We start from the raw sequence: 72089 nt of genomic DNA, 5'->3' as shown, positions 1-72089 counted from the left end.
ATTGGGGGATGGGCGAACCACTCATTTATGGTTGTTTTCCCTTTCCACCAAACTCAAATGAGGTACTGTGACTGCACATATGTAGTATACATGTGGGATCTGTACTATGAAAACAAACACACCAATATGCAGTTTGTAGTTAACAGCAAAAATGTACAATAAGAATCTTAATGCAACTCCCTTTCAAAACTCATCGTAGTTCAGAATGTTTGGTAGCATGCAGACAGATTCCTGTGTTGTGCAATGAACTGCAATAGTGCCTCATATGAACAAACATACAGCCACATATATTACCTTACCTTTGGAAATATATCAGCTTTTTAGAAAGAAAGTTCAGAGGAGAGCTGATTGCAATTATACCCTGTTGGATACCTTTCACTCTGTCAGCAGGGTCTGGAACGAGGCATTGGGATGACACACATCACCAAAATAAATTATTACAATACTGTAGTGTTGTTATTTTCAGGTGAGTAGTGAGGTCACAAATATACTATAAAAAGGAAATTATATACACCTTATCATACAGTTATTTTAGTCTAACATGTGTAGTGGTTAATTTTTAAAAGAAAGAGCGCCAGCCCACAGCTGGTGCAAATAAATGTTGAATTGGCGACTCCCAAGGCTCCATAGTCCAAAATCCTCCTCATGCCTCTTTAATCCACTACCAGGCACTCCCTGCCCTTTTATAACACTCTTGTAGGTTCATACTTTCACACTTTGTGGCACATTTACAGTCTTTCTCTTCCTCTGTCTTTCCCCTTTTTGTGATTTTCCTGATCTTGGTAAATTTCTAATGCTGAAAAATAATTGCTGGTGCCCTACAATGAGTGCCAGTGCCCCCCACCAGCAACCACCAGCTCAAATTACGCACTGGCCATGTGTTACTACATGATTGAAAACACACTGTACTTATGCACAATAGTGTATTCAGATTTCAGAATGAATATGTTATCACATCCATACCATGCATGCATAGAACTATACATATTTAAATACTACTTGTACAAGCAGTGCACATAAATATGCCTTGGCTTACATAATAGTAGCAAACATTCTGCACATAATATGTCGTATAAATTGATAGCAAATCCATGGGTATTGCATCAAAATATCAAGTTGGAAATATCATTTTACAAGAATATCATTGCCTTTATAGTGTGACACCCATAATATCGTCATCATGAATATCATGAATAAATTTTAGTTTTGCTTTTAATATCATTAAGAATATCGTTGTATAGAATATAGCTCTACATATTATTGTTATGTATAATATTGCACTGATATAAATGAATAGATTTTTTTTATAAAAGAATTTAAATATTTTAAGGATGAGTTGTTGGGTTTGTAGGGGAATTGGGTGGTTAGTATTTTTTATTTAGTTTGAATAAAAATTATTTGAATTGTATGCGTATCTTTGTTTGAAATAAGTTTTATTGTTTTATTTATATTAGTTTCAATATTTCAAGTACTGATGTACAGTATTGTTGTAATTGTTTTTAAAGTTATGTTTATAGTTGCAGAAAGTAGTGTTTTAGGGGAAAGTGATAGAGAATGTAATTTAGTATTCATCTCATTTTTCAGAAAATAAAAAATGCTCATTAATGTAAAATGTATATTTATGAACATGTTTCATTTAATATCATTGCTTAATAATGTAAATCTGTAATTATATAAAAAACAGCTTTGGTTGTATTTTAAAATCAATAAAAAAATATCAGAATGTTGCTTTTAAAAATGAATATTTGATATGTTCTACTGATTTTCTATATTTTTTTAACTTTTACACAAAAAATACGAATATGTTTAATTAAAAATTAATATCATGTTTATGTTTATTAGGTCTAATGTTGATGTTTTATATACAAATATATTAGATAGTGGTAGTAAATATTGAAACAACATTCTGTATTGTATTTTAAAATGTTACAATATTTTATAATTGGCTATAAAAATGTAAATTGTTCACTTTTATTTTAAAATTAATAATATTTATTAATGTTCTTACACATTTTTAATTCATTTGATTTTTTAATACATGTTTTATATAATTATGAAATAATTCTTAATGTATTCCAAATTACACTTTATTTTCTGCTTTCTTTAAATTAGCTACAGTTATATATCCCATTTAAAGTTGAATGTTTTTTCTAATGTGCCTTAGGTTATGGTAGGATTAGTCAATTAAATCACTTCAGTGCCCAATGATTTCTCCAATGTTCATTAGATTGGAGTTGTAATAGTAAAATTCACTCTTTTATAGTCCAGCGATTTCTCCAGTGTAACAAACTGGAGTGGGAATAGCAAATATAACCCTTTTAAAAGTCCAACTCCTTCCCCCAGTATAGCTTATATTGCAGAGGGAATACTAAATGTAACTCCTTTAATGGCCAGACATTCCCTAAATTGGCTTTCATTGGAGTTGGAATAATAGATTTCAGCTCTTCAGTGATAAACAACTCCCCCATCGTCGCTTACATTATGTTTGGAATAGCACATTTGTCCAGTTCTGCTTGGATTGGAGTTGGAATAGCAAATTTAGCCCCATTCAATCAAATCAAATCAAATTGACTTTATTTGGTTTATGCAAAACCATAAAAGTATACTAAAAGACATATTCTGTCACTAAAAAAGATAAAAACTATGATAAACATATAAGACTATATACAAGGTTTACAAACATATTTTGAATGAATTACAAAAAAAACACAAAATAAGTTTAGTTAATTCAGATTAAAAGTTTTAGACAGATTAGGCTTGACTTGTTTTCCTTATAATTTTTACTGCTGCAGAAAGGAAACTAGCAACATTAAAGACTTCCCACACATTTGACAATAACTGCAGGTAAAGGAGAGCTGACTTAACTTGCACGAAGCCCTTATTAACTAAAATTGGGAAAATGAAGCGCTTCCTGATACCAGTAAGATGTTCGCAGAAAAAAATAAAATGCATGGTATCCTGAACAGAGAAATCATCGCATGAACAGACCCCAAGATCTTCCACCCTCTTCCAGCCTGGCGATTCACCTAAAAGAAAATGAAATTGATCTAATCTGAATCTAACCAGTAGAAATTGGTGACTGGGGTTTGTAACCATGTCTAGATATGGTTCCATGGGCAGGGTAGTCTTCCGCAATTGATGAGCCCTTACTGTCGGTTTTACCAGCTCCCTTTCTTCTCTAGCCATTGTAGCTATTCACAAATATGAATGTTTAACCCACTTTATATCTCCCCTTAGCAGTTTTTCAGGAAAATTATATATTTCAGGTCTGCCAAGTTTTACTGACAAGTTATAGACGTATTTAAGCCAGGGAATGCGACACCCATGATCAAGGGCCAAACAATCTTTCAAGATTTCACGATTTACCCCTAATTCAGGGTTTAACCAGGTAACAATCCATTTTAACAGCGGTGCCATGGCAATTAAATCTTCAACAAAACCCACTCCACATTCCTGATGAACAATGTAGCTAGCTGTTGATGTGGGACAGATAAAATATTCATAAAGAACTTATCTTCGATCACCAGGATGGCCTTTACATTAGCCCCATTCATGTCTAATGTTTCCCCAATGTAGCTTAAATTGGAGTTGGGAAAGTAAATCTACCGCCTTTAAAGACTAATCCCTTCCTCAATGTATTTTAGATTGGGGCAAGACACACAAGTAGACAGCAAATACACCTGCACATTTTACATCCAATTAACATTTTATTTTTGTTTATTTTTACACACTTTTTAACATATATTGCAATACACAAACAATATTGCATTAATTTTCATAGTTTTGTAACATTTTGATATTTTTATCTCTTTAGCAAAGTCTTTCACATGTAGATTTGATTATAAGATCATGTTTCTTGCTTATTCTTAAACATTGCTTTTAACAAACTCATTTTATTTTTACATAAGCATTTTTGCATTTTTTGGAAGACATAGGCAAACTCATTAATGCAAATGTTCAAATTTTTTGCAATTTGTAAACATAAAATAATTATTGTTATAGTATGGTGCCAATTCCGATTCCGGCCGCAAAACTTACCGACCGACACGGACCCGGAACGAATTTCTGACCGATATGGCCCAGCGCCGGACGACCCGTGAAGTACGATGCTACGCGAGTGAATTACAACCGACATGTACGGAATACAAGCCGTACGACCGAGCCAGATGGAAAATAGTGATCCGGCCGGAAAACCGATGCGATTTTCACCGACCGACATGTACGATTAGCGCAGTACGATGCAATGCGTGTAAAACCAGACCGACTCGCACGGAGACCAAGCCGCACGACCGACACGCACAGACAACCCGGAACACAAGCACAAGGAACGACGCGTACCAAACACAGAAGACAGGTAGCGTGAACGAGACGGAGAAGCCTGCACGAGACAACAGCAGTGTCCGTTTCCGTCACATGAACGTCTCCTTCATGCCTACAAAACACAAAGGAAAAAACACAAAAAAAGGACCAAACAAGCAATAACTAAGCCAATACATACCCCCAAAAAACCATGGGACAAAGACACACCCACAACTCCAACTATATAAAGGACTACAATCACCACCATCATACCTTGCAAACAGGAGACACAGCCAGCAGCAAACACTAGTACACAGCAACCACAGACACACTCACAACTCACCCATCACACAACTTACACACCATCAGCACCTCATACAAAAGCACACACACATACACACAGCAAAACCAACACCAAACCAACATCACTTGCACCATCACTATGCCTACAAAGAAGAATCCAAAGTTCACAGATAGTGAGTTAGAAGTGCTGGTAGACGAGATCATCAGAGTAGAGCCACATTTGTTTGGTACATTGGTTCAAAGAACCCCCATCTCACAGAAAACCAAGATGTGGGTGAGGATTGTGGACAAGGTGAACGCACAAGCACCAACGTTGCGCACAAAGGACGATATCCAGAACCGGTGGTATGACGTGCGCAGGAGGGTCAAGAAACTCATTGAGAAAGATCATACCCTGAGTCAGCGCACCGGCGGTGGCCCTCCTGCCAAACCAGTCTACCTCAGGACCTGGGAGGAGAAGGTGTGGGACATCCTACCACCAGAGAGTGTCCATGGCCTAACAGACACCCCAGAGCCTGGTGAGTACACAAACAACATAAACAAGATTGTGTGGCAAGGGGACAGTGAAACCATGCACCGCAAGCAAAGCTACACTAACCAAAAGATAATCAACCCAAGATGTGTATGCCAGTCACACAAACACAATACCTGCCATCTCATAGTGACTGGGGACTGTGTCATGACATGCACCAACCTACAAACAAATAGAGCAAGCCAGTGGCACTAAGCCAAATACACCCAGCCAGACAGTTTGCCACCACAAACACACCACCTCATAGTGCAGCTGACTGTCAGGAAGGAATAGTGGGGATGCAGGTGAAGTGAGTGTAGACAAAAGCATGGTGGGGCCTGTAGTCACAGATAATGCCCCCCCCCCTCCTGATTGGCCCATCAAAACCCCTCTGAAACATGCCCACATCACAGGGAGTGGAAAATGACTGACAAGATGGCTGACACTGGGTCCTGCTGTGGGGAGCACAAGGCCCTGCTAGGGCTTGTGTGCAAATCAGAAACAGGACACCACTGACTGACATCCTGAAAGACAACTTGCACGCCCTACAATGGAAGCACGTTTCATGATGGAAAGGAGGACTGACAGCCCTGACCATACTACTCAGCATGGGGAGACACCCCCCAGCACAAACTCCACACAACTCACTGGGTACAATGCATTGACACACACCTCATTGAAATATCAGCAAAAGATACCCCGTACTGGGTGATGCTGTGTGAAGCACAGGGGCTCAGTTGGGATTTGTAGCCAAACAAACACCAGGATTTCACAGTCAGCCATCAGGTGTCTTATAACAGCGCAGCTGCCGTAACCAGGGGGCCGCTGGGGCTTTCATCCATCTCACCATTGCCTCTGGTGCACTAGTGAATAGTGATTGCCTCTCACAGTTCGGCAATCGGGGCCCCCCCGAAGAGCGTGCGCTCACGGAAAACCTGAAGCTCGTGGCCGTGAACGGGGCCTGCACCCAGTGTTCAACATACAAAAGGACTGTCTGCGTGCTGCCAGATTGTCAGAAAACTTTACAAACTCCTACAAAACTTTGCAAAATACTCTATTTTGGACAATATATATAAAATGTAAATTGTCTAGTACGGACACCCCTCCTTGCTGTTCCCTCCTCATTGTGCCTCCCCTCCTACTCGTATTGTTTATAGTTCTTCACATATTGAATCAAACACTTCACAAACTCCTTTGGATCTGAAATTGACACATGCAATGGCCGTGACAACAGCCAGAATTGAAGATTAAAAATATCTTCTGTCCATACATTTTCTTACGAAGGCATCCTACAAAACAACTTGATTTGGAGACAAAACACACAGGCCTGTTCATACCTATACTTCGTGGCAAACTAACAGTCTGTATGATTAATTCAACAAGAGATCCATCTCACTCTGAAAGAAGAGTTGCTGAGAATTATAACAGAATTATAAAAGCTTGAAAATACGACTTACCCCTAGAAGAGATCTGTCCCCTCGCTTGTGCACAGAAAAGTTTTCTCTCTTTATTGGTCCTGATGAAGGTGAATTTAAATTATCTCTCACCGAAACGTGCGTAGACCAGCTTCGCTACAACTGGACAAGAAAGCTTATCTGGACATACTCAGACTTAAGAACTAGAGTATATCAAGTCTGTTCTTGTAAACTTTACAGTTAAATATGAAAATTTTCTGATTGTTTTTAGACAAATTGATTTTCCCAGTTGTACATTTTCTCATTAGTTTCTCTACTATTTTGCAGTGATTTGTTTGTGGTATGAGTGTTTGTATGCAAGATTAGTGTGCAAGATATGAATGTAGGGATATAATTGGCCTATCGAGGGGCTAAATATTTTGTGTTCATGTCATTTTAAATATGTCCAATTGTACTTATTTGTTTTTCAGTATATTTGGGAACCATTAGAAATTATAACACTGAAATGAAATGTTTATAATCACTTTTTGATATAAAAAAATGCTCTTACTTATCAAACAAAAATAAACAAAGATAAAAAGTAAATAATTGTGTGTGTATACATTGTATTTAGGGGTCATCACTGTAGGTGCGCATGTTTATTAAGATTTAACTAGAGTATTTGCCAGGAAAAGAAAGAAATATAGGCCGTCAAAGAGGTCACTTCTCTTTAAAAAAAAATTTTCCCCCCCTCTTGAGCCTAAAAGTCATTTTGGGGAAAGCCTTTTCTTACATACAGCCATCTTGCCATTGATGTCACACCCCCACATAGGGAAGCAGAGTCAAGAGGGAGGAAGCATGGGCATGCTGGGAAGGGGGGCATAGTCAAGAGTATAATGGGACTCGCAGTCACAGACAACCTACACCCACCCACATGGCCCTGCAAGATCAACCTGAACCATACTCGCCCCACAGGAAGTGGGAAGGGACTGACAAGATGTCTGACACTGGGCTCTGATGTGGGGAGCACAAGGCCATGCTGGGACTCGTAGCCAAACAAACACCAGGATTTCACAGTCGCCCATCTTGCCATTGATGTCATACCACCTCACAGGGAAGCAGAGTCAAGAGGGAGGAAGCATGGGCATGCTGGGAAGGGGGGTGTTGCTAAGAGTATGATAAGACTCGCACCACCCACATGGCCCTGCAAGATCAACCTGAACCATACTCACCCCACAGGGAGCGGGAATGGACTGACAAGATGTCGGACACTGGGCTCTGTTGTGGGGAGCACAAGGCCATGCTGGCAAATGGCCAACAACAAGATCAAACTCTGTCTGTGACAAGCTGGGAAAAAGCAGTGTTCAGGCAGGCATCTGTTTGAAAAGTAGAAAATGTCATGTTTGTGAACCAACAATGCATGTAGAAACATAAATCACATTGTGTGTCTCTTCCAAACACAGGTCGTGCTGGGCACCCAGCGCCAAATGACGAGGATACCCAGTCCCAGACTCTGGTGGACACTGATCTCTCTGGTCTGACTCTCTCACTGTCCTCTTCGGATGACGACGACCAACCTGGCCCCTCCGGTGCGAGCCATCATGCAGCACCAGCAGCAGCAACATCTGCCCCCCCTGTACCCACGCCTCCAGCATCTGGACACCGACAGGGCACCCCCGCCAACACGGACAGACCAAGGACAATCAACACCCACAGCACAGGGACACATGAACCCCCGGAAGCTACAGCCAACACCACCAGCAACACCACCCAAGGGGTCCTAGTGTCGCCTGTGCATACCGCCGCTAGTCCTCCCCATGTGGAGAGGGGTGCTGGGTGGGGTGGGAGGCACAGGGTCTGGACTGCATGATGACCCCCAACTGGCACACATCTTAGATGCGTACCAGGATAGCACCGGAGGATTTGGCCAGGTAGTGGGGATCCTCAAGGACTGCAACAGGAGCAGATCGCCCACCATGCCCGCATGGAGGCAAAGTGAGATGCTCCTACTGTGGTGCATCGGGACAGTCTACAATGCCTCCGCCAGATCAACACCAACCTGTCCACACCCCCCTGTGTGCCCACAACATCTGTCACAACACCATCTGCCAGCGACACAGGGAGGGAGGAGGACTCTGGCGGAGGGTCCCCTGCACCGCAGAGGCCTGCACATGAGGATCCACCCCCCGGAAGAAGAGGGTCATCTGAAGAAGGACATGTGAGAGGCAGATGTCCCAGCACATCCCCAGGGGCCTCCAAACCTGTTGTGGACAATGTTCTTTGTGCGCAACCCGTTCACCTTGTCCAATCGCACACAACTCACCCACATTACATGGAGGGTTCATGTTGGGCCAATGTAGCAGATGACTGTGGACTTTACTCTGGACATTTCATCTACCAGCACTTCCAACTCCAATGTGAACTTTGGATTCCCAAACCACTGTAGAGCACCCACCATCCTGTGCACTTCCCTCACACATGTTTGTAAATAAACTCACCAATACACCATACTTGCCTCTGTTGTGATTCCAACTTATGTTCAGGGCGAAGTCGATCTGCTACACAACACAGTGCATGCCAAATACTGTAACAATGTGACCAACGTAAGGTGAGTCATGGGGATGTGACACATGTGAGGGAGACACACCACTATGGCAACACAAAACATACTCACCATGGCAATTTTACTCATCCCACACAATGATGTTGACCTGAAACAAATTGGCATGCACAGACACAACACTGACCCCAGTCAGTGGTAACAAGTCCACAGGTGAGGTAAGCAGATGTCACTCAGATGTGGGAAGACAGACAACGCACATAACAAAGCATAGCACAGGTTCATTACACATCAGCAACATGTTTATTCCAAACTAGTTGCACGGTAATTCTCTGTAACAGTGGACACACGCTCACAATGTGTTGGAGAATGGAAGTCCAGGGATGTGTGGTACATCAGTTGAAGGGAATTGTCAACTTCCACACTGGTGTTGGCTTCTGGGTGTTGGGAGTCAGTGTTGACCACATAACAGGCAAAGGACCCTGGGAAGGACAGACAAGATACAGTCAAAAGCACAGACGAACAGGAGAGAAATGCAATACACATGCACAAAACATGTTGCAAAACACCTACACAAACACTAGTTAGCAGTACTACCCTATTGTGGAGTACACACCACCTGAATGGACACATCACAGCATGCATCCAGTCAAGTGGCACACATACACACTCAGACAGCAACAGAGCTGGCTCAACACATTCCAGGCTACCTCCATACATTGACATAACAACCCTGGAAACTCACATTCAGGTGAAGAAGTTGTTGATGAGCTGGGTGCGGACGTCACCATCGTCTTCATCATCACTGGCATCTTGGCCCAGGCCGGGATCCTCCATAGGTGCCGGACGTTGGTCGTCATCATCGTCATCCTGGATGAGAGCCACCTCTTTCCGCACCACCATGTTGTGTAGCATGCAGCAGACCAGTATTATTTTACACACCTTTGCAGGCTCATATGGGAGGGCCCCTCCGGTCTTGTCCATGCAGCGAAAGCGGCTTTTCAGGAGGCCGAATGTCCGCTCAATCATCCTCCTGCTCCGACAATGTTCCTCATTGTAGCACAGCTCGTCTGGTGTCACAGGGTTCCTGAGGGGTGTCAGCAACCACGGCATGTTGGGGTATCCAGAGTCACCTACAAACACAAAAATGAGCTAGTAGCTGAGTTTTGTAGGAGTGCGGAATACAACACTGACAAACATACACAATGAGAAACAGTCAGTGCACACGACAAGCCAGGCACGCTGAGCTGGCATCTGTGACATCAGTGTTGCAATGTGACTTCTCCTCATAATGTAGGCATTGTGCGCCGAACCAGGGAACCATGCACACACATGTGTGATCAACATATCAGCAAAACAGACCACCAGAGCATTGATCGAATGGTAGTGCTTCCTGTTCCGGTATGCCTGCTCATGTGCCTGTGGTGGTATCAGGGCAACATGTGTCCCGTCAATGGATCCAATGACGTTTGGCATCCTCCCCAGTGTATAAAAGGCATCCTTCATTTCAGGGAGTTCATCTTGGCTCAGGAACTTGATATACAGGTCGAGGAATTGCAACATCCCCTCCAAGACGTCACGTAGCACCCGACTAAACATCGTTTGCCACCAGCAGTAGCCACAGTGTACTGGAAGGTACTAGTAGCAAAGAAGTGCAGGGCTGCCATCACCTTCACCTCTGGGGGTCAGTGCTGTAGGGCATGTCCGGCCAGGTAGCAGATGTGGCGTGAACTGCTCCGCCAACTCCTCAACCAGTGGCCTGGTGAAGCAGTACCACCTGATGCAGTCGCGTTCCTGCATGGTTGCAAGGTCTGGGGACAGTCGATTGACAGCTGGTGCCCTGCAGTACAGAGATGCACAAAGGAAGATTGTCAGAACATCCACCCATGTGGCCATGACCATGATCACTATCACATGCTAGTTCATGACATTACACAATGTACTGAGGTGTGTGCTGTTGGTCATGGACACATATGTCACCTACAAGACCACCACCTCACATCTCATTTCCACATGTCCACATGAGTGCCATGTAGTGCAATGGGCTAATCATCTGGCTGTGTCGCCCAACCTATGTGCTGCTGCAACGTTCAAAATACCCACACCAGTGACAAATGAGGACTCATGTCTCTCAGGCATCACAGATCTTTGCCATGCAGAAACCCAGGCTTCCTGTATTGCCACATCAACACAGCAATGGACATGGCGTAGCACGTACACACCACAAGGCAAGCGTAAGTCCCACAGGTAGTGGCCACTGTTGTTCCTGCCGGCCATACATGTACGTCTCTTAGACACACACCCCATCAAGGTTGATGCATATACCACATGGATGTGGAGACTGTCACACATTGGTAACATGTGATCAGACACATCTGAGACACAACATGCACACAGACTGTGGGTGCACATCAGTATTGGGGCTACGGGTCTCACTGTGACGTACTTGCCATCACCCCCAGGACTCAGGGTGTATGTGACATGTCTTAAACATATCCAACCTGACACTGTGGCCTTCACTCATGCCCATTACTGTCCAATTGCACATCACAGTGCTAATGTGCACAACACACAAAGGACTCTGCCCCCATGTACACGTGCACAGCCTGGGAGTGGCTGCACAAAGTGCCAAACAAAAAAACAGCTGTGGCCCCCTCAAACACCCAGGGAATGCAGCCTCACATGCAATGGGACACTGTGTGGCCAATGCTATAGTGTGGCAGGTGTGTGCAGGTGTCAATGGCCTGTATATGTGTGTTGCATCCGTCTAATAGTCACACTAATGAGGTCCGACGCGGGTGACAATGTGTATGCATTGCACGGGTCATGACCGAGCCGTGCGTACGCCTTGTCATTAGATACAATGATGTCCGACATGGGTGACAATGCGTACACATTGCACGGGTCATGACCGAGCCATGTGTACGCCTTGTCATTGAATTCAATGAGGTCCGACGCGGGTGACAATGCGCACGCATTGCACGGGTCATGACCGAGCCGTGCGTACGCCTTGTCATTGAATCCAATGAGGTCGACGTGGGTGACAATGCGTACGCATTCCATGGGTCATGACCCAGCCGTGCGTACGCCTTGTCATTGCATACAATGAGGTCCGACGCGGGTGACAACGCGTACGCATTGCACAGGTCATGACCGAGCCGTGCGTACGCCTTGTCATTGCATATAATGAGGTCCGACGCGGGTGACAATGCGTACGCATTGCACGGGTCATGACTGAGCCGTGCGTACGCATTGTCATTGCATACAATGAGGTCCGACGCGGGTGATTATCATGCATACGTGTCGGACAGGCATGGTCCGAGACAGGCGTACGCCTTGGCCATTGAATCGTATGGAGACGGGTGCATGTGTATATTCAAAATACGCGTTGTACAGTCAGTTGAACGAGCCGGGCGCACCCATTGGCTCAGGACTGTCATGGAGACGGATGCAGATTCAAAACTTGTACGAGTTGTGCACTGGAAATTCAGTTGGATGCCTACAACAATGTTGCAATTTCAAGTGTTCCATGAAGGTGAAGATTTGAACAATGCGGAAGGCGTGTACTTTTGAATGGATTGGCCAGATTCATAGGATGCAACCGTGTTGGACCTATCACTTTGGACACATGGCACAGAGTCTGCCTCTGCAGCACAGATATAAGGCTGGCTGGCCACCAGGGAGCTCACTTGCCTGCACTACATGCTACTGGACCACGTCCCTGCTACCACTGCTGCTGTCTATGTATCCTCTGGCTCCTGCTATGGCACGTACACTGGAGAGGACCCCAGCCTTCACTGAGGAGGAGAACCAGGCCCTGCTGGACGGGCTCCTTCCAGAGTACAGAAAGCTCTATGGGACACCAGGGGAGCAGGTGAGTGTGCTGTCCACTGCCTTCCTAATTATGCATGTTGTCTGACTAGCAGTACTAGCAGTGTGTACACAGTGGCAAGCATTCTCACTGACTACTTTCATCCACCAAAGTGTGTAGGTACATGTAATGAATAGTTTTCATGCTGCTAAAGTGCATTATTGCAAGATTAAACTACCCAGGCATTGTTAACATGTCAGACATGAATGTGAGTTTTCATTCCCCATGGTTGCACTACCTGTGTAATTTATTTCCCTTTGTGATGATGACATGTATATCCAATAGTGTGCTGCACAAATCTGGGGCATGTGTGTTAATGTACTTTTCACTTTGTCATCCTCACAGGTTGATGCCCACCAGAAGCAGGAGATCGGGCTGACCATCGCCTGGGCTGTTCGTTCTGTGGGGGTGTACAAGCGCCGGATCCGCAACTGCCAGAAGAGGTGGCAGGACCTTCGTGGCTGGACCCGGAGGATAGCTAGAGTCCAGCTGAAGCTTTCACCTCCACGCAGGAGGGGCAGACACCGGACCCTGACTCCTCACATGCTCTGGATACTGGTGGTGGTCTTCCCGGACCTGGATAGGCAGCTGAAGGCCAGACAGCAGCAGGAAGGGGGTAAGTCCATGCCTGATCTGTGTACGATGTCTGACATGCAAATAGCAGTCTTTTGTCCTGGTCACACTTCCACATTACGTAGGTCTTGTAGTCCCAAAATCAGGTCCCTCATTTGTGTGATGCACCCTCCTCATCTGTTCCACAGGTGTGGCCCATACAGTCTGTTGCTTGTGTCACTAGGGCACGGTGTCCCTGCAGTCAGCTATGTTTCAGGTACCAGTCAGCATCAGTTCCCGTGACTCTGTTGTGTGTTTCATGGGTGGGTCAATTGTTTACACAATGCCTGAGATCTGACATGTGAACTGTGTGTGCCCTTGAGATGTGTACCAATTGCTGGTCTGACTCACAACATGTTTCTGGGGTATTCAAAACAAAACCATGCAGAAGGGGACTCCAATTTTTGGACATCAGGAGTATGTATATCAAGTATGTCACAATTGCTTAGCCACCTGACTACTGTCCGGGGCAATACACTGTTTCACTTAGTCCTGCCCAGTCATGCCCCCTCAAGGGCATTCAGAAACACTCTGTAATCCCACTCCTGTGTATGAAATTGCAGGTTGTGCTTAGTGACATGTGCCCTCAGGTGTGTGCCTCTGTGTCATTAGGGTGTGGCTTGTTGCTACGTACAACTGGGGTGTCCATGATTCAGAAGGTCAGCATGACATCTGCAATGTGACTGTGGGAGACAAGACCTGTGTGACATATAGGTGTGTGATCATCTGACAGCGCACAATGGTGTAATCAACTGTGTCCCTCATGCAGCTGGGTTATATGCATGGCAGACTGTGATGTGTTAATGTACATGGATTTGTGTTTGCTGAGACTCATATGAATGATTTGCATGATGTGGGGTCTTCTGGGTCCTGGATATGTTGTTTGCATGGGCTGGGCAAGTGCGCCAGTCATCTGCAGAGTCAGATGTACCCCTGAGCTAGGATTGTGAGTCAGTGCATATTGTTGTTGTCTGGATGCCCTGCCCCTGTGACAGGAGACATTGTTGACTGACTTTCAGGGCATCCCACTGCCATGGCATTGAACTTGCTATGAGTGAGCCTGCGTTGTGTTCAAGTGTGCACCATGCACCCCATTGTGGCCTTGCCCATCAGGACAGGAGTACATCATAGTGTGTGTTGCTGGCATGCATCCCAAGCATGTGAAATGAGTCTCTGCCCATCCCTTCATCCGGACACCTGTACTGAGTCAGTCACAAGAGATGTGCTGTGTGTCTAGTGACATACTCCTACATGTTCACTTGCATGTACAACTAATGTGTGGATGGTGCATGTTGGCACATTAGTGTGTTAGCATCCAACGTGCAACGGAGATATGTGTGAGAGTCAAGTAGGGATATGTGTGCCATGTTTGATGTTGAGAATGACATTTGTCTCATCCTAAACAGTGTTGCCACCTTGCGCTGTGTTCAGCTGATGATTCCAGGGCTTGCCCTGTGATGTGATGTACTCACTGTGGTGTGTGCAGTTGGTGCAGGTGACTGATGTTGTTCTCTTACTTCCTATTCCTATCCAGATACATCCACGGCCACAGGAGGGGACAGCTCCATGGACCAGGAGGTGCCACAGAGCCTTACAGGGACAGAAGGAGAGGAGTCAGGTGGACCCAGTGGCACGGAGGGCGAGTTGAGCCACGCAGAGGAGTCATCAGCACCATCCCCCCCAGCTGAAGGCCACAGAAGCTCTGAGGATGACTCCCCTGTGGAAGCGGGTGTCAGCAGCCACCAAACACCAGCTAGTGAGGCTCTCTCCGCCACCGCCACCACCACCACCACCACCCTCCCATCGGCTCCCATCCCAGAGGTCCCTGTTGGCTCCCGTGTTCGTGAGCATGTCTCCTTTGTGCCAGGCACCGCACCCCCTGCCCCTGTGTCCCCTGCTGCCCTGAGTGAGGAATCTGTGGGCTTACTTCGACAGATCCATGTAGGGCAGACGCCGATGCTGAAGGTCCTCCATGCACACACAGGTCTGTTGACACAACTGGTGTCATTCATGGAGGGCATTTCCTCAGGCATGTCTGCCCTACAGAGGACCAACCAGTCTGTGGCCTCCTCCCTGATGGCAGCAGTGTGCCTCCTCCAACAGTCCCACACCCCTCCTACCCCTGCACCACCCACGATTCCTAGCAGCCTACCTGTCCCAAGCACAGAAACCCCCAAACCAAGGGCTAGACGTGCACACAAGCAAGCGCAGGGGACGGATTCCACACTCACAGGGGCTGGTTTGCTGACACACACACAGTCATCCACAACCACTCCACAGTCATCCGAGACCTCTCCCTCCCAGCCCCCTTCCCTTGTCTCACCTGCAACCCCATCCCCCCAGAAGCTCTTTCTCTGTGACCTTGGCCTCTTCCCCACCAACCCAGCCGAAGAGCAAGACCCCCGCCACCACGCAGCTCCAAGGCAAAGTCTCTGTCCTCCATCCCCCAGGCCACCACTCCAGAGGTTCCCCTGCCACTCCCTGCCCCGGGTTCCCCCACACACAGATACACCATCCCCAAAATGCTAAGGCCATCCCCCTTAGCACTTGCTCCTCCACACCTGGTCAGGCAGTTGGTGCCACTGATGTGGGGACCATGTCCCCCTGCCCTGCCGACCTCACCTGTCCCCCATTCCGCTCCCATGGATGTAGGCACAACATCAAGTTGCCAATCGCGAGCATGGAAAATAAACATCCCGGCGAGATTCTCAACGCGGGGAGGTCAGGTTTCTCATTGCGAGTGGTCGCGTATGCTCGCGACCGCTCGCGATGAGAAACTACCAGTACACGTTGAGAAAGCTACAGCTCGCACTGTGCAAGATGCCGTTTTCAATGATTGCACAGTGCCGGATGCTTGTCCGCACTGTACAATCATTGAAAACGGCATCTTTCACAGTGCGAACAGGGTACTACGCAGTTCGCCAAGTGCTTCGCGTAGCTCGCTTAGTGCGAAGTGCACTTTGCGTAGCTTCGCGTAGTGCTACTTCGCTAACTACGCCCAGGGTTTGTTTTTGGCAGTTATGCGCATCGTACTTACTCTACATGACGGACCGGCTCCGGTTACATGTCGGTCGCAGGGTAAGGCTATGGACAGCTGTCCGACCGGCCATCGGAATCGGCCCCTATATGTTATTTCTATTGGTTTTCACAGATAAGTTGTAGTTTTAATTTTTATTTAGTTCCTCTTTAGCATTTCCTTGCTTTTTCAGTCTATTCACCTTATATTCGGGTTTCTGTCAGGCACCATTCCCTGTTGCTGCTATACATATCAGGTAAGAGTTCTTGTAATTTGATTGTTGGGTATTTTGGGTTTGGGAGATGTTTTAGGTCAGTAGCATCTTACATGTTTATTGTTTAAGTATTAAGTTATAGCTTAAGCTTTTGTGGTGTTATGTAGTAGGCCTTAGTGTGTTATGTATGGATTAGTGTAATGTTTTTCTTTTTTTATGATATTTGTATTTATTTATAGTTAATGGGGATGTCTTTGGTAATGTTTATGAGTTATTTGTTTTGTTTGGTTAGGCATTCATGCTTTTTTTTGTTTTTCTTAGACTGGACAACTTTCTCTTTTTTTGGATGTGTTATTTTATTTTTCAAGGAAATAAGATTCTTTACATTTTTCCCAACATTATATTGAATTTATTTTTCAGTTTTGATGGACCGTTTTTTCGAAGGATTTTGGGGATTGGGATTTTTCTTCTACTTTGTGTATTTATTCTTAGTGGATTAATTCCAGAGCTTAGTTATGAGCAACAAAACCTTACGTTATACTTCATAAAATTATTAATGGAGGGGAACTGTTTATTTGCTTTATAGTTCTGCCTGTTTTTCAATGCTTTAGTAAGTATTATGTGTTGTATTTATTCATTGTTAGTTGGTTGTAGGTGTTATGGTTTTAAAAGGTCTTATGGTTTTGTTTTGCTGCAAGTTAATTTATTTATTAATATTTATTTTACTTATCAGTCTGACTTTATTCTCTGTTATTAATGTATAAATATATATATATATTTTTACTCATTAGCAAAAATATTTCAAATAATATTTATAAATAATTTATTATGCATAATTTAGTTAGTTATAAATTTATTTTAGGCTGAGTCAGAATATTGGGATTTTTTTAGAGTAGCCTTCTTGCTACGGATTCTAGGGATGAGAAGCCTTGATTGTTTACAAAAGTTCGTACTTTGCACTGTAATATTTGATAAATTTCTTTGGTTTATTTGAATACTTTTGGTTTTATTTGGAGAACAGACTGTTCTATTCCACATTGTTGGTAGTGTTAAAGTTTTTATACATTTGCAATTTTGGGTGACAAATTATTTTGAGTACTGATAATTTTATGATGAATTCTAGTTGTAACTGACGAAATGATAACAATGCACTTGAACCGAGTTTGCTGAAACACTTAGGGGACGATTTCATCGATCTGGAACTGGGACCAATCGACCGCTTGTGGGCGGCCCCAAACCAGCAATTAGGATGTGACCGAACACTGTTCGGACGCAATCCTATTCTTTACAATGGGAGCATGCACTCCAACCAAAGGCATGCTCTCATTGTAAAGATCTGAGTTGCAGATCATCCCTGCGCCCCGCACCTCAAGGTGCCTGCCACCGGTTACAGGGATCAACAGCGGGGCACCATAGGTGCCCCCTCAGCCACCATCCAGAGGCCCCTGCACCCATAAGGGCCCTGCTGGGTGCCCCCAAATTCGACTTTCCACAGCCTTTCTGTGCTGGCACAGAAAGGCTGCGGGAATCCACCATCGTTATCCCCCGGGTGGTAATAGCCACCCTTGGGACTACTGGGCCTTTTCTGAATGGTAGACGGGTTCTCTGAGCCCGTCGTAAGCCTGTATTTATTAACCCCTTCGATGCGCATGACGGAGCGGTTCCGTCATGTGGATCGGTTGCGCTGTGCGGATGACGGAACCGCTCTCTCATGGCCCTGCCCGCGCACGAACCCTTCAGCACAGGTCGGTAATCCGCGCCGCGCTGAAGGGGTTAATTTCCGACCGATTCCATCAAAATGGGTCTGTCAGAAATTAATCCAAACAGGAGATTATGATGCCGTTGGATTGACTCCGACCAAGGGTTGGAGCCATTTACTACAGCATCGTAATTGACCCCTAAGAAGTGTGTTTATGAATTGAATTTAGCCGTGTCACATTTGTATTGAGATGCCATTATATTAAGATGGATGTTGTTCTGATGTTCTCTACCAACTACTCCTGCTCATTCTCCCTCACAATCAATGTGTCCCTGCATGTCTTCTCTGCCCACAATCTTTGCAGTCGTTTGCAGAGCACAGGACACTGTGATATAACTAGTTATTTTCTTTGCAGTGCATACACTGTGAATTAAACTTTCTTCATGCTTGGAAAGTAACAATCCCATGGTTCTTCCTCTATAGCTTCATAATGGGGCCCTTATAGAAAACACTACTGTATGGATCATTGTTTAATAAATTGTTTCATATTGTGTCGCGCATCTCCCGACAGCAACAGCGTAGACTCTGCTGGAGACTGCAAAAATTAGTTAATTCTATGTGCATTATAATTATGTGTTATTCTCTGATTTGCCTACAACGTGTTATCACTAATCTTACCACTGTGAGTTTGCAGTTTTTGCTCATTAATAATGCTAAAAATTTGTATGAAAAACCCTGGTTTTGAGGTTGAGCCATGAGCCTTTCCTTTTGCCTTCAGAGATGCTGTTGATTCCCATTGTAATACTGACTATTATAACTTAAATACTTTTTCTTTCCCCCAGGGACCCTGTTTATTCTCTAATGATTATGTACTCTGATTTATGTCATCATGGCATTTAGCAATTATTTTGTACCATTTGATTTTTGAGATTTTGAAACTCTAACGTTTCCTCTGATTTAGTAGTCAGTTATTGAGTGGTTCCGGTTACTTATTACTTCACTTATTTTGTTGGACTTGATGTGGAGGAGGGTGGTGACTCTTTTTACAAGATGAAGGATAATGAAGATGAACCACTGAAAGTATATTTTGGGGTGATCTAAATTACTGGTTTCATTGTAATATTGGGATTCCACTCCCACAGTAGCTTTGTTTTTTTTTATTTCTAGGAATTGATAGAGGGTAGGGTAGCTTCAGCCTAGTGTGCTTTGAAAGGTGTTGTGCCACCTTTTCACAGTGGTATTGTTTTGACTTCTTGAGCCACGGTGCTGGATATACGTCCACGATGGTATATATTACTTGGGTTGGGGTCTGTGACCAGAACAGTGCAACCTGCCAATTCAAGTATCTTCAAAATGGTCCATTAAGGAACATAGGGCCTGATTAAGAGTTTGGGAGCCTTACCACCATTCCACCGCCGCGGCTGTCCCAAGTACTCCGCTGAGTCAGCAGTCTTCTGTCCACTCTATTTAGATGCCTGCAGCCTGAACCCCATCAATGGAGTGTGTCCTGCCTGGGCGCGGTGGACTGCAATGCTGGTGTTCCATACTCATTCCCCATCAGGGACACATATTCCTGCTAGGCAGATTAAAAAGACACAGTTGCACTGGTTGTCCCCTTGTGGTGGTTCCCTGACAGCAGTAGTCTATCAAGGTACCCTCTCAGCAAAGCACCATTTTAGTGGCCATTGGATGTATACTAATACAACACACCTGATGTCCATCGGCCAAGTGGATACACCTGCAAATCACACTATAAAACACACTTTATTTCAGACCAAAATCCTTTGCCACTACAAAGCAGCACAACAATTCAAAGGCAACATTTTGGGGAGAGAAAGAAAGCCTTTTTCCCCCAACACTTTTCTAACAAATTCTTTGGTGTATTTTTGGTTATATTGCCACTGACTTTAATTTGGTGATATGGCAAGGCAAAAAACCCCACATTTTTCAGAGGCATAGTTGTCAGTCATGGTGGATGAAATCATAAGAATAGGGCCACAATTGTTTGGAGCCCAAGTCCAAAGTACTACTATCAGTCGGAAAAGGGACATGTGGACCAGAATAGTACAGAATAGTACTCAGAGTGAATGCAGTATGTACCACTCTGCTGACACAGGAGGAAATTAGGAAGAGGAGGAACAACTTGAAGGTGAATGTGCATTATCTGGCCTCCAAGCAACACATGGAGGCCCAGAGGACTGGTGGTGGTCCTCCCAGCACCCCAATAAAAATGCTTCCCTGGGAGGAGAAGTCTTGTAGATCGTACATCCTGAAGGCTTGACAGGAATACCTGAGGTAGTGGAGTCTGGTAAGTTACACCTCATTTAGGGCCTGATTAAGATGCCGGGCAGGCCGCCCATCCGACTGCCGTGGCCCAATTTTGGTGGTAATGCTCCGCCTGCCATATTACGATGCAACTGCTGCTACCGCTGAGGTCTCATCGTCGGCAGACATGTCACTGCTAGTGGGTACAAATGCACAGAAACCATGTGCAGTTGTAAACACACGCTTGACACATGTGGGATATTCCTTGTGCACCATCTACCCCATTGCTGGAGTGCGGTGATATGAGCACAGTCCAGTCAATCTGGATACATGCCACGTGAGGATTTACTTGGATTCCTCCTCCCACAGGACCATCCACTTAGCTGTGCAGCAGCTGAGGTGTAGTGGGTCCTGGAAGAATGGATCCAAGCCAGAGTCGGCCAGGGAGAACGGGAACTAGCTGAGTAGTCATCCCTTTTCCTTCATTTCTGATGACGGAGGGAGGCTGTCGGACCACCATACTCGGGTCATTGAAAACCCACATTGTAATCCGGACTATGGTTGGAGATCCCTGTACAACTCTATGGATGCAGAAAAGCGGTCAGATTCGACGATCTTTCAGCTGTCAGTTGGCGTACATGATGCATGCATCGAAATCTGGCAGTCGGACTGACGTCTTCGGAAGAGACCTTCGATGGTCTGACCACCTCCGGCTAGACCGCAGAATACAGTGTGACTGGCATCCTAATCAGGCCCTAACTGTCACAATACCTCAATGTCCTGTTTGCTCTAAACTCATCTTTTGCCATTGTGTTGTGTACCTAGCTTCCTAACATTCAATCCTCAAAGTATTAGAGATGTTGGATTGTCTGTGTTTATTGTTGCATATAAGATCACATGTATCAATCTTCATTACATGCTATATGTTGAATGGTGTCTGTAAGTGTATTTCTATGAAAATATTATTCCAGGACACATATGTGTTAATATGTAAATGTATGCTCCATCTCAACTGCATTTTGTCAACAAGTATATTACACTAACCTGTTGCCAAGTTGATATTATAATGACTAAAATTACCATGAGGCCTTGTTTATGTAACTCAAAACAAGATGAAAATTTGATTTTGCCCCTTCTCACTTGTATGACATATTGCAACTCATGTAGTGAGCAATCTACATACAATGCTATACTCATAGTCATTTCTGCCGACTTTGTTTTATGTGTTCCTGGTCTCCTCAAATTAAACAATTGTTGGCATGACTAACACCATACCAAATGTGTAGCTCAAATATTTGTAAGGCATGAAGTTAACTCAGTTGATTAGAAGTGACAGGTGATTCACTGACTCTGCACTGCTCACATGATTACTAATGCTAAATATAAAACCTGGTGCTCTGGATGAGGATAACTATGCTGGTTCATCTGGTCAGCCTGGGCAGATGGCAACAATGAGTCACACCGGGCCTACAACAAAACATCACACCCCAGCTGCAATACCTCAGCCAACCTTAGTCCCTACAACCTGTGCACCTAGCAGTAACACCCATTGTGTGTTCACCAGTTCTGGATCCTGATGTGACAATCACCACACCAGCTAGGGAGGAGCCAGGACCCAGTGGGAGAGGGCACCCTGGGCCAAGGGCACAGGCTCGTGGGGGCCGGGGTTGTGGGAGGAATACTGTGGGCCAAAAGAGTAAGGCCACTGGGCCACTTACACCCAGCGCCACCATCGACCAAGTGTTGGGAGTATATCATGAGCCCCAGGGTACTCACTTAAATCTGACAGATGAATCAGTTGCAGAGGGAAGAACACCATGAGATGGAGGTCCAACTCTCAAACATGAGCTCCCTTATTTTGGGGCTGCAGGATATTCACACATACCTGTGCATGGCTTTTCAAGCACCATCTACCGCTTCCTATGGTCCACCAACATCAGGCCCATCAACATCTGCTGCAGCCACAGGAAGAGAGGCCCTGTCAGAGAAAGATACACCTGCAGACACCCCTGCCCCTGCAGCTGTGGATCCCCCACACTGGAAGGCAGGGACGTCCATGCAAATTACCAGGGGTTGCAGACAGCAGGACCCCTACCACCACCAGCAAGAACCATCAAAACTAATTTCCTCCACTGTGTGTAACACATCCACTCTGTGGACTATTTCTGGACACATTTACCTTTCTATGGCAGTAGGATTTCGGACATTGGACTTCAAACTATTTGGCATCTACAACTATGGTTTCATTCACCATGACTGACTTCTGCACTTTTCTATATGTCTGTATGGCTTTCACAATGTTTCTATACTCCTTGTTCACTTAAATAAACCCACTAGTCTGAAATGCACTGCCTGCTGTAGTATATCTCACATCTAGCAATGTTTATGGGTACTTCCATTCAAACTTTACAATACCAAAAATATCAACTTGTTTAAGCATTGATATGTTGCATGTACATAACGTTTAGCTCAGGATCACAACCAAGTCTCACAAAAGCATACAAACAAGTGTGTTCTCTTATGCCATTTTTATTCCACTCTACCATCAATACATCAATAGGCTGGCGTTATGTCAGAAACATAGCAAATCATATGACACCAATATTATGTGCCAGTGATCACATTTTCAGTTGCAGACCTTAACAACTTGGAAGAAGGAGATACATCAGGCAATTTCCTATTGAATAGGCAAAATACAATTGGCCAGTTTTATCAGCAGGAGCTACATAGCCTAGCTCACAAAAGGAATCCCATATCAATAACACCAATAGACACATGGCAGCACTACATTTTCTGATCACAGGATCATTCTAATGCACTGTTCGAGTATTTGGTCGGACGTCACAACCACATTTCAGTGGTGTGTCAAAAGCACTTTGCCATGCAATAAGGAGACACATTCACAGCTGCATACACTTTACACACAATGAGGATTTAGCCAATGTGAAGGGAGAATAGTATGATTTGGCTCGACAACAACATTTTGTTGGAGGGCATGATGGCAGAAATATTGCATTAGGACCACCACACAGCAAGGAACAACTCTAAGGGATTCCTCATAACTTCCATCCTCTCACCGTGCAAGCTGTTGTCTTGGTACAGGATTTGTACGACCAAAGTCTATGTCGGTCATTCCAAGGAACAACCTATGTACCCTATGTACTTCCAAACAGCTTCATATATTCACAAATGTCACAACTCTGAAATGTTCAAATATAGATGCCATGGTGAAGGTATCTAAAACAGACCAAAACAAAGAAATTAGCTATCAAACCATCCATCTATGATAATTCACATAGCCAATTTCTGGAGAACACAGCCCATGACAAGAATCTGAGAAAAACTGAACAACACAAACAAAATGACCATTTGTCAAAAACTTGTTCAACAAACATATTTCACCTGGATATCCCAGAGCTTGCCCTTCCTAATATTTTACCTTCACACACTCATCATCACAACAAGAGTTGCTGTAACAGTCAAAGTTCTGACATTTGACAAAATATTTAAACTCATGCCAAGAGGTTGTTGATGAGATCTTGACGCAAGTCAGCTCCTACCTCTTCACCGCTATCATCATCATTTGGCATTTCAGGATCCTTCCTCAGTGGATCTTCATGGTCTCCATCCTCTGTGATATCAGGGATATCAGGGATGTTCCGTCACAGGGCGTTGTTGTGGAGCATGCAGCAGGCCACAGTGATTTGACACACCTTTCCTGGTGAGTAGAGGAGTGCTCCCCCAGTTTTGTCCAGTTATCTAAATATGGCATTTGGGTGCCCAAAAGCTCTTCCAAGTGCCTCATTGAAATGGACCATCCCTGACATTGTTGGATTCATCAGCGGTGCCAACAACCATGGCCGGCTGGGATAGGCGGAGTCTCCTAGGTAGAAGACAGAAATAAGTGTAACAATCAGTTACACACTTTCTAATTATACTACCTGACATTACCTATACAAGGTTAGGACAGATCATACTTACCAACAAGCTAGGACCTCTCCGGCAGTAGTTGTGACATCAGCTGAGGTATGGTGCTGTTTCGCAGTAAAAAGGAATCATGGGCTGAACCTGGGAACCGGACACAGACGTTTGAGATATACAAATCCGGTAAGCAGACAACTTGCACATTGATTGAATGAAAGGGCTTCCTTTTACGGTAAACGTGTTCCCTGGCTTGCGGTGGTACTAAGGCAATGTGGGTGCCATCAATGGCTTCAACCACATGGGGGAGGTAAGCAAATCCACAGAAGTCAACCTTCAGATTGGCTAAATCCTTACATCTGGGGAGCTGGATGTAGCTGTCAATGTGTCTCATCATTGTCGAAAGAACAGTCTGAAACTTGGTTGTGACATACCACCAGATAGTGCCAAAATGTAATGAAAGGAACCTGTGTCCAGAAAATGCAATACTGCCATAAGTTTCACAATTGTTGTGATACATGTGGGACTAGTGTTGTGAGGCATGAGATCAGGCTCCAGCTAATGACATAAATCAGTATGGTTTGCCTGTCCAAACAAAACTTCTTAATGATATCCCTTTTTTCCCTGGACTGAAGGTCAGAAAATGAATGGTGCACTTGAGGCTGTTGTCTTCTCTCACCTCCAGTGTACCTATGTGTGAACTGAAAACAATTTTTGAATGTTGGTCACAAAGTCCACAGTAACATATGTGGAGAGTAAGCCAAAACTCTTGTGACAGTACATCAATAGTTAAGATTGCAATATATACATACATATACATATTACTTTTAAATAGTATATTGTGCAACGTCCATCACAGATCCCCAAAGTCACCTTGATATGTGTCTTCACCATTAATGTGTAAATAATGCATCTCAGATGTATTATTAGCACCTTTATTTTATTTTTTAAGTTTGGACAAAATACCGTCAACAGTGGTGTACACTGCACCACTGAAATTTAGCCTTTATGCACAGTAATGCACTACACAAATGAAAAGTCTAGTAAGATTTTAAAGTGGTGGCAGCCTGACCTCACATATTGAACATTGTGATTCTGACGCCAGCGGAAGTCGACCGCGCAGTGAGAGGCTGACTCCTCGACAGACACAGCCATAGGCTAACATTGGTGATTGGTGATTGGGAAGGTAAAGGGCCAATGGCTATGTCCATATATGCTAATGACTGTGTACATATACATGTATGCCAAGATTTAAACTCACTTGCCTCCTGACACTGCTGCTATCAATACCTCCTCCCTTTTAGCTGCTGTTTGCCACCTCTGGGAGCAATCATGCCAGGCCAAACAGGTAAGAGGGCCTGTGCCTTCTCTGCCGAGGAGCTGGGGCTGCTGGCTGATGAGGTCCTTTCCCTGTATGGCCAGCTCTAAGGCTTACCAGAGGAACAGGCAACTATCTTATATACATATTTTACTCTACTTAACTCCATCATTTCCATTCCGACAAGCTACAATGTGCCTGAGTTCTAGAGTTAAGTCTGATTACTGTTGTAACATCTTGTGGTCCCTACATGGGACAATTGTGTCAAGGATTACGGAGCACTATACATTGTGTACTTAACATCACCATTGGGATGTGTGAAATGTGGAAATCCCTAGATTCTACTTGTGGTGCATGCACACATCTATGCATGTTATCATTCCAATGATACATTTACTAATCAGATTATGTAAAATGTGCAAACAAATTTGTAGCGAGTACAGCATGGGCTGTGTATGTATTCTGTAAAAAGCAGTTGAGGATGATGTTAGGTACATGTACAGTCCCACATATAACTCAGCCTAGACTAGGGCTCGCCAAACTGTTGTATGGGAGCTACTAATAGCTCACAGGGCACTTCAGAGTGCCACACAGCCTTGAGGTAATGAACTGGATGGCAACAAGCTAAACTTTTATATATTGAACTGGGGGAAATGTGATATTCATGTGGGATCAGTATGCTCAGCCTGCAGATGGCGAGGCCTGGCAAAGAGTTGTGCACAGTCTGAACCATGGGCCTTGGTGGGGCTGAGTTTCTGTGTTAATACAATTGATGCAAAATCCCTGTATAGCATGGGTACTCACAAACTTTCTGTCGGGGGGGCAAAATTACAGTGTGGTTTGTGGCCGAGGGCCTCACCCGTAGGGCTGGGGTCAGTGGGGCGGGCGGAGCTACAGTAAAAAAACCAAACCTGTTTCAATACATTAGACAATGCGACAATGCTGTATTTCAAAAGCCTGTAACTACAAAGAGCACATTTTGATAATACATGTTTATTAGCAGACAATAGCAATCTTAAGAGACATTGCATAGCATCATACACACTTTGAACCAATTCCATCACAGGGTTACTTTTGGCCCACCCTTAACCCCGCAATAGCCTGCATGTCTTGCTAATGGATTGGCGGAAAGGCAAGGGCTAAAAATTGAAGAAAGTCAAGAGGACTCCAAGAGTCTACTTTTTATTCCTGGAGCAAACTCCATGAACACTGAGGCCAGTTTGAGAGAGCTTTATGTTTTAAGTAATTAGCATAATGACAGGTGACTTTTTTTGTGGCTGCAGTTCCGGTGCCATAGCATTCTACAAGGCGGACGCCTTCATATCCACACTACCACACTGCCATCACACACTCTGGATCTACTCCCCATAGGCACTATCAGTGTAGCTGACTGTTCTGATCATTTTTGTGGGCTCCCTATGGACAGCTTCAGAAGTCTTTCACAGCTTTGCATACAATATTACATAGAGTGGGCTTTGGTTCAGCCCCCTGCTCATGATTGCAAGGCTTTTTGTCCATTCCATTGCCAGATTCTGATTTTATGTCTGTTCTCTCTATTCTTGTGTTGGTCCCACTCCTAGAGAAATTTGGCTTTACCTTGATTGAACGAGTTGTTTCCTTGAAATGCTGATATCAGCGAACAACTTTTCTTTCATTTCCTTACCATTTGTGTTTACCACTCCATGGAAGTGCATGTCCTGCTCTTTCTCCTATATTTCAATCTTTTTTTAGATTTGCCCTTTTCTAGCTCATGCTCTTTCCCTTGCTTCTCCCCTACAGCAATCTTTTGTTGTTTCCTCCCTCCGGCACATAGTACTGACTTCACAGAGTACTGACGTGTCTCTCTCTCTCTCGCTCTCTCTCTGTAAGTCAGTCTCTCGCTCTCCTAGTCAGTCAGTCTGTCTCTCTCTCTCAGTCAGTCAGTCTCTCTCTCCCCTTGTCAGTCAATCTCTCTCTCACTCTCTCTCTCTCTCTCTCAGCCAGCCTCTCTCTCTCTGTCAGTCAGTAAGTCTCTCTCTGTCAGTCAGTCAGTCAATCTCTCAGTCAGTCAGTCATTCTCTCTCTCTCTCAGTCAGTCAGTCAAACTCTATTTCTCTCTCAGTCAATCTCTCTCTCAGTCAGTCAGTCTCTCTCTCATTCAGTCAGTCTCTCTGTCAGTCAGTCTCTCAGTCAGTCAGGCAGTTTCTCAGTAAGTCAGTAAGTCAGTCAGTCTCTCTCTCCACTCTCTCTCCATGTGCTCTCTCTCTCTCTCTACTCTCTCTCCACTCTTTCTCTCTCACCACTCTCTCTCCACTCTCTCTCTTCATTCTCTCTCTCTCTCCACTATCTCCACTCTCTCCACTCTCTCTCTCTCTCTCTCTCTCTCTCTCTGTTTCCACCCTCCACTCTCTCTCTCCACTCTCTCTCTCTCTCTCTCAATCCACTCTCTCCCTCCACTCTCTTCTGTCACTCGTATTAAAAAGCAAATAACAATGAGTGACACTTTGCCTAATTTTGTGGCAAAATCATGAAATATTGGGGGGGGGGGGGCATGGGTACATTACCTGCAAGGTCCACGGGCCGCCAAGGAAGGCCTGCCAGGCTGTACTATGGCTGTAGACCTTCAGATGTTTGGCTGTTCCCAAAAGGGTTTTTTGGAAACAATGGTAACCCTGCTTACTTTTACATGGGCTAGATTTGGAACGTTGGCTGAGGTAACCCCCTGAACTGATACTTCTTTTCATTGACCCACATTGGCAATGTGTGGCATTTACTTATGACAGGCCCCTTATTCCCACAGGTCTGTTAGCACTTTACCATAAGTCATGCTTGCACTGTAAAGGCCTATTTTACATGTGACAAATTAACAGTGCAGATAGTTGGTTACTTCAGATGAGGTTTTGATATGTAAATCACCAGCTTTTTTACATTCAACTAATTAAACAAGAAATACAATGGTATGTTGATGTCATCCCTGTTACAGTACCACATATGGCAAATGGTGTGTCCACTGAGGGCAGTACATTCCTCATGAACGCAATCAAACGTAGCATGATATCCCATTAAGTAGTCCACATGTCGACACATCCCCAGAGGGGAAGCTCTCACTGACATACATGGCAGCCCTTTTATAGTGACCTAAGTCTTAGGATGTAGTCTATACTATGGTACCAGGCTCTATGGCCTGTATGCATCAAGTCAATGAGCCTGGCTGTAAAGGTGTCTGTATAATAATACACATGTAGTTTACCCTTCAAAAGGTCACAATGATGTGTCATGTTTCATAGTAGCTCACATCACAGTATATGTAGGATGACTCTGGGCTACATGCTGTACCTGAACTGGCTTAGTCAGTGTAGGACATGACCAGGGATGAAGATAGTCAGCGATGACTGTAAAAAAAGTATGTATTCATGTCTTTGCTGTGCTCAGCATGTGAAAACTACACATGTTGTGTGTTAACTTTTGATTTATGCTTGTGCTAGATGTTTAAAAATAAATTGACAATAAAAGCAATATCCCAAAACTTGTGAACAATATTCAGTTTTTTTCTCTCTTGTATCCATACAGGTCAATGCCTGTCAATGCTCAGAAGCAGGCCATGTGGAAGGCTATTGTCTGAAAGGTATGAACACTGGGGGTCTATGACCGATACAGCATCCATTACAGAAAAAGATGGGAGGATCTGAGGCGCTGGACCTGGGATTTTGCAGAGCTCCATCTGGGGAAGTCCCCCCCACGTGCATGGGGCAAGCGCTGCACCCTGACCCCCCTAATGGCTCGCATACTAGTGGTGACCTATCCAGATCTTGATGGGCAGTTGAGGGCCCAATAGCAGCTATGACGTGGTGAGTCCGGGCCATAGTTATACATGTTACATTGCCAACCTGTTTTCTTACATGCAGGCATTTCCCCATCAACATTGGGGGTGACCCATGTCCAACGCACAAGAAGAGTTCTTGATTGTGTATGTCTGGTAGGAGGTGCATGATAATGCGCTTTGCCTGTTGTATGACCAGGAACACAGCAGTCCACTACCAATTTACCTTCTTGAGAACTGTGCTTTATAACCGCTGGTGCACGATTCAGAACAAAGTTTTTCTTAACTACGCAAGAGTTTGTGGAGTCTCTCTAAGCGCTGAAAGAAAATCAGCGCTATTTTTACACTGTCTGGGTTCCGAAAGAGAAGAAGTTTATGAACATTTTCCCGATTTGTGTGAGAATGTGTCGGATAGCCTCAATAAGTTTGAGATTTGTCTTAAAAAACTTGCTAAACATTATCTTCCGAAATTCAGTACTATTTTAGAGAGGGATCACTTTGGAAGGCGAGTACAAAAACCACAAGAATCTGTTGAAAAGTACATAACAGATCTTCGAAAAGTAGGTGCCACCTGCAAGTTTGAAGGGTCACTTGAAGAGCGCATTCGTCACCAATTCATGTTAGGATGCAATATAGAAAAAATCAAAGATGAATTGTGGCAAAAGGATGATCCATAATTAGATGAGGTGGTATCCATAGCTAAAAGAGTAGAACACTCTCTTGCATGTGTCGAGGTTATTAAGAAAGAGAATGGTGTTTTGAATGAAAAGGTGCAGGCTGTGACAAAAAAAGTGTTAAAACCTACTTTGAAACATCATGAACCTGTACTCATTCCTCTTCAGTTACCAACCCAAAAAGTGGTTTCAAAGTAAAGTGTTTCCGTTGCGATATGATTGGTCATCTTGCTAATGTTAAGTCTTGTCCTGCTCTCACATCTAAAAGGCATAATTGTGGGAAAATTGGCCATCTAGCTAAAGCCTGTAGAGCCAAATAAAACAAGAAGGGTAGACGAGTCAAAGAAGTTTCCTAAGAGGACGAGAGTGGTTCTGATTATGAGGAGTTACACTGTGGCCAGGATTTGCTTCAGGTTGGGCAGAACAAAAGTAAAAGTCCAGTTGATGAAGTTGAAGTGAATAATTGTAATACCCAAAGAGCTATTTGACAAGATATTGAATGGGAAGGTAAAAGTTTAGAAACCTGACATCGAGCCCCTAGCATATGGTGGTCAGCCCATAAAGTTGTTTGGTTTCTCTATGGGCGACATAGAGTACAAAGGGAGGCTGACTGCAGGGAAGATATATATCTCTTGTAGAGGTGTCAGTGTCATTTGTTGGATACACCCGGCTGATCTGAGTGTGTCTTTGGTTATTGGTACTGATCCATGTATTATTCTCAGAGGCATCTCTTCACATACGTTCCTATGAATGTTGTTTCCAGTGATTTAGTAGAAGTCAATCCAAGCAGTGATTACAGATTGAATTAAAAAAGGTTTTCAGTGAGAGGTTAGGATGTCTCTTAGGATACACACATAAAATCATACTCAAGTCTGACGCTGTTCCCGTGACATGTAAGGTGCACAGTGTACCTTTGGCTTTGAGAGAATCTATGCATGCTGAACTTGAGAAATAAAAAAAAAGAAGGCATCATTGTAGAGACTGAAGCAAGTGATTGGTTGGCTCCAGTTGTTCTTGCATGCAAGGCTTCTAGAGATGTGAGATGGTGTGTGGATCTTCGTGCTCTTAATCGAGCAGTTATTTCTGACAAGTACCCTCTTCCTAATATCACGGAGATGCTGTCTCAATTAAAAGATGCCCGGGTTTTCTCCACACTGGATCTTAAGGCGGCTTATCATCAGGTCAAGATTGATGATGATTCAATGAACTTGACGTCCTTTATAACCCCGTTCAGAATTCACAAATTCACTCGTCTTCCTTTTGGTTTAAATTCCGCAGTTTCCGTATTTCAAAGAGTCATGGAAGACGTGTTAAATGGTTTGGATGGGGTTAAGATATATCAGGACGATGTTTTAGTTCATGGATCGTCTCAACAAGAACACGATGAAAGGCTCAGGGCTGTCCTTGAGAGGTTTATTATGAGAGGTTTAACCTTGCGAGAGAGCAAATGTAAGTTTAAGCTCTCAGAAATTGACTGTCTAGGTCACAAATTGACTGAGGGAGGAGTTAAACCTAGAGATCGCCTTGTGAAATCCATTGAGGAGCTTCCTTGCCCACAATCTATAGATGATCTTGTCATGTTTTTGGGACTGGTGGGATATTATAATAAATGTGTTCCCCAGTTTGCACCTCGCACTTTCTCATTGAGAGCTCTCCTTAAAAAAGGAGAAAAGTGTATTTGGTCTCCTCACTGTCAATTAGAATTTGAAGATGTCAAGAATGCTCTCAGTTCTGCACCCTCTCTTCAGAGCTTTGACACTTCTTCATGTTCCATCTTAATTACTGATGCCAGTTCAAAGGGTTTGGATGCTGTACTTAAACAAGTGAAAGATGGTAAAGAGGTAACCATCATGTTTCTTTCAAGAGCACTTGTTGGCCAGAATTTACAATACTCTGTGATCGAAAAAGAAGCACTATGTTATTTTGGGCCATCAAAAAGTTGAAAACATTTCTCTGGGGTAGCTCATTTGTTGTTAGTTCTGACCATAAACCTCTAAAGGATGTGTTTTGCAAAAAAAAGCCTTGATGCAGTTTCTTCCAGGCTATGTAGGTGGGTGATTGCTCTACAAGTATATGACTTTGTAGTAAGTTACATACCCGGGGCAGAGAGCAAAGTTGCAGATTGTCTTTCTCGCCTGGTCTCCAAACCGAGTGGGGGTGTGTTTGATGATCCAAAATATTCATGGGAAGATGATGATTATAAAGTGTGTGAAATCATGGAAGAAGTGATAACTGAGGTACAATGGAAAAATACAATGAGGACTGGTATGGTCATGAAAGAGGTATGTAAGCTTGTGACCGGAGGTTGGGCAGGTATTAGGAACTTGAGTGAAGAAGTCTGCAAGTTCTGGAATGTTCGGGATGAACTTTCAGTGAGCGGTGGTTTGCTGTGGAGAGGTGCCAGGCTTGTTCCTCCATCACTAGTTAGAATGAAAATCATTCATTTGGCTCATCAGGGACATCAAAGAATCTTGAAGACTAAGGAGAGGGGTCGCTACACTTATGGTGCCAGGTATTGATATCCTCGTGGAGCGTGTGATAAGGGACTGCATGGAGTGCAATGCCTGTGATAAGGTATACAAAACTAGAGTACAACCGATGGTCATACGTGAAACATCCACACGTTGTTGGCAAGACGTAGCCTTAGATCTTTTGGGGCATGTGACTAGCAAAGCTGGCCAGTCTTATGTCATCCAGTTGATGAACATGCATTCAAGATGGCCTAAAGTTAAAGTAACACAAAGTATAGAAACTAGAGATGTTGCTAAGTTTTTAGAAGATGTTTTTTGCAGAGAAGGACTCCCAGTATCTTTTAACAGATAATGGTGTCAAACTTGTTTCAAAAGAAATAGAGGAATTTTTAACTAAAAGGGGAATCAAGCACAAACGTTGTTCTCTCTATCATCCTGAATGTAACAGAATGGTGGAGAGGTTCAACCACATGCTAAAAGAGTCAATTCAGCTAGCTAAAGACCAAGGCAGGGATTGGAGATCTGGAATAGCTGAAAGAGTGATGGTTTAGCGCTTAACTCCTCACTGTACTACGGGAAAAATTCCCTTTGAATTGTTTAGATGTTGGACTCCCAACACATTCATGTTTCAATCATGGGTGAGGGGTAAAAGTGTGGATATTGAAGATCTTAAGGTTGTGCAGTGGCGGGAAGTTCAGGACCTCAAGTCAGTAAAGAGAGAAGAAAACTTTGACCCCAGACATGCTGTTTTTCACACAGATGTATGTGTGGGTGACAGTGTGAAAGTACGTTATCCCCAGAAGTCTGCTGGTGCAAAATTTTCTCCGCCTTTTAAGGTGACAAAGCTATTTCGTAATGTGGAGAAACTGGATGATGGGCGCATTTGGAATTTGAGTAGGACTGCCCTCATGCGTTCTAGTAGTTGCACTAAATGAGATGCATTTGCTGTTCCCTCCAGGGTTGCCTCTTCCTTACGCAGGAGCTCTCGCACATGTAAAGCTATTTGATTTTGTTTTAAACTAATTACTGTTTTAGGTTCCATGCTCTATAAGCTCTTGAGGTTCTATGTGAATTTGTTTGGGTATGATTATGGTAATATGTTTATATGTTTTGTTTTTAGGTAAAGGGGAAAGGTGTGTGGTAATTTCTTAGCTTACTGTTACATGTTACTCAACCAGTATACATGTATTGTAGAACACTTAGGCATTCTGGAGTGTTTATCCACGAGTCTCTGTGAAGAACTCCAGGATTCCGTTAATGCTAGGGTGCCTTGTGGATAGGACGTCACTGTTAATGAGAAGCTACAATAAAGAAGATATTCATCTACATCTATTTTGTCTTTGTACTTCTTCACAAGAATACACAGGGCTGAGTAAATTAATAAATCACCTCATGTTGTGATGTTCTGGGTGACATTTGTACCAAGCAGGCCACTTGTCTTCATTGTGTTAGGAGTGATGCTCCCTCACTACTCTGTCTCATGTGATGATAGCCCTATTACATGTGACATAGCATACAGTGCACTTTTGATGCAGTGACTATACACACTTCCCATTGGTAAGTAGGGATTCTACAGTAACATGAGTGTGCAAGCATCACTGTGCCATCCGCATTAGTGCCTACGTGATGCCCGGTGAACCTTTCCCTTTTGTTGTTTCATCTGCAATACTGTTTCAATATTCATTCACTGACTGGTGAAATGCATCAGGGAGTGAGATGTAGAAATGTAGGGATCATATGTGAGTGTCTACACTCAGGCGCCGATCACGATCCTGTAAAAACCGGGTACGAACCGTCGGACGGAGCAAAATCTCTGTCCGACACGTACCCGGTCGTCAAAATCTACCAACATGGAATTACGATTCGCACGGAAACACCATTTCCGTACGATTCGTAAAAAAGCCCGACCGAACAAAATAAACCTACAAATGCGATCCGGGAAAGCGCCGACCTGACGTCGGGACGCTCGCAGCCAGCCATTCACGACCCAGGAATTACGATTCGCACCGACGTCATCCCGCACGGTGAATATTTTCCGGCTGCCAAAAACTGCCGGAAAAGCAGGACGACGCGAACAAGGACCACCAGTACGCGACGGACAGACAGGACGACGCGAACAAGGAGGACCAGTACGCGACAGGACGACGCGAACAAGGAGGACCAGTACGCGACGGACAGACAGGACGACGCGATCAAGGAGGACCAGTACGCGACGGACACACAGGACGACGCAAACAAGGAGGACCCGTACGCGACGGACAGACATGGACCCGAACCTACGTGTCATCCCGGCCCTCATAGCAGTCGACCTCCTCTACAGGTTCCGACGCAGACGCCGCAGAAGGTCAGAATAACTAAGGGAGGGGGGAAAGTGGGGTGGGGTGGGGGTGGCAGGACCAGGGCAGGCCACAAAACCCCCACCAAAGTCACACACCACACATGCCCAGGACATACCTGACACCCATGCCCTGGTCAATACGAGGGGGTGGGGGCGTGTCCAGCTAAGCCAGCGACCGCCACAACGGAAGTCCGTCACCACGCGAACCGGCAACACAACCAGACCGGTACGTACCGTACCCACGCCTGAAGAGCGTGGGTACGAGACGTACCACGCCCACACCCACGTCACCCCAACAATGGCAGGACGGATCGTACCCACGTGGCAAAGGCCTGGGTACGGCCCGCACAAGCATCACATAGCGTGGGGACGGATATGTACGGACCCTACCCCCACCCACGTATGTATGGAGCGTACCCCCACCCCCACCAGTGTAAGTACGACACGTACCCCCACCCCCGTATGCATGGAGCGTACCCCCACCCCAACAGTGTAAGTACGACCCGTACCCACCCGCGTACGTATGGAGCGTACCCCCACCCCAACAGTGTAAGTACGACACGTACCCTCACCCGCGTATGCATGGAGCGTACCCCCACCCCAACAGTGTAAGTATGACTCGTACCCTCACCCGCGGACGTACGGACCGTACCCCCACCCCACCAGTGTAAGTACGACTCGTACCCTCACCCGCGTATGCATGGAGCCTACCCCCACCCCACCAGTGTAAGTACGACTCGTACCCTCACCCGCGTATGCATGGAGCGTAGCCCCACCCCAACAGTGTAAGTACGACTCGTACCCTCACCCGCGCACGTACAGACCGTACCCCCACCCCACCAGTGTAAGTACGACTCGTACCCTCACCCGCGTATGCATGGAGCCTACCCCCACCCCACCAGTGTATGTACGACTCGTACCCTCACCCGCGTATGCATGGAGCGTACCCCCACCCCAACAGTGTAAGTACGACTCGTACCCTCACCCCGTATGCATGGAGCGTACCCCCACCCCAACAGTGTAAGTACGACCCGTACCCACCCGCATACGTATGGAGCGTACCCCCACCCCAACAGTGGAAGTACGACCCGTACCCACACCCGCGTACGTATGGAGCGTACCCCCACCCCAACAGTGTAAGTACGACCCGTACCCACCCGCGTACGTATGGAGCGTACCCCCAACCCAACAGTGTAAGTACGACCCGTACCCACACCCGCATACGTATGGAGCGTACCCCCACCCCAACAGTGTAAGTACGACCCGTACCCACCCGCGTACGTTTGGAGCGTACCCCCACCCCAACAGTGTAAGTACGACACGTACCCCCACCTCGAATGCATGGAGCGTAGCCCCACCCCAACAGTGTAAGTATGACACGTACCCCCACCTCGAATGCATGGAGCGTACCCACATCCGTGTATGTCATGAGCGTACATATTGTGAAATTGGACAGGTGGGTGCAGAGTCCTCCCAGCAGTGCCCTGAGACAGGAGGGGTGGGTGCCTATCACTCCCAGCAGTGCCCTGAGACAGGAGGGGTGGGTGTGGAGTCCTCCCAGCAGTGCCCTGAGACAGGAGGGGTGTGTGCCTATCACTCCCAGCAGTGCCCTGAGACAGGAGGGGTGGGTGTGGAGTCCCCCCAGCAGTGCCCAGAGACAGGAGGGGTGTAACACATGTGTGTGAGGCTGGAAGTTCACACATGCATACTGCCTACAAGGGAACATGTCCCCATGAACTCATGTCAACAGACTCCATACACAAGTACAGTGATCACCAAGGATGCCACGAATGTTGCAGGTGGAGACATGGCCCTGCATGCATGGCCAAAGTAGAAGGGCACTGTCACACACACAGCTCATGTAGACACAGCTCTGCGCTAAATATTGGGAACACCCTGCAGGGAAGATATCTGGGTACACAGAGGAAGGAATACACCCTGGGACAATTGCACCATGCAGTAACTGCTTACATGAACAAAGAAAGTTAGCTAACACCTTGTGATGGCACACAGATCCCAGGGTCCCCCCAATGAGCAGCACACTACTACATATCCCACACATCCAACACATAAACACCACCCAAAACCATGTAGCAGCCCCACCAACACCAATACCAGCATAGCAGTAGTGTTATAATGAAAAAAATAATGAAGCTTTATTCAGCATGAGCACAATGTCCGTGGATCGCAGGCAGTGCAATATTCACAAAGCCCATAGGGCAGTCAATGAGTCTCAGCTGGATGGGGGACACAGTGGGATGCGTGTCCCCTACCTTGCCTGCACAGTTACATGCCTTCGTCTTCCACAGGGGTGAGGGCATCATGGGGGGGGGGAAGCACCAGGCACCGCAGGGACATCAGGGCAAAGGGGAGGCATTGTGGGTGCAGGGATGGAGGACTCCACCACAGGGGGTGGGGCAGGGCCAAAGGCGGAGGCCAGGATGGCACTACACACCTTTGCAAGGTCCTCCAGGGATTCCCCTGCACCCGAAGGATCCACAGGCCCCAAGGAGGGGGGGGTCAGAGGGATGGGTCGCAGCGCCACCAGGGGAGGGTGTAGACAGGGGGGGAGAATCAACCACCCTGACCGAGGACTTCCTTGACCGCTTGCGTGGTGGTGTCACTGTGGGGCTCAGGGACAGAGCGGCCATGAAGGAGTCCTTGGGGGAGATGTGGCCAGGAGAGCTGAGGGGAGGGGATTTGGAGGGAGTGGACTGGGTGGAATGCGGACTCCCACTATGGCTGCGTGTCACACGTTTGCCCCCCGACCCAGTGGGTGTGCCTACCTCACCCTGTGTGTGCGTGTCAGGAGGAGTGCGGTGGACCTTCCCTGCTGGTGTGGTGCCTGTGTCTGTTGATGTGGGTGCATGCCGACGTCTGGGTGTACATGGGACAGGCATGGGAGTGGGAAGTGTGGATGGGGCAGGGGTAGGTGGGGGGAGGTTGCGCTGCAGGAGACCCACTGCTGCAGTCAGTGTGGGGTCTATGGACCTCAGCAAGTTGCGTTGGTCAGCCTGCGATGAATGAATGCCCTCCAAGTATGCCTCGATGTTGGTGAGGGTTTGGCCGTGGGCATGGAGGACATTAAGGATCGCAGCCTGACCAACCTGCAGCTGCCTCTGGATGTCCACTGACTCGGCATTGGCGGCAGCAGTGGAGACAGGGGCAGGGGGTGCGGTGCCTGGCATGAAGGAGACATGCGGTGACCGGGCACGCTGGGAAGGGACACGAGCAAGTGGGAGGCGGCTGATGGGAACTGAGGGGGCGGTGCGAGGTGTTGTTCCGCTGTCAGCTGCTGGTGCAGCCTCCGCCCACTCGGAGACATCCTCCTCGGACCTGTCAGCTTCGTATTCTGACGTGCCAGTCGACAGGTCCTCGGCCGCACTCTCCTCCGCCTCTGTCCCACTCGATGTGCCAGCCCCGATGTCACGGCTGGCACTGGTGCTCGGTCCCTCCGCCTGGTCTGTGTCCATGTCTCCCTCTGTGTCCCCCGACGATGCTGTGGGCAGGGTGGAGAGACAGAAATTAATCAGACACCTGTACACATCTGTCACATGAGTCCAATCTACATAGGTTACATTGCATAGCCTGAAAAGGAAGATCCCTAACATCTACTAAACAAGGTACCGATGTAGGGCATGAAACACACAGTTGGTTGAGCCACCATGCCACTGAAATACCATGGAGAGCATGAGACAATAGCAAAAGACAGGAAACGGAGTCTGACATAGCACCCAGGCTCTGGGGACAATCCAGCACTGCATCTGCACCACACAGCGTTGGCGAAAATAGGGATGACCAGGGACCATATCCATGAACTTGAGACACATGCTGCATAGGTAATGCTGAAAACATGCCCAACATGACTGGGTCACTGCACCTTGCGTGTGTGTCCAGACAAACATCACACACTGCCCAGACCCAGCAAGTAGAAAAAATCAGGATTTGACATATAGGCTTTGCCCGCACCAACCACCCCCTACACGAGGCAAATTGTTGAGACACAGGTGGCACCAACATCTCATAGTCTGGGTGATAAACACAGGGGCAGGCAAAATGCAAGATTGGACGCCAAACACCCAAGGTGCGCCTGTACAAATAATCAGGTACCAGTGCCCATCCTCAGATGAGTATAACAAGACACACAGGCACTGGCAACTGTGAGTATGAAGAAGGACATTCAGGTCAGGCTGCACAGTGGACACCTGTACAAAATTGCACGTCAATATACATGGTGCCAGGGGACAATGGCACAGAGCACAACCTACGCTGTAGACACTGAGAGTGTCCACGTTTTGTGATGACACATACAACACTGAGGAAAAGGTGCCCCAGGGGACAGTAGTGGCCACGCAACTCCATGCTCCTGAATGGTAATGACTGCAACACACGCCACCATCCCTGCACTATGCGTATCGCACACTCAAGCACATCATGTCACAGGCCACTACATAGGACATGCGCGCTGTCAGGCATGACACTTGAGAGACTAACTCCCATGTCTGGACTCAGCATCAGTGCCAACTGACATGGAACCCACATGCAGTGAACTGGACAGGGCACAGCCAAGGTCCCAAAACCTGTTACACACCACCCCCACACATGATGCCACAGGCATAGTTCTCGTGGACAAAGCGCCAGCCTACATTACCTTGTGAAGGAGTGACTACACACAGACCAGGGAACACATTGCAAGGAGGGGAAGGGTGGCAGGAGCGCAGCGCTATACTGGGGCAAACTGGATCTGCACAGCACCTTTAAACCCTGGCAGTGAATTCATGCTACTGTGCCCTTACAAATGCCGGTGACACACAACAAACACACATGTACCTACCCCCTTCCGGCTGCTGCATCTCCTGTAAGCGCCTCTCCAAGTCTGGAAAGACCACCGGCAGCACACGCCTGTGGAGGTGGCTCAGACGGCGGTGCCCGCGGTTCTTGCGGCTCTCAGGTGAGTCCCCCAGCAGGACCCGTGCAATCCTCCGCGTCCAGCACCGGATATCCTGCCAGCGTTTCCTCACCTGGGACAGGCTCCGCCTCCGACCATCCACACCCCTCATGGCACTGACGGCGGTCAGCGGTAATGGTGAAGGGGAGCACTCCGGTATAAATCAATGTATTCAAAAATCCTCAGAGTAAGAATAATGGTGCATCAGCTATGTAGGAGTTTGTCCTCTCCCACTAGGTGAGAAAACAAGTAATAACAGGATGCGGACCTGTGTTTAGCTGAGCACTGTTCACAAGGTGTCTGAACTGACACTAACCAATTTAGTTCATAGTATTTGTTTATTTTTCAATAAGGAAACAAAAATTTCACTGAATCATTTCATTATGTTCAGGCGTAAGACAATAAATGAGGTAAATCCAGTTTGTACCAGGACAAAATTATAAGCTGTATGCTTCAAACTCAATTGCAAACAGTATTCATATGTAGCATGACTTCAATACATTTGATGTCAACAATTCAATATATAACATAGTTACAACACATCAGAAAATAAAATGCCCAATGCATTTCGGAACCACTGTTCCTTCGTCAGGGGCCAATCTGTGACGGCGGTCAGCCAGATCTGCTCCTTGGCAGTGGCGCCTACCTGTGAGGAAGAACAAGTTACACCACATCAATACACCAGCCACATGTCACAGAGAGACATATGAGAACAAATTAGCTGGTTACAACAAGGCATGTCATGCAGCCAACGCATTGCACCTTTGTCATAGGGACATGATCCTCTGGTGAGGGAAAAAGCAGTACGTGCCATTGTGGGTACACAGGTGGAATGATGGCAATTTCGCAATCAATGATCAAGGCTCACACTGTGCATCACACCCACCCCTCCTGTCTCAGGGCACTGCTGGGAGGACTCTGCATCCACCCCTCCTGTCTCAGGGCACTGCTGGTAGTGATAGGCACCCACCCCTCCTGTCTCAGGGCACTGCTGGGAGGACTCCACACCCACCTCTCCTGTCTCAGGGTACTGCTGGGAGGACTCTGCACCCACACCTCCTGTCTCAGGGCACTGCTGGGAGGACTCCACACCCACCCCTCCTGTCTCAGGGCACTGCTGGGAGGACTCTGCACCCACCCCTCCTGTCTCAGGGCACTGCTGGTAGTGATAGGCACCCACCCCTCCTGTCTCAGGGCACTGCTGGTAGTGATAGGCACCCACCCCTCCTGTCTCAGGGCACTGCTGGTAGTGATAGGCACACACCCCTCCTGTCTCATGACACTGCTGGGAGGACTCTGCACCCACCCCTCCTGTCTCAGGGCACTGCTGGTAGTGATAGGCGCCCACCCCTCCTGTCTCAGGGCACTGCTGTGAGGACTCTGCATCCACCCCTCCTGTCTCAGGGCACTGCTGGTAGTGATAGGCACCCACCCCTCCTGTCTCAGGGCACTGCTGGTAGTGATAGGCACCCACCCCCCCTGTCTCAGGGCACTGCTGGTAGTGATAGGCACACACCCCTCCTGTCTCATGGCACTGCTGGGAGGACTCTGCACACACACCTCCTGTGTCTGGCCAGCACCTCAAAGCAGTCACATGCCACAGGCCACTGACGCCACCTCAGCAGAGTACACAGACGCACACAGGCACAGGACATTCACCTGCCATTGCCAAATGCAGATACAAACCTCACTGCACATGTGCCACTAGATCGGGGGGGCTCACAGGTGTGGGGCTGTCTCTGCACGTCAGACACACAGCACTGCTCCCTGCTCACATGAGATGTGCAGGGCATATCCAGGCCTCATGCATCTGGGGTGGTCCACTACACATATGCACCCACACAAATGACATTGGACTTACACACACAGATGTCCAGGGGACAAACACATCATGTGGACACCCTCAGCATAGGTACAGTGGACAAACACACATCTGTAGGCACAGTCAACTGTCACACTGGGGTAACCACAGAATCACAGGAGGACTGTAGTAGCCCCATTCCCTGGAGGATTAGACAGGCACAATGTGTAATGCCACATGCAGTGAATGTCACAGTAAACACAATGCAAGTGAGGAGAGCAGACATGCACCACAGCATGCTCTGGCTGGGAGACATCAGGCATCCCCCCCTGGGACCCCCCCTACAGTACATGGCATGTGTGTCACACCAGGACACAATGGCAGAAGTCACAGTCACAACATAGGGACAGTCTGTGCCAGTGGCCGATGCACTCACCTGATACCCTGGTCGCCCATACAGCATGGGGTACTGTGGGAGGATCACATCCAGCAATGCCATGTTCTCCTCCAGGGTGAATGGCTGTGACCTCTCCACAGCCCTTGACATGGTTCCAGGGAATCAGTAGCAGCAGCTGGGTCGACGAATTCAAAGATGTGCAGGCAAGTACTCCCTCATGGGACCTGGCTGCCTTATATGTGCCTTTCTGCCCTGTCTCATGCACAGGAGTACAGAGTGATTGGTCACTCACATTTGCATCCTATGTTTCCACCAATCCCTTCAAATCTAGCAGTCTGTGTGTACTCTATCGGTTTCATTCTCCTGCATGATGTCAGCTCCACAAACACATTGCAACAAAGTAGATTAATTCCAACTGACTTCTGCTGTGCACCTTCCAGAAGAAATTCGATTTTTGAACTTGGTCTCCATGACAACCAGCATGCATGTAGGCCTTAATACTTGTCCCTCATGTGTCCCCTATGTAATTTGGAGCTTCACACACAGGTACGGTGCGTTCCGGGGGCCCTAGGGCACCCCAAATGCATTGCAACGGCCCGTACACGCGTGCCTACGTTCACTATCACTATGGGTGTCCTCGCGTATGCGTACTCGTAGTGATAGGGAGCGTACAGGTGTGTGTACGGCCCGTACCACTATGGGTGTCCTCGAGTATGCGTACCCGTAGTGATAGGGAGCGTACAGGCGTGTGTACGGCCCGTACCACTATGGGTGTCCTCGCGTATGCGTACTCGTAGTGATAGGGAGCGTACAGGCGTGTGTACGGCCCGTACCACTACGAGTACGCATACGCGAGGACACCCATAGTGGTACGGGCCGTACACATGCCTGTACGCTCCCTATCACTATGGGTGTCCTCACGTATGCGTACTCGTGGTACGGGCCGTACACATGCCTGTACGCTCGCCATCACGATGGGTACACATACGGCAGCACTCCCATAGTGATATGGGAACGTACACAGGCCCTCTTCGCAGCAGTACAGCGGTTTTCACACATCACAGTGGTGACAGGCGGCACACAGGTAGGGATAGGGCGGACATACTTGTCCATGGATGGACATACTTGTCCATCAATGGACATACTTGTCCATTAATTGACATCAAGGCATCGTCTGTGCATCACTACATGTGAGGGGCACAGGTGTGACGGCCTGTGATGTGGAACATTACTCCTGAGTCGAGAAGGCACCAGATGTATGATGAGATGTGTACAGATGTACTGTGTGATGGTGCTATGTGTGCCAGGCATGCCCTTGACTCCTTTGACATGTGTGCATGTCGTACTGCACACTTGGGGTGAGCGGCACTGGCATGGCACGGACACCAACACACGGAAGTGTCCCCTGATGCCCGGTACAGGGGTCATGACACCTGACTTGTCACTACCCATGGTGCACAATGTGACTATGTCATGTATGTGTGGGGGCTTCCCATCAGGTTGATGTTGGAGCACCCTCAAAAGCTGCAGCCATTGCAGCAACCAACATGTGTCTGTATGTAGATTGTCAGTGCACACTGTTCCGCACACCATGCCACATGTGGTATCGGATGTGAGGTGCACATGTATGCATGGGACACGGAGTGGCGTGACAAGGACATGTCAGCATCCTCACAAGGAATGTGTGGTGAGTCATGACATGTGCACCTTCATGGCAAGGTGTGTGGGCTGTCCTAGTGTAATGTCATGTGACCTGTGGCTCCAGTGTTCCGCTACCAGTCTCTGCAATTGGCATCCTACGGCTGCTGAGGTGTGGGCGTATGTCACTCCTGTCTTGCGTCTGGCTGTTCACTTGCACTGGGACACAGCTATTCCCATGGCGTGGCATGGGGAGGTTCTCAATCTCCGTGTGTAGCTGGGTCTTGGTAGGAGTGTCACCTTGCATCCATACGTGTCCTGGCCATGTAGCACATACATGACTCCCTATGTAGCATGTGTGTATTGACAGATTAACATGTGCTCAGTACACATGATTTGTTGTCGTACTGCACTCACTCTTCCTTGTCACTTCCAAATTACTGCAGAGCGCCGCCTCTTGCCCGACCAATTCCGGACTTAGATGCCATGCAGGAGAATGACAGCATCCGGCTCTACCGCTTCACCCAACCGTTGATTCTGGAGTTGACGGCGAGACTGGCACCACAGTGACCACACCTGCAACCACAGCACAGGTATCCTACGGCACTGACACCCCAGCTGAAGGTAATGGCTGCCCTACATTTTCTTGCCACGGGTACCTTTCAAAATACCATAGCTCATGTTGGTGGCATGTCCCAGAGCATGTTCTGCCGTGTGCTGCATGATTTCTTAGAGGCCATGTTGATTCACCTGGATGACTTCATCAAGTTCCCAACCCCTGAACAGATGACTGAGGTCAAGCGTGGATTCTATGCCCTGGGAGGGATGCCCCATGTCATTGGGTCCATAGATGGGACACATGTAGCTTTGGTACCACCACACGCACGGGAGGTGGCGTACCGCAATCGAAAGCACTACCACTCCATTAATGCCCTTGTGGTGTGTCTGTCGAACATGGTGATTTCACATGTCTGTGCTCGTTTTCCAGGATCAGCACACGATGCCTACATCATGAGGCGTAGCAGGATGCCTGAAATGATGATGCAGCTGCGCAACGAACGGGCATGTGTTGTTGGTGGGTACAGTCTGTCCGTCCTGTATTTTGCATAACCTACCAGCACGACCGCTTCACCACTTCTAACGATGTCCATGTGCTTCCCATGTAGGGGACGCTGGCTATCCCAACATGCCTTGGCTGCTCACACCTCTCCGCAACCCCATCACGCCGGCCCAGCTCCGCTACAACACCGCCCATGGCCGGACAAGGCGAGTGATCAAGAGGACGTTTGGCCTGCTGAAGAGCCGATTCAGGTGCCTCCACAAGACCGGCGGCGCACTCCCATATGCCCCGGCGAAGGTCTGCAAGATCTTCATGGTCTGCTGCATGCTGCACAACATGGCAGTTGAAAGAGCTGTGCCACTCATCCTGAATCAACATGACGAGGACCATCCACCCGTGGAGGACGAAGGGCTTGGCAATGGGGCTAGTGATGTGGAGGATGTGGAGCCGCAAGAGGACATCCGGACTCGGCTCATACGCAACTTCTTTGCTTAGTGGTGAGTACCAGTGTCTGAGTGTGCACGCATTGGTCCCCGTGTGGCATGTGTTGTGATGTGTGTGTCCACCTGCATGTATGGCACGTGAGTCAGAGGTGTGTGTGGGTGTGTCACTGGAGTGATGGTGGCAGTGATGGTTGTACTTCCCCAGTCATAATTGTGACCTAGCATGTTGTCATCCATACATGTGTCGAGTAAATGCACATGCAAGTGGCTGTGCTTTTTGTGGCTGACTTCTTGTGTGTCTCTCTTCCCCAGGTACTTGCGCATGCCGTCTGCTGCTTGCATTGTTGTGGCACTGCTATTCCTCATGGACATGACATTGTGGGCTGACTCAGCGTTACAGGCACGGACACGTTTGGAAGTCTCCATGGGGTAAGGGATGCATCTGGGGTGTATTGGGTGTGGCAGTTTTTCACGATGTATGCACACTGCCCCTGTCGATGTTTGGTTCCTCTGCAGCCATGTCGCATCCCCATGGGACATGACATGCAGCTGGGTACACCTGAATAGATGGTCTGCCTGGTTGACCGTCATCAGTGATGGGATAGGGGATTGTGATGATGGCATCAATGTGTGTGACACTGCCCTCGGCCACATATGGTTAGCATTGGCTTGACATGGTGTGGGACTTCGACATCAGCGGATCTATGGTGTATGGCAGGCTCTCCGTGTGCAGCTGTGGGTATTTAGCTGTTAGCCGACGCTTGTGTGCCAGTTCCATGGCGAACACGCATTTGTGCTGCAGAAGGGGGGTGCCAGTGTTGTACCCACATGTTACTCCACATGACGTCTCCATGTGTACTTCGAGTTGCCTCTGCAATCCCGAATACATGACTAATAAAGGTGTCCCTATGCCTCCAAGGAGCCTCTTCTCAGTCAATGCTGGTGTGTTGCCACGGTGCATCCAGCATGTCTGGCATGGTATTCCCTGATTGTGGCTATGTGTCAATGTGTCGAGTAGCAAGATGCAAGCTGTGTGTGGGCTGAGACTGTGTATTGGGCATGATGTCCATGACTGTGTGGGTATTGTGACATGTGCCATCCCCATGCATCCAACTTTGGTCAGGCCCCCATTCTCTGCATCCACCGGACTCAAGCTTGCAGGACATGGTTCTGCCACCTGTCTACACATACCTGGGTGCCCCCCAGGACACTGGACTGGATCCCTGACCTCTGCGCATGACTGTTGCTGTACTCAATGTGTCTGTCAGCATGGTTGTTCGCCAACCCCCTCAGCTGGTTGGGCCCATCACGGGTGTGTATGGCGCTCCATGTCTGTCTTGCCTAATACACTGTGACCCATGTGTCCTGTGCCAGACTCAGGCCCCAGGGTGTGGATGGTTGAAGACAAAAGATGACTCAGGCATGTTTAGTCTTCACAAGACACATGTTAGGTAATAATGCTACCAGCAGGCATCTACTCTTCATAGTGTGATTTATTATGGGGGGGGGGACAAAGTGAGGGGCTTTCCGGGATTTTGGAATCCAAAGTTCAGTAGGGGAGTTGGTGTCCTTGCCATTGGAAATCCTCATAGTCCATGCCACAGTCTTTGTCAACATTGGTCAGCCAGTGACCAGCAGGGCCATGTGGCAGAGAATGTCTCTTGATGCTGTGATGCTGTTGCTCCAGTGGGCCAGGTGCCAGGCCAGGTGTCCTGGGAGATGGTGATGTTGCGCCGACCCTCACGGTCCTTTCCGTGGACGACCCGGCCTCCTGCGGGGACCCTCAGCAGCAGGCCGTGACGACATCTGGGATGCTCCGTCGGATGTTTCCTCCTCCTCCTCCTGATCCCTCCCTGTGGGTGGTGATGTTCTCCGCCTTCTGGCACAGGGAGGGTCGGCCATGTTGTCGGCCATCCGACAGAGTGTAGCGTGAATCCCCTGGAATGACGTCACTTGCTCAGCCTGTCTGTCCTCCATCCTCCATTGGTGTTGCAGTAGACAGGCATGTAGCTCCGCATGTTGCTGGGCCTGCTGGGCCTTGATCCCCTCGAGTACGGACACAACCTGGGCCATGCCCGTGGTGTCCTGCCGGTATGAGTCCAGGATGTTACGGACATGGGAAAATACCGGATCCCCAGCCAACTGGTCAGGCTCGCGCCTCCGCCGTCCTCCACTCCCACCACCCCTGCCCACTTGCACCTGGCCTGCCCTTGTGGGCACATCGGGTCTCCAGGACCCCTGAGGGGTGGCATTGGCGTTGTCGCCTGCCTCCTCCTGGGTGCCCGGGACACCGTGTCCCTCCTGGCGAGCCTGGCTGCATTGTGGTGTTGGGGCAGGGATCCTGGGTGTCTCCTGGGATGTGGCAGGAGTGGGGGTGGTGGTTGGCACAGTTGTACCTGACGCAGGTGCTGCAGGTGGTTGGACACCAGAGGGGCCAGGTCGGTCGGGGTCGTCCACAGAGTGGTGAGAGTGGTCGCTGCCGGTGGGATCGGGCTCCTGCAGATCCGGGTCCTGTGAGGCTTCCCCCCCAGTGTTGGGGGGTGAACCACGACGTTGACCTGTGTGTGAGAGAGACAATGTTAATTTTGGTCCAACATCCATGTTTCATCAGTGTCAAAGTTGGCACTTTTCCTCTTGGAATTGGGATCTGTCTTGCATTCCACTCACAGTGCACTTGTGCATGGGTGTGTCCCTTGTGCACCACTTTTGCCCTTTTCACTATGTGTGGCACGGTCTTACTTGCTGCGTCAAGTGTGACTGCAGTCAGCAGTAGAGTGGGCAGGTGTGGCGAGCCATGCATTGGCGCCTTCCGTGTAGCACTGTACATGTGCACATGGAGTGGATCCACACACTTATATGATCCAGGTAGCTGTCGTTGTGCTCGTGAACAGGTTGTGACATGGCCCTGTGTTTTGCCATGGTGAAGAGGGGGGGTTCTAGGACTGGCCACCCTTGTCTACATGCACGCAGTCTACCTGCTGACGAGCAGACATTCGCACACGCCACACGGCTGATTTGCTCTCCCTGTGTCTCGCTCCCTCTGTGTCCCCCTCTCCCTCCCTCCGTGTGTCAGCCTCCTCCCTCTGTCCGTCTCCCTCCCTCTCTGTCCCCCTCTCCCTCCCTCTCTGTCCCCCTCTCCCTCCCTCTCTGTCCCCCTCTCCCTCCCTCCGTGTGTCAGCCTCCTCCCTCTGTCCGTCTCCCTCCCTCTCTGTCCCCCTCTCCCTCCCTCTGTGTCCCCCTCTCCCTCCCTTTGTGTCCCCCTCTCCCTCCCTCCGTGTGTCAGCCTCTTCCCTCTGTCCGTCTCCCTCCCTCTCTGTCCCCCTCTCCCTCCCTCTCTGTCCCCCTCTCCCTCCCTCTGTGTCCCCCTCTCCCTCCGTCTGTGTCCCCCTCTCCCTCCCTCCGTGTGTCAGCCTCCTCCCTCTGTCCGTCTCCCTCCCTCTCTGTCCCCCTCTCCCTCCCTCTGTGTGTCACCCTCTGTCACCTCAGCCCAGCTTCCTGGGCACACACTGTTAGCAGATCTTTGAGTGGCCCTTGGCTTGTTGATGTGAGTTTGTTTCTGATCTGCAGGCACCCATTGGGTGTGATGTGTGTCTGTGCGCTGCTGCTGGGGTGGTGTGTGCTGCAACTCTTTCACAATGTTGGCTGTTCATCAGCTGCTGTCATGTGCAAAACAGTGCCTTCACCCCCATGTGTTGATGCAAGGCGTCCGCCATTTGCTGGCAAGTCATTCCTGTGTTGGGACACACTGTTTGTCTGGCTGTGACCTAGGCCATATGGGCAGAGGGCATTGTTGTCTGCTTCTGAGTTGCACTTAGTGATTTTTGTGGCCCAGCCTCCCGCCATCCGGGTTACCGTGTCATGTGTTGGTGTCTTCTGTGGCCTGTGACTTGACATTGTCCAGCTGGGTGCATGGGGCATGGTGGCAGCAGTGGCATGTGCGTGCTCATGTAGTGTGGTTGAGTCATGCGATGGCTTGTGGTGGTTGCGTGCCTGTTAGTGATTTTGGTTGTGGATGCCGTTCCCCCCATGTGAGGTGCGTTGTTTGTGTACTCACCCGGGTCTCGGAGTCCCTCTAATCCTTCGACTGCCTCCACCGGCAGTATGGCCATCACCCTCTCCTCCCAGGGCTGGTAGTGTACGGGTCTGCGGGAGGGCCCTCCTCCTGTGGCGTTGGCCTGGTCGTGTTCCTCCTGCCTCTTGGCTCGGACACTCCTCCGCAGATCGTACCCCCTGTTCTGGCATTCCTGCCTGGTCCTTCTGGTGTCCGCAACAGCATTCACAGCATCGACGATGGTCTGCCACATGGCTGTTTTTGCTGCCATGCTGGTGTTTCTGACCAATGTTCCAAAGATCTGTGGCTCGACTCTGAGGATTTCATCAACAAGGACCTCCAACTCTCGGTTACTGAAATTTGGATTCTTGGTGGTGGGCATGGTGAGGGGTGTGGGTGTGGATGGTGGGGGGGTGTGTGGATGTTGGGGGGTGTGTGTGGATGGTTGTGGGTGTGTGTGTGTGAATGTGATGAGGGTGTGTTTGTGAAGGTGGTTGTGTGTAGGTGTGCAAGTGTAAGGTGTGATGAAGCTTGTAGTATGGTGCTGTGGTGTCTGGCAGCAGTGAGTCTGTTGCAAAGGCTCATGGTTTGTGTGTGTGGGCCCTTTTTATTGGTCCATGGGTGGGTGTGGCTGTGTTTGAAGTTTGGGTGGGTGTGTTATAAGTAGTGGTGGTGTTTTGGGCCTCTGTTTGTCTTTGGCAGTTGCAGGTCAGTGAAGGTGTTTTTGTAGTGTTGGCCATGTTTAGTGGCTTTGTGCCATTCGTATAGTGTATTATTGTGTGGTTTTGTCCTGGTTGTGTACGTGCGTTTTGAGCGTGTGTACGGTGTGTACATGGGCCATTTGGTTGTACGGTGCTGTCCTTGTGTGTGGGTTGGTACGACTCGTACATGCGGTTGTGATGTTGGGGCCTAGGGTGCGCTCCGTACTTAGGAGGTTGTGTTGGGGGTAGGACCGGAACGTACTGGGGTGTACATTGACGGTGGAACGACACGTACACGGGTGGGGGTTCGACACGTACACGGGTGTACATCCAGGGGGGGTGTACATTGAACGGGGGGTACGACTGGAACGTACTGGGGTGTAGGTACACGGTGGTATGACACGTACAGGGGTGGGGGTACGACTCGAACTTACTGGGGTGTAGGTACACGGTGGTACGACACGTACAGGGGTGGGGGTACGACTCGAACTTACTGGGGTGTAGGTACACGGTGGTACGACACGTACAGGGGTGGGGGTACGACTCGAACGTACTGGGGTGTGGGTACACGGTGGTACGACACGTACAGGGGTGGGGGTACGACTCGAACATACTGGGGTGTACATTGACGGTGGTACGACACGTACAGGGGTGGGGGTATGACTCGAACGTACAGGGGTGTACGTACATGGTGGTATGACACGTACAACAGGGGTGGGGGTACGACTCGAACGTACTGGGGTGTGGGTACACGGTGGTACGACACGTACAGGGGTGGGGGTAGGACTCGAACTTACTGGGGTGTACATTGACGGTGGTACAACACGTACAGGGGTGGGGGTACGACTCGAACGTACTGGGGTGTGGGTACACGGTGGTACGACACGTACAGGGGTGGGGGTACGACTCGAACTTACTGGGGTGTAGGTACACGGTGGTACGACACGTACAGGGGTGGGGAGACGACTCGAACGTACTGGGGTGTGGTTACACGGTGGTACGACACGTACAGGGGTGGGGGTACGACTCGAACATACTGGGGTGTGGGTACACGGTGGTACGACACGTACAGGGGTGGGGGTACGACTCGAACGTACTGGGGTGTACATTGACGGTGGTACGACACGTACAGGGGTGGGGGTACGACTCGAACGTACAGGGGTGTACGTACACGGTGGTATGACACGTACAGGGGTGGGGGTACGACTCGAACGTACTGGGGTGTGGGTACACGGTGGTACGACACGTACAGGGGTGGGGGTAGGACTCGAACTTACTGGGGTGTACATTGACGGTGGTACGACACGTACAGGGGTGGGGGTACGACTGGAATGTACTGGGGTGTGGGTACATGGTGGTACGACACGTACAGGGGTGGGGGTAGGACTCGAACTTACTGGGGTGTAGGTACACAGTGGTACGACACGTACAGGGGTGGGGGTACGACTCGAACGTACTGGGGTGTGGGTACACGGTGGTACGACACGTACAGGGGTGGGGGTAGGACTCGAACTTACTGGGGTGTACATTGACGGTGGTACGACACGTACAGGGGTGGGGGTACGACTCGAACATACTGGGGTGTGGGTACATGGTGGTACGACACGTACAGGGGTGGGGGTACGACTCGAACGTACTGGGGTGTGGGTACACGGTGGTACGACACGTACAGGGGTGGGGGTACGACTCGAACGTACTGGGGTGTGGGTACACGGTGGTACGACACGTACAGGGGTGGGGGTATGACTGGAACATACTGGGGTGTGGGTACACGGTGGTACGACACGTACAGGGGTGGGGGTACGACTCAAACGTACTGGGGTGTGGGTACACGGTGGTACGACACGTACAGGGGTGGGGGTAAGACTGGAACGTACTGGGGTGTGGGTACACGGTGGTACGACACGTACAGGGGTGGGGGGGTGTACATAGACGGTGGTACGACACGTACAGGGGTGGGGGGTGTACATGGACGGTGGTACGACACGTACAGGGGTGAGGGTACGACTCGAACGTACAGGGGTGTACATACACGGGTGGGGGTGTACATACACGGGGGGTATGTGTCGGACGTACGGGGGCTGGGGGGGAGTGTTGGGCGCATATGCGGGCACATGTCTCCATGGTTGCTATGGGAGTTCGGTGCGGACGTTGTTTTTTCCATACGGTTGTAGCCTCGGACGCACGGGATGGATCGTGATTCCTCGGTCGGACTTCACCTTTCACATTTGTACGGTAAATCGTACGAGGACGTGTCGGACACATTTTCCGACCCGAGGACGTGTGGGGAAATATTCCCAATGCGGTTCGTATGGACTTTTTACCATGCGAATCGTGATTGCCAGTTCGTACGGCACTTGTACGATTCGTACGGTAAAAAGACCGGATACGAGTCGCACGGGGAATTTTTTTACCGGATCGTAATCGGCACCTGTGTCTTACAAGGCAATTAATGTATGCAATACAAAATGGTGCTGTGATGTGCCATCCAATTAGGATTGAAGTGATTACACCTATTCATGTCATAGATATTCACTGACACACAACAACCTTCAAAAGTGTATTAGCTTTTAGGAATGCAATCTAAAAATGGTGTTGTCACCAGTACCAAGCAGGATTGGGGATGTTCATAGGGCTCTATGAACTCTAATGATGTGTGCATTTGTAGTATATATCTTCCAATACTTTCGCCCTGAATGTCTCCAGCCTACTTTTCTATGCTACATGTGATACACAGCAAATCTACTTCAGTACAGCTTTCTTTTGAGATTTTTGATGGAGTTTCAACTAAAAAGTGACATCAGTGTGAAATGAGCATTGGGATGTGACATGATTTCGGTTACAGCACATGTTGCTGTTACATTGCTGTATTACTTGACCTTCATGACATCATGATGTTGTTTACGGTAAATGAACATTTGCTGAGTTCAGGGGCTCGTGGGAACAGATTGGACATGTATTTTGTGTAGCTCTCCTATTTAGTGACATCAGTTCACTACGGTATACTACATGGCCCAAAGTATACAAGGTGATCAACTATCCTTGTATAGACATAAGGATGGCTAGTAGACAAGTTCATTAATGGCATTTGGGCTGTCTGGAGTTATGACATCACTGTGTCCCACTGTTTCCAGTTAATGTAGCATGTATGCATGTGGTCATGCTAATGTTGAAGCGTATACTGTGAACCATGAAGCTGGTGTAATCTGTGCACTTTTAAAATGTTTTGTGTTTAAATCTGATGGCCATGTGTGTTAACAGAGTTGCAATAAACCAATGTTATATGTCATTTCAGATTCATCCCAGGCAAGCAAAGGAGAAAGGGCCAACATCATTGGGGAGGTAGCTGGCCACAGTAGTTCCGCTCCTAACATTATGAACACAGAGGGACCCAGTGACCAAGAGGGTGTGGGGAGAGCCATGAGGATACAAGCTCTACTTTGTCATCTTTAGAGTCATCTTTCAGTGAACACTCCCTAGTGGTAGCGGACCTCACAGAATATGTTCCAACATCTTCCACCCCCAGTTCTATCTCCACCCTCCCTGTTGCTTCCCAACCCGTTTTCCGGGACCACTCCCCTTAAAGGGGAGATATCTCCTTCACTCCAGGCACCTCAGCCCCTGTCCCCCACCGCACTGAGTGAAGAGGCTATTGACCTCCTGTGGAAAATCTCTGTCTGTCAGACTGCACTACTCTATGCCATCCAGGGGAAGGCAGCCATCTGCGGCAGATTGTGGCATACCTGGAAGACATTCACAGTGCAATGTCTGGCCTACAGTGGTCTTTTCAGGTTCTGGCTCCTCCCTCAATGCAGCCTCTCCCACCTTGTGTCCCTCTACCTCCCCCTGCCCCGTAACCATACCAATACCCTATTCCCAAACCTATCCCACACACCCACTCATACAAACCCAAGCAGCACATCCACACATAAGCACAATCCAGACAAAAAAACAGCAACACATCCAAACAGACAGACACCACACCCATCACCACACCCACAGGCACCCCACCACCACCACCATCACATCCACAACCACCACTGAAAACACCATACCCATATACTCACACTACTTCCCATAACATCCTAGGCCCTTGCAGCCTGCATCCCCCTGTGAGGGAGAAAACGACAAAGTAGACATGGCACCCTGTCTGGGTGCCATGCCAGCTAACACTGCCCCTGGCAGCATAGGTATGTCACCTCTCTAGCAGGCCTCACAGCCCTATGGCAGGGTGCACTATTCTACAGAGGAGGGAATTCTGGCATGAGCAGATATGCTCCTACAATATTCTGCACCATTCCCAATATTGTAAGTGCAACTGAAGCCTTAGAGAGTCCATGGGCTGGGAACTCGACAACTTGAGTTCAACATCACCATGATGGCTTTACTGAAAATAGGAGTGTTTGGTACCAAACTGTTCCTCTTGATAAATCCACATTGATGCCAGTGTGGGACGTATTGTACCATGTACCCAGAGGGCACCTCTGAGGTACCCCCTGAATCCCTACCAACTGGTGTGGTCTCTGACTGGCTGTAGGCAATCAGCCACTACCATATATTTTTCTGGACCCCTGCTCTCTGAGACCAGAAACAATGCACATCCTGGACAGAGGTGGCATGCCTCCTCCCCTAGGATGAGCCAGTCCACGAAGAGGGAAGCTTCAAAGTTGTTGTGCCATGTAACCAGAGGGCACCTCAGAGGTGCACCCTGAATCCCTACCAACTCTGGTGTAGTTTCTGACCAGCTGTAGAAAGCAGCCAGCACCATACATGTTTCTGAACCTCTGTGCAGGGAGCTTTTGATTTCTGGGACCAGAAACAATGCACATCCTGGGCAGAGGTATCGTGTCTCCTCCCCGCTCCCAGTGCTCAAAGAGGGAATCTTCAAAGGCTTGCCGACTTTGTAATGCGACCCCCAGCCTCTGCTACTATCAAAAGATGGCAGCCCCTGGTGTACACCTTCTTTGGGCATGAAAACCAGCAGGACAATTCAAAAAGACAGTAGATGTGCCCACCCCTAAGGTGAGGGGAAGTGAGGGAAGCACACTTTTCAGTCCCTGTCATCTTGAGAATGGGGGTACCCCTCCAATCAGCCCTAGGTCTATGCCCCTGACCACAGGAGGATGGCATAATAGAGGGTGTAGTCCCCCTAGGTAAGGTGCCCATTGGCCCTACCTCCAACTCCCCTAAAACACCTTCTAAATTTAGCATTTAGGTGGCTTCCCCAGACCTGGAGCCAAGATCTGCGACGACCTAAGAAGAAAAAAGATACCCTGCAATAGAAGCCGAAGGACAACACTGCCTTGCCCCAGCCCTACCGGCCTGTCTCCAGCTTTGATGAAACCTGTGACCTGTCTTGCAGCATGACCTCCAAAACCCCTGGAAGGACTGTTGCCTACAATAAAGACTCTAATCTCCTGAGGACAGCGGACATGTCTGGAAGAAACCAACTCTAAAGACTCCAGATCTCGGCGGATCCGTGTCTCCAGCCCACTCTGCACCCAATGCCCACGGCCCGAGTCTGAGTGGCATAGCTGTGCAGGGAAGTCTCTCCAGCGACCCTGACCACGTTTCCAGTGTTGAGTGTTCTCCTGCCCTCCACAGAGGCTCCCCCCATGCGTAACCATGACTGGCTCCAGTAAGGAGATTCTGATGTCCAAAGCACCCCTGAACCTGAAGCCCCTGGTCCTTGGTGAGCTTTACCTCTGCTGCCATTGTTCTTCTTCCTGCAACCTCTAGTGCCACGCCTGCAGCCTCCTTGCCATCAAGAAAATCCTCATTAAAAAGCATTGGACTCCCGACATCGAATTTGCACCCTGCCCCTGTGCCACTGGTGGTGTATGTTTGGTTCAGCTTTGTGCCCCCCCTGTGCTTGTGCTAACCCCAAAGCTTGGCCCCTGCAAATGATTTACTTACTGCAAGCAGTGCGGCTCCAGGCACCCCCTGTCTCCATTGGAAAGCATTGGGTTGAACGCCGATTTTGACTTCTGCACCTGGTCGCCCCTGTGCCGCTGGTGGTGCAGTTTTGGTACCTATCTGACCCCTGGCCCTTCCTGACTTTTGGCTCAGAAAACTACATTTGTAAGTTTGATACTCACCTGTTTACCCGCAATATTGTTTTCCCCATGGGATAACATTTGGACAGTGTGAAAAAGTTTCTGTGTGTTGATTTTTAAATAAAAACATACTTACCTTATTACAAGGACCTGGGTCTTAAAATAAAGTACAAACAGAGTTTAATTTTATAAAATTGGTCCGGATCTCCTTCTTGAGTCATGCATCCTTGATTGATCATGTGTGTGCAATAAATGTCTCACACTCCTCTGTGTTAGGCGTAACACTGCTTGCCCACACCACCACTAATAGAGTACTTTCGGTTTTGTATTGAGCCCTGTGCACTTTTGGGGAACCCTTGGCATCTGTGCACAAAATTTCCACTTAGTGATAATATCATTTACAGAGCCAGCTTCCTACACACACCCATACTCAGCGCTGGGAAGCCTCTGGGCAGCCATGCGCTCTATAAATCCATAAACATACTTGTAGCACATATAACTGACCCACATGCACATTCACTCATTACAGACCCAAGCACATCACACATAGTCACTCCCTCTACCTCCAAGATGCCACTCCTTCCCAATCCTAATACTAACTACCCTACCAAAGATCCTTGATTTCCCCTTGCCCTCACCCCTCCCAAAGCTCCAACAACCACTCTCAAGAAACTTACTACCCCTCCCAAACCCAAGACCACCATTCCACCTCCAAATCCACCCATAATACTGACCCATCCACCCCTTCCACTTCTCAAGGCATCCCTGACAAGCATTGTCCACAACTTCACATTCCCAGACCCCCCTCTTCATAGGTCCCCCCTTTCCTCATCCGAAACCACCACTTTCCAACCCAAGAACTCCCCTCTCAAAACCAAGACCTCTCAAGACCTCCAATTTACCTCTGCTGCACCACCATCGGTCATCTGGTGCCGAACCCGGGATTCGAACCCTGATTCTCTGGCTGGAAGTCAGGAACTTACCCACTGGACCACACTGAGGGAGAAGGTGCACGCCTCTTTTTTCTTCGTCCGATCACGTGGTTGGGAGAGAGTGGTGCGGAGCAAGCGACGGTAGCATCGGAGCATCGGAAAATGGAAATCGAGCGGAAAACGAGCACCAAGCAACAGGGAGACGGGGATGGGAGCTTGGAGGTGTGGGAAACATCGTTGAGACCAGCGGGCGTTTGGGTGAGTGCGAGCGTGAGCGGAGAAACCTGCGGGGAAATTTGAAACCGCTAACCGCTCCTCCCCGCAGTCCCCTCCCTACACATCCTGGCTCGATTCAGACTAGGCTCTATTTTATATAGGGTCATATTCCACTGTGAACACAACTGTCTCACTCAGCGGGCTGCTGTTAAAAATAAAGCCTGGAAAGCCTCTTGCTGGTTGTCGTTCAAAAATAAAGCCTGGAAAGACTCTCGCTGGTCTCCCGTTGGAAAGACCCCGTTGGGGGTTGCATGATGTTACCGGTGATTGTTCTGATTGCAGGGTACGAGCGTCTGCATTTTAATAGACAATTGCAGTAAGCACGTGCCCTTGGCGTTTTGGGGAGATGGTTGTGCTTTTGAGCGCCCCTTTTGTTTTGTGTCTTATGACCTGAGATAGGTCTGTTCGGACTACTGCTCTTGGGAGAGGGGGAGGATCCTCGAGCTCTGAGGAAAGTTTGCTGAACTGGTTTTTGCTGGAAATGTTGTGAATTTTCCAAACGCCAAGGTAAAGGTAAAAGGTAAAAGGTGAGCCTTTTTTGAGTACTGGCTCATCTCACTTGCGGCAACAGTGTAGTCCGCTGCCGCCTTTCTTCTGCAGCAGCAGCCTTACCTACAGTTTATCTTGGCTTCACAACAAATTCACAATAAGCACAAGGTTTCTGGCTCCTCCGGCCCGACCACTTACTTTGTTTGTCACGTGTCTGCTGGGAGCACACTGGTATCAGGGTGCACCCCCTCTAGCGAAGCTGAGTTAAGGTTCTGAGCTGTGCTGTCTGAAACTAGGTTGACGTCCCAGAGGTTTGGGCAGCGCGTTTTGGAACAAGTGGAACAGGCATAAGGTCGGTGGTGGCGGAGGCAAAAAGAAAGGGGGAGCTTGTCCTCTGCTTATAGCCTTTGCTTTTTGTATGTCTTATTGAAAGGAGTCTCTGAAATCAGACCATTGTGGCTAATAAGTAGCGCAGATCCATCAGGCTCTTGGCCGTTGTAGTACCAACCACGCGCTATACTCTTAGCTCTTGATTTTGTAATCAAACTACAGGTAAAATCACCAAGGCAAAACCATCAAGGCAAGCAAGCCTTGTGTGATAAAGGTGAAAATCTAGAGCCTAACTAAGAGGAGGGTACCATGAGGTCTGGTCGTGTTCGAGACAGTGCTATACTTAAAAAAGATACAAAAAAACGGAGGCGGAAAAACATGAGGATGGAAGAGGAAAGATCTGTCTTATCTTCAGAAACAGAGCAAGCAATCATGAATAACTGCTCTTCAACAGAGTCATTAGCAACTGGATACGCCTCTCGTCAACTACACAATTTGGAAAAAAAGAAAACAGCAAAAAGCAGCTTTCTCACCAACCTAAGATGTTTACAAAATTTTCTTTCTTAAAAAATGCAGGGGATACCATATTTTCAAACATAACAAATGTCACAGGCCTTCAATCACCTCTTCAACCTGTACAATTAAGTCAATCACCACTAGTTACTGAAGATCTGAAATTAACTCAGGAGAGGAAAAGCCCTGACACAAAAAGAACTATAAATATAACATCTACCAGTCCCCTGCAAATAACATCAACACCTCACAACGGCAAATCACGGATAAGCTGCATAACAACGGGAAGCGTTTCAACCACAAACATTGAGCAAGTTCAAGCTCAAGTTCACAGACAAGAGGAGACAATTGAGAAATCTACGACGATTAATGGTGATCATGACAAAAATTACGATGTATCAATATCTGGCCTCAGTTTAAATGGTGACTGGAGATCCATAAACATCGAAAACAATCTTGATGACTATGATACAATTAACAAATCTTTTAATCAACCAAGTCAACTATGTCAACTAAATCAAACAAGTTCTGGGGAAAAATTATTTTCCAAAGGAACTGATTATATCCAAAAAAAGGAAGGACGGGGCACAGGGTGTCAAGGGCCTAAAAATACTACCGCCCACCCTTCCCTCAAATAATGTTCCATCAAATTACCAATCGAAGCCTAGCAAGGGGAGGGGGGGAACAAAGGACTTAACTACAATAGAAAATGTTATAAATGTTTCAGACGTCATAGAGATCTCCTCACGCCTGGGATCAGAAGATTGGAACTATTTAATGGCAGCGTACAGCCAAGATACAAATAGGAATGGGCCGAATATGGTAAACACAGGTATTGCAACTGATTTACCAGAGGACCTATCGGACGGAGAGGAAAAGAAAAAGGAATACCAAAAGGATATGGCACCCTCAGCTTGCACAGTCAACTCACCAAAAAATCCCAGCCAGGGGATGGCGTGGGACAGTTTGCTAAACACAATACAACTTCTTGTAAAAACACTTCACTACCAGTCAGACAAGATGGACGCTCAACTGACTCTTCTAGACACTCTGGCTGTGTTTGTGGTTGCTATCGATGGTAAACTGGGAGCATTAACGACACTGTTACAAAAAAAACAGGATCAAACCCACAACAGGGATGTGGGATGTGGATGCGGCCCTATTATCGATAAACTGGCTACTTTAACATCAATGCTGTCCGACCTATGTACCCAACTAAAAAATCCGCTGCAAAGTAATCCCAACTACTTATGCTCTAGACAAATGGACGTAGAACTAGATAAGCACTCCCTTGAAACTTGTACTTCAATCTCGATCGACAAAACAAAAAATACAGGTTTAACAACGACCGGGACAAATGGTACTCGGGGGGAGACGGACATTTGGATCTATGAGAAAGCTAACAAAGTAGCAAAAGACACGGGAGCACCAATAGATCAATGCTCTGCAGTTCAAATGGAGGACAAGGTCGTGAACCAACCTAAAGCAAAACAAAAGAGGGCAAAACAACGTAAAGGTAGAAATCAAAAAATAAACGTAGCTCAAGAAGGTTTCAGGCGTCTCTTTGGGTCAACGTCCCAATTTGACGAAAATGAACCCAATCCCTTGGAAAAGATCAGCAAAAAAGAAGAAATAGAGTCTGACAAACCTATATCATTAATTGCTTCACAAGCTAGAGAATCTAGCAGATCGCCATTGTCATCGGCGAATGGTAGTAAAACTAAGAAGCTAGCAAAAACCCAGATAGTAAAGCAGAACATGACGGATCCATCGACCATGGTTATCAAAACGTCCTCCACCAAAACATATGGAATTAGCCATACGATAAAAAACGTCTTGACAACACAACAGGCATCACAGAATGGAGATCCTAAAGAAATACATGATAAGGGATCGCTCCCCATTAGACAAATATTACAATCCACTGATATAAGATCAACGAATAGAAATAATATCAAAGAACATAAAAGGGAAGAAGAAACTGGAATTGGGAACCCAAAATCAACTACTGTAGAGGAAATCCTCAACTTTGGAGGGCGGAAAGTTGTTCTACCCTCACCAGAGCAAGTACCAGTGAGCATTACGCAAGGACAGGAATTCGTACAAATTTGTATGGACACATCAAAAGATATATCAAAAGATATATCGAATATTGTTTGGTTTACCCCAGATTACATCTCAAAAGGCACGTATGATATATTGAATAGAGGTAACATCTTATGACTGTTAGCTCATATTCCATCTCTAAAAGGTGTTACAACTCAGGACCTGGATTCTATTCAATTTCAATGGGAAGCCGGCACGAAGGTCGAAAAAGCAAAAGCAACATGGACAACATCTTTAGTTGCACAACATTTTTTGGCAGAAACTAAGATCTTTAAAGATTGGGGAATAACAACTGCCCCATATATAAAACCAAAATATCCTGACCTATTAATCCCGGTGGCTGGAGAAGGAGAACAGTGCTCCTCTAACAGGAATGTACAAACAGTACTTAGAGGCGCTAAAGGGATGGAAGGAGAAAGTAGTGCAGAAGATTTCAGTGTTAGGGGCTGTACCCCTGCCGGCACCTCACTTAGCTTTACTGACCTAAGATGGATTTCAAGAACTATAAACAATCAGTTAAACTGACAAATGGAAAATCAAAAGGAAATAAAAATGCAAAACCAATTAAAAATATGCTCATGGAACATTAATGGTCTTGCTTCCAAAATGAATGATTTGGATTTTGGTAACTACTTACAATCCTTTGATATTATATCCCTACAAGAAACATGGCAACTAGATCCTCCACATCTGCATGGATTTCTCCGTTTCTTTACCAGTGCAGTGAAAACAGCAACATGTGGTCATCTCCAAGGGGGGCTAGTGTCTTATGTTTCGATTACAAGTGGCTATGTGGTCAAGGATTTAGGCCTATCTACCCCAGATCTAAATATAATAAACTTGTCTTTTTCTTCCCAAAGCAAGAAGTGTCTCGATCTAATACTGATAAATGCTTATATTCATCCAAAAAGGAAAGGAAAGGCCGTAAAAGATCTATATAAATGCCTTGATGATATCATAATTGACACTTTAACAACTGATATTATGATTACCAGGGATTTTAATCTCAACCTGATGGGAATTTCAACGAGTGATGTGAGTCGCAGTCAAAACATAGCCTGGAATATTCCACATCAAGAGGCTATATTAACATCCTCATAATCTAAGCTTGGAGAGGTGGTCTTAGAGAACCTTGAGCATTATAATCTCAGAGTATTGAATGGGAGATTCAGTGGAGACACTCCGCCAGCATGTACATTCTACTCTACAAGAGTAAGTAAAATACTGGATTATACCTTTATGTCACTATCCCTATTTCGCCACATTGTTTCATTTAAAATAGGGGAAAAGGCAGATAGTGATCACTGTCCCCAGGAAATTATACTTAATATCATGAAACCAAAATTTGAACAATCGTTGGTACCAAATGAGCTAATTTATACCATCAATTACAAAAGGATCAAGTATTCGGCAGTAATGGATGGAGACATAGAAGCAAGAGCAGAGCAACACTTTGAGGGGAGAACCGGGGTAAGCGAGGTTCAGAAATGGGAAAGCTTTACATCCAATATGGCAGGTTATACCACAACTCTGAAAACCCAATACACAAAGAAGGCTAGCAACATGTGCCTTCTCACAAAAAATCTTAGAACAAAAATAAAAAGTACAAAAAATGACATTGCACGAACAATACGCCAACTTAGACACCTGCCAAATGACATGGTAAGACATTCCTATTTGCAAGAACTAAAATCATCTTTTAAAAAAAATAAAAAGGAAGCAAATAGATCAATTGAGGAAAACCTGTGGGCAAAATTACATTCTGATATCAAGCTGAATGACGGGGCAAAAGTTTGGAAAACAATTAACTCCTTTATGAATCATAGACACGAAGGAGTCTCTTCAAACATCAGCGAACAAACATGGGTAAACTATCTTAAAGGTCATTTTTCACAACATAATATTAACAACTTGACGATAGTTGCTGATGACAACAAACTAATTCCTTTGTGCGATATTAGATATAATCAGCCAGCAGTATAGGTGCAAGAAAATTTCCAAAACTAATTGAGTGCCAAATCAAAAAATGGAATCGGGACGGGGCACCAGGCCCGAATGGCATTCCTCCTATTCTGTACAAATTACACGAAAAGGAATGGGCTGGAGCCCTTGTACCCCTGTTTTTGGAAATTAAACATCTAAATGTTTTGCCTACCTCCTGGAAGGGTTCAATCATCTACTCTATATTTAAGGCAGGGGACAAAATGCTTCCAAATAATTATAGACTGGTTGCTCTCATGGACAATGAAGCAAAATATTTTGCTGGAATTCTTTTGGAGGAACTGCAGGCTTGGGCCACAGAACATTCTTTAATTCCTGCTAATAAGACAGGATTTGCCAAAACTGTTGGGACATCAACAAATATTTTGGCTATGGGTTTATTAATTGATAGGGCAAAAACAACTAAAATGCCAATCAATTTGTGTTTTATAGATTATAAAGCAGCTTTTGATCACATCAACCGAAATCTGCTATGGGCTAAACTACAGAGGTGGGGGATACCAAAGCCTCTATTAGATCTACTGATTAATTTACATAGGGACACATGGGTACAGGTTAAGCCGGGCGACGGCTCTCATCTGTCAAGACGCATCACAAAAAATAATGTTTTAAAACAAGGATGCGTCTTGGCCCCAACACTCTTTAACTTGTTCCTAGGAGATCTCACTCCGTTGCTCAATAATTGCAATTCTCATGCACCAAAACTAGGAGGCCAAATATTGTCCTCGTTGCTATATGCAGATGACTTGGTCTTAATCAGTCACACGAAAATAGGGATGCAAAACCTGATTGATGCGACAAAAAGATATTCTGATGAAAACCAATTGACAATTAATCTGAACAAAACAAAAACAATGTCAATCAACAAAAAAAGAAAGACATCGAACAGTTGGTTTTGGAATAAAAATCATTTAGAGGATACAAACATGTATAAATATCTAGGGGTCAAAATTGACAGTGGAGGCCAGTTTATTTTTTCAAAAAGAAAGCATCAGAGGAAAAGGCATTGCTATAGCAGTCTCGCTAAAAAAATTAAATGAAAAACTTACCAGCCCATCTCTTTTCCCCATAACACAAGTTATTCGTTCAAATCTTTTGCCTACTATTACTTATGGCTGTGAAGTTCAAAGAGGAAGAGACGCAGGAGCTTTGGACAAAACTGTGGCATCAGTATACAGGATTATTTTTGGTTTACCCAAATACACATCCCCGGCTCAACTGAGGTTAGAGTTTGGAGGTCATAAACAGGTGCTTGCAAGACAGAGGGCATATATAATTATGTGGGATAAAATCAGGAAGGCAAAACAAGGGACCCTTATTAGCCTTTTATAGTCAGAATTACAGCGGAATCAAGTATTGCAAGCTGCCAACTATCTGGCCAAAAGCCTGGCGAATCTTGGCTTAAAGGAGTTGTGGAATACTTCCACCAACCATTCTACCATCAAAAGACTGGTAAAGAAAACTACAAAATACCTATCATGGATAGAAGATAAGGAGTCAGTTGCCAGGAGGTCACATGGGTGGTTTGTCTTAAATTCCTACTCAAATCAAGGTCAACAGAGTTACCTTAATCTGGGTTACTCAAGATTTTTAAAGCTGAAGTTTTTAAAACTCAGAATGGGCTTGATTCCTTGCAGATCCCATTTTCCACACTGGAAGAGGGATAAAGGGGACACCCTATGTCGACTGTGCGGCAAGGCAATTGAGGACATGCCACACCTCTTATGCTCCTGTGTCAAATTGTTAGAAGAAAGGAAACGTTTGCTTAAATGTTTGTTTAACCAACGAGGAATACACACACGAAGGAATGCCGTGCTTGCCTGCTTCTCCCCCGACGATTTGCGGTTAAACTGTAACTTGGTGAAATTTATGAAGGAGGTGGAGAAAAGGATGCTGGAACCTGTTTTTTAACTTACTCTGGAGTCACTTGATAGTATGAACTGCATATAATACATTGCTTTTATTGTAAAATTTACCAAAGTGACAGAAATTAACCTGCAAGATTTTATAATTTTAGATTGAATCTAAGTTTGTGATTGAAACTGTACAGTATGTATTTGTTTTATTTTCTTTTTAGTTTTAAAATGTGGGATTACAATGGTTTTTATTAACTGTGCAAATAAAATTTACTTACTACCCTCTCAAAACCAAATGTATCCCTCTCAAATAATATCTTTGAGGTGCCTGTCCTTCCCAATGGATGCCACTTCATGAGGAGTTTACCCTAGCAGTGTCTTTTAAGGCAGGTTTTGTTGCACTGCAGTGTGCTAACCCACACAATCTCTGTATGAACTGGCCATTAGCCTTTTGTTAAGTTTTGCACTGGCATCACGTGTCCCTAGCTATTTATGGGAACCTAGCAATGTTACAGAGATTAGACTGTGACACAGTGCTATTGTATTTACACATTATAGCAGATTATACTTCATATAGTTTTAGAGTGTACTTTGTTATGTACATGTTAAATGTTATATGGTATGTGATAGTGATCAGTTTTTATGCAAAGGCCTTCATCATAGTAATGACCACTTGCACCACCTAATTGATGTAATTTGATACAGTGGTATGTGTAACTAAAGGTGTGTTTGTTTCACCCTGATTGGTGACCAATATAAACAGGCTTGTATATTAAGAGATTTGAACCAATACAAGAGTCACGCAGGACAAGGGGAAATGTTTCATGGATGGATATGTGGGATGAATCCAAATTGGGCCAGACGCTGATTTGGGTCGTATTTCAAATGGTAAAGAGTTCAGATTGTCTTGAGCTGTGTCTACATCAATTTGCTTGCCCTAGGATATATGTTGGATAGGTTTAGTGTGGCAAGTTAGTTATATGTTTATCCACACTTGGAGGCTGGTAAGTTGTCATAACCTTTTGTCTTATTTTTTGGACATGTGTCCATTAATTTGTATGTACCTTACATCTACTTTAGTTATATGAGGAGAATGCTGTTACTGGTGTGTTTGTTCTAATATTACACACATTACACACACATATGCATGGCACTTGGTGAAGCTATTTGTTGTCCCTGATATACTTAAAGCCAGGCGGTCACGCACAGAGACATTTAGAAGCACGGGCAAAGTCGGCTCTGGCCTAGGGACACAGACTTTCAGCCCCCTGATTGAAACACCCTTGTTCTAAAGAGAATCTTCCCATAATGACGTTGTAATACTTCATGAACAGATCGTTTTAAATAACATTTTTAAAAACTACTATTTAATGAGGGTGATGTGTGAGAGTCTATTACAGAATTCTTGCAGAGAATGTGTGTTTTTGTTTTATGAAACATCCATACTTAAGTTTCTTTTATATCAAAACACGGCCTGCCATGTGAGAAATAGGAGAGTGTCACAGAGATTATTTGCTGTATTGTTAGTGAGGAGCTGCTGTCGAGTTACAATATTGAAAGCACACTTCTCTATCTATGAATATTAGATGTGAACACATTTAGAAATTGGAGGAATGTGCCTGTGCAGTGCCAGTGAACTGGCCAAAGAGGGCATCAAAGACTGAATTCGGATCATACATTCAAAGCTATTCCAAACAGGGACCCACAAAATGCGTTTGGCCCAGGGCCCCCACACACTTTAAGATGTCCCTGACTGTGCATCTGTTAACTGAGAAGTCAATGGAAAATGGAAAAGATTGTGGCTTACCGTCAGTTGCGTCCACGATGGTATAGATTTTGGACATCATCAAGCAGCAGTGGCAGGACGTATACAATCAGCTACATGGTGACGCAGGACATGTGAAGCTGAGTACACAAGAGTTTCTGCCTTACATCCATCCCATTACGCCAACTTAGGTGTGGAGGTTTTGCCACCACAGTCACATCAGTGGGAAGAGACATCATGATTGGACTGGCGGGGAAACGTGGTCCACCCTCCAATAGATGCATTAGCCTGACCCGATGCCCTCGAGATTTCCAGGTGATGACGGCAGAACTATGCTGGTCTTTAGTCTATGCACCTGTTTTCATCGTAGTTGGGCGGGCTCCGCTAAGTTGGTGGGTGGGTAATCCGACACTGTTTTAACGGTGGGACATTTTCTGCCAAACTCATAATCAGGACCTCAGTTTATGTTTGTGTGTTTTGTAGTAGGTAGATTCTATGAGGAGACTGCAACAGTTGGCCATTTCTGTAACTGATACATATGCATTTGTTGCAAACTCCACACTTAGACCTGGATTTACATAGAAGTCATGCAAGACATTGCCTCAAGTAGAGTTGCTGTGCTGCCTGAAAGCGAGAGAGCAGAACAGCACCATATCTACCACGATGTGGTGCTGTTCAGCTTTCTCCCTGCACTGGCGAACCTTTGGCTGCCGTGAGCCAACGCAGGCACCCTTGCACCATAGTGTAAAGGTGTCTGAGTTGTGGGAAGCATAGATTTTGTGCTGGAAGGGGGCTCTTCCAGTACAAACTCTATGGTTTATGGTGTTTCCCACTTTGCATGTGTGCTGTACAATGCAGCACATGTGCAAAGTGGGAAAGATGCAGTGAAAATAAAGCATTTTTCCTCATAAAGATAGCCTTAAGGAGGTGCAGAATTTTGGCACAAATCCCTATTTACAACTCTCTGTACATAGGGAATTGTGCCAAAACCCATGTGTGGTTGCAAAGGAACGCCAATGCACCACTCTTGGAATGCCACTTGATGCGAAGTAATGCAAAGCAGCACATAGTACAGCTTTGGGTTACAATCCAATGCAAATCGCAGTTGCATTGGATTGTAAATCCCACCACACTTTAGATTACTTTTTTGAAAAAAGGTAACACAAACATGACACAAGTGTTTGGAGACTTGGGACTGAGGGGCAGATTTATCAATGAGTTGCATCGCCCTTGTGTCATGCAAGTGTGCACGAGGGCACTGCAACTAAGTCAGAGTTATCAAGCCACGCAAGGCCACCCTTGCGTGGCCATACTTGTCTTGATAAATCTAGAATAATGCAACACAACACAAATTGCTGTATTGCATTATTCTGGTGGCGTTCAGGGTGGAGCATGGGTATTTGCACGTATACACTCATGGATTTTGGCACATTCCCAGATTTATGATAACTGGCATACCTGAGAATGCTATGCCTCCTCAGGTGAGGCGTAACAAGGAAAAATATATCCTTATTTCTCCTTGTTTTGTCTTTTTTTCATGTTTGCTGCATTCTGAAGCACAAATAAAAAGAGGACAATGACCCAGAGGATTATTTTCTGCAGAAAGGTTGCCCTTACTGAATAAAAACAATCCTATCTGCAACGCAGGCACCCTTACATCACGGCACTAGGATGCCTGCTTTGGTGCTAGGCAGCACATTGTGCGCCAATGCAAGAAAAGGACAGGAATGCACTGTATGATGTTAAATAATGTGCATTCCTGCCCTTTCTCTTTCACATGGAGCAGTGCAATAGGGTGGCTTGCTGAGCTGCGTCAAATATTGATAGATCTGCCCTTGACTGTACATTTTCAGAGGTGTCTCCAAATAATCTAATTTAAATTATAGATACAGCCCTGTATATTCGTATGGGGGAATGTTTTTATTTCAAACTAATCACTGCTTGCTCAAAGACAATGATCATTTTGGGGGGATAGTAATTGTTTGTCTTCGCTTATATTTGTATCAGTAGTTAATAGTATGTAGCACTTTCTTAAGCAGGAGTGCGTACACTAAAGGTAAGTTTATGTTGTGGTATTCACTGTGTATGATGTAAATTGGTGTGACTGGTGCAGGGCAGTATTTAAATGTGCGATCCATCATTTAAATTCTACTTGTTATCTCAGCAGGTTGTTTTCTGTTGCACAGAATTTTATTGTTCAATTGGTATTAAGGTTATCAACTATAAGGAAGGGTTCCTCACTGTGTGTTGTAGTTAGGTTACTGGGGATATTAATTTTGTGGGATTTGTTAGAAGCAGCAGGGGTTTCACTTGCAGATTATACGGTTCATGCTATACGTTTTTTTAAATGGAACTTCTGCTGTAGTGTAGTCTGGAACTTTTAGTATATTTTTACAATAGTTCCTATAGGTTCTTGGGAACTAATGCTTGCTTCTCTAAGGTCCTGTAAAACATTTCTGGATTCTATCTTTGTGATGTTTGCCAAGTGATTATGTGCTTTAACATTTATTGCCACATTGTTTCTAGTCATAGCGCTCCCATAATATGTATTTGAAAGATACTTTGTGCATTTCTAATGCATATTTTCTATGCCCGTACTCTCTTTAGTGTAAGAATATACTAAGGGGTCGATTCCAATTCCGGCCGCAAAACGAACCGACCGACACGGACCCGGACCGAATACCGACCGACACGGACCAGCACCGTACGAGCCGTGCAGTACGATGCAACACGAGTGAATTACAACCGACACGTATGGAATGCAAGTCGTACGACCGACCCGTAGGGAAAATAGTGATCTGGCCGGAAAACCGATGCGATTTTCACCGACCGACACAAACCCAGAATGAAACCGACCGACACGTACCCGCGATGTCTGATCCGCGCAGTATGATGCAATGCGTGTAAAACCAGACCGACTTGCACAGAAACCAAGCCGCACGACCGACACGCACAGTCAACTGGGCACACAAACAATAGAGACCGCCGCGACCGACGTGTACAAAACACAGAAGATAGGCAGCGTGAACGAGGTGGAGAAGCCAGCACGAGACAACAGCAGCGTCCGTTTCTGTCACATGAACGTTTCCCTCAAAACCAAATGGAAAAAAACAAAAAAAGGACCAAAAAAGCAATGACAAAGCCAATAAATACAAAAGAAAAAAACATGGGACAAAGACACAACCACAACTCCAACTATATAAAGGACTACAATCACTACCATCATCCCTTGCAAAAAGGAGACACAGCCAGCAGCAAACACCATTACCCAGCAACCACAGACACACTCACAACTCACCCATCACACAACTCACACCATCAGCACCTCATCTAAAAGCACACACACATACACCCAGCAAAACCAACACCAACCCACCCTCACTTGCACCCTCACACACACACATCCCTCACCACCACCACCCATCACCATGCCCCCAAAGAAGAATCCAAAGTCCACAGATAGTGAGTTAGAAGTGCTGGTAGACGAGATCATCAGAGTAGAGCCACATTTGTTTGGTACATTGGTCCAAAGGACTCCCATCTCACAGAAAACCAAGATGTGGGTGAGGATTGTGGACAAGGTGAACGCTCAAGCACCAGCAAGGTGCACAAAGGATGATATCCAGAACAGGTGGTATGACGTGCGCAGAAGGGTCAAGAAACTCATCGAAAAAGATCACGCCCTGAGTCAGTGCACCGGCGGTGGCCCTCCTACCAAACCCGTCTACTTCAGGACCTGGGAGGAGAAGGTGCGGGACATCCTACCACCAGAGAGCGTCCATGGCCTAACAGACATCCCAGAGCCTGGTGCGTACACAAACAACATACCCAAAGTTTTGTGGCAAGGGGACAGTGAAACCATGCACCGCAAGCAACGCTACAGTAACCAATAGATAATCAGCCCAAGTTGTGTATGCTAGTCAGACACACAAAATACCTGCCATCTCATAGTGACTGGGAACTGAGGCATGACATGCACCAACCTACAAACAAATAGAGCAAGCCAGAGGCACAAAGCCAAATAGACCCTGCCAGACAGTTTGCCACCACAAACACACCACCTCACAGTGCAGCTGACTGTCAGGAAGGAATAGTGGGGATGCAGGTGAAGTGAGTATATCCAAAAGCATGATGGGGCCTGTAGTCACAGATAATGCTCCCCCTCCTGATTGGCCCATCAAGACCTCTCTGAAACATGCCCACATCACAGGGAGTGTAAAATGACTGACAAGATGGCTGACACTGGCTCCTGCTGTGGGGAGCACAAGGCCCTGCTCGGGGTTGTGTGCAAATCAGAAGCAGGACACCACTGACTGACATCCTGAAAGACAACTTGCACGGCTGTTCTGCTTGGGTTTTCGGAACCCGCTCAGCAGAGCCTCTCTAACACAAACCAGAACGTTACCCCCTCCCTAGGGCCTATTTACACCTAAATAACCACATATATGTACCACCTAAGGACAGGGAATTCCTACTATATATACCAAGACCTACAAGTCACAGCCTCGCGGTCCCAAATGGACCCAGGACTTCCTGCCCAGACGGCAGCCACAGACTTCCTGCCCAGACGGCAGTCACAGCCTCGCGGTCCCAAATGGACCCAGGACTTCCTGCCCAGACGGCAGCCACAGCCTCGCGGTCCCAAATGGACCCAGGACTTCCTGCCCAGACGGCAGCCACAGCCTCGCGGTCCCAAACGGACCCAGGACTTCCTGCCCAGACGGCAGCCACAGCCTCGCGGTCCCAAACGGACCCAGGACTTCCTGCCCAGACGGCAGCTTTAGACAAGTCACAGCCTCGCGGTCCCAAACGGACCCAGGACTTCCTGCCCAGACGGCAGCCACAGACTTCCTGCCCAGACGGCAGTCACAGCCTCGCGGTCCCAAATGGACCCAGGACTTCCTGCCCAGACGGCAGCTTTAGACAAGTCACAGCCTCGCGGTCCCAAACGGACCCAGGACTTCCTGCCCAGACGGCAGCCACAGACTTCCTGCCCAGACGGCAGTCACAGCCTCGCGGTCCCAAATGGACCCAGGACTTCCTGCCCAGACGGCAGCCTTAGCACGAGTTCATCCTATAATTACCACGACATCAGTGTTACTATATATCAGATCACACAAAGACAGCTAGTTGAGCACAACTTGTTCCCCAGTTCAAAGGGCTCCTTTCTCCCTCATTCAGTTACCACCTACCTGATCAGGATTAACATCTGTTCATGTTAAGTCACAGCTGACTAGAAGAATAGGTTACCCTCTTACACAAGAACACGTAGCACATATTGCTTTACTACAAACTGAATACTTTATTTAGTTATTACATGCACACTCACGGAACATAATATGTATCACATAACCTGCAAAGAAAAGTGAAAGATTAAGTTGTACACTCTAATAGTAAGGGGTTGACATCACCTTGGTCGTATGTAGCCTGCACTCAATGGTCATCTAGGTTCCCTTCTCGT

Source organism: Triturus cristatus, chromosome 6, assembly GCF_964204655.1.
Source record: "Triturus cristatus chromosome 6, aTriCri1.1, whole genome shotgun sequence".
Classification (NCBI taxonomy): domain Eukaryota; kingdom Metazoa; phylum Chordata; class Amphibia; order Caudata; family Salamandridae; genus Triturus; species Triturus cristatus.
This window is presented reverse-complemented; position numbering follows the sequence as displayed.